Source organism: Lupinus angustifolius, chromosome LG08 (genome assembly GCF_001865875.1).
Source record: "Lupinus angustifolius cultivar Tanjil chromosome LG08, LupAngTanjil_v1.0, whole genome shotgun sequence".
Taxonomy (NCBI): domain Eukaryota; kingdom Viridiplantae; phylum Streptophyta; class Magnoliopsida; order Fabales; family Fabaceae; genus Lupinus; species Lupinus angustifolius.
Window position 1 is genome coordinate 21,304,896 of NC_032016.1, and position 63,447 is coordinate 21,368,342.

The following is a 63,447-nucleotide window of genomic DNA, read 5'->3' on the forward strand; positions in this document are numbered from 1 at the left end:
TTCCCAAGGCAATCTAGCAAATCCAAGAAGGTGAGTGAATCATGGGTTAAGTGAGTGATTTAGGGGATTTGGTGGTATTGAAATCTATAAGATTTAGTAGGTAGATTTTGTGAATTGACTATGCGACACGACGACTTCAGCGAAACGCGTGCAATTAAAACCATGCTCGAGTATTGTCGGCCAATATTCGAGTAGCCAAAAATGATCGTCCGATTTTACTTTACGGTTGGAACTTCGAATTTCGGCATTCCGAGTGAAAATATTGTAGAAAATAGTTATAGACCAGCTCATGGTCTATCCTGACTCAAAATGTGATTACGAAGCCAATGGCGCGATCGGAATTCGATTTCGAGTTACGGAACTCAAAAAACCACTTTTTGAGCCGTACCGGGTGAGATTCGGCCCCGACAGTGGTCCGAAACCGACTGTCTCCGAAAATCATGATAATTTACCACCAAGTTGGAAATAGAATTACAAGAGTAAAACTCAACTAGAGTTTTGTCTAATTCTTTACCGAAAATTCCCAGAAATTCATTTTCGAAAATATAATTAATAAATTAATAAAAATATTAATAAAATCTTATAATTCAAAATCGTAAAATTCGCGGTGTTACACTAGTGGCCAGGATTGAGACTATAAGGTTAGTAGTAGGAGTTGCATGTGCAAAGAATTGGTCATTGTTTCAGCTAGATGTAAAGTCTGTGTTTCTTCATGGCCCCTTAGAAGAAGAGGTTTATGTACAACAACCTCCTGGATTCATTGTGATAGGAAAGGAGGAGCAAGTCTATAAGCTAAAGAAGGCACTAAATGGTTTGAAATAAGCCCCAAGGGCATGGAACAAAAGGATTGATTCATTCCTGTTCAAACTCAAATTTAAAAAATGTGCAGTAGAGTATAGAGTATATGTGAAGGACAATGGTGGTGGAGACCTATTGATACTATGCTTATATGTTGATGACCTCCTGATCACTGGATCTAATCTGAAGAGAATTGAGGAGTTTAAAAGGATTATGGAATCAGAATTCGAAATGACAGATTTAGGCAAGTTAAGCTACTTCCTTGGGATGGAATTCTCCTACACTCCTACTGGTCTATTAATGCACCATAAAACGTATGCTAGTGACTTGCTACAAAGGTTCAACATGAATGCTTGTAACTCAATGACAAGTCCAGTTGAAACAAATGTAAAGTTAACAAAGGATGATGATGGTGAAGAAGTTGATTAGACCTTGTTCAAACAGATTGTTGGATCCCTGAGGTATTTGTGCAATAGTAGACCAAACCTATCCTATGGTGTTGGACTTGTGAGTAGGTTCATGTGCAGACCAAGGAAACCTCATATGGTAGCTGCTAAGAGGATTCTGAGATATGTCAAAGGTTCACTTGATCATGACATTCTATTTCCAGTTGGAACACAAAAATCAGAACTAGAACTAGCCGGGTATGTAGACTCTAATTATGGAGGAGCACCAATGATTACTCTCTGTAGTTGTGAAGCAGAGTATATATATCTGTGTGTGTGTGTGTGTGTGTGTGTGTGTGTGTGTGTGTGTGTGTGTGTGTGTGTGTGTGTGTGTGTGTGTGTGTGTGTGTGTGTGTGTGTGTGTGTGTGTGTGTGTGTGTGTGTGTGTGTGTGTGTGTGTGTGTGTGTGTGTGTGTGTGTGTGTGTGTGTGTGTGTGTGTGTGTGTGTGTGTGTGTGTGTGTGTGTGTGTGTGTGAGTACCACTACTACATTTTTTACCTACAACAACACTTTTAATTTCAACGGTTTTAAAACCGTGGTCTTAAATTACATTAGGCCACGATTTTCTATTTTGTTCTCTTATTATTCATTTTTTTACATTTACATAGGCCATGGTTGTAACACCATTCTCCAAAAGTAATAGACAACAATTATTTTTATAATGGTGATAGACCACGCTTAAAAACTGTTCTCAGTATATTTGACTACGGTTTTGCTACCAGTATCCCTATAATTTACAAAAATCGTTCTCCTTTCTTTTATTTACAAAACCCACTCTCCTTTCTTTTATTCACAAATTCACTCTTAATTCTTTATTCACACTCCATTCTCCTATATCTTTATTCACAAAATCATTCTCCTATCTCTATTCATAACCCAAATGTCTATTATATACTTTTTATCCTTACTGAGCATGGTAGACATTTATAATCATTTTTACATGTATTCAAACGTTAATAAAGAGAAATATATTTGTTGTCCCTTGTTGACAAACATTGTACATGTATAAAACAACCATCATAAATGTTTTTTTGTTTTTTCTTTGAGTACAGATCCAAAAGCTGAAGTTATAGCTCTATCACCAAACGCATTAATGGCCACAAACAGGTTCCTATGTGAAATATGCAATAAAGGTTTTCAAAGGGATCAAAACCTTCAATTGCATTGGCGAGACCATAATTTACCATAGAAGCTTAAATAGAGAACAAGCACATAAATTATAAAAAGGGTTTATATTTGTCCTGAACCTTCATGTGTTCACCACAATCCAGCAAGAGCACTAGGTGATCTTACACTTTTGTGAAATACAATGCATTGATTATGTCAACAATGCAGTGGTAATTTTGTTATCTTTGAGCTTTTATGTGCTTGGAAACAATAGTTATTGTATATCATATAAGAACTAGTAATTGATGTGAATTGTTTAATTAAATTTGTGTGACAATTGATGTTTCAATAAAAGGTTATATTTAGGTCAATTTACATTTTAATACATCTTTCTTGAAGTAGTTTCTGGATATTCGTTGTGATGGTGCAAATGTTCATGGTCAAAGTTATTAAACATGGCATTGTCATAAGAGAGTCTTATTATTTAAGCCTTTAGTTACTTGCACTGGCCACTAATATGTTTTGTTCAGACTTATGTTATAAAATGCAGATACCCTTTTAAAATTTTCTTTTTTCTCAAAATAAATAATTCCATTTATCTCTTAGCTATTTGGTTCTTGGTTATAGACAGATGTGGTTGATCCTAAGAGTAGACACAAGGGAAAGCTTGAGATAGAGATGTTGCTCCAATTAAAGGGTGTTAATTGGACTTCGATAATAGTTAAGTTCTTATTAGATCATATATTATGTAGAAGTTGTGAGGATTTTATTATAAGATATTTGTTTCATTTTGGATCTTGCAGCCTATTGTGTGGAGCTATTGAATCTATTGGTAGACAGATTCCTATTGCTTTTTTAGAATGTGTCAAGGAAGGGTTTAGCAAAAAAATATGGTGGAGGCAAAGCTGCAACTGCATCAGCTCAAAGACTAAATAAAATGCAATATTGTCTTGATCATCTCGAGGAGATTAGAAAGATTGTCAAAGTGAATGCTCAAGTTTCTGAAGTAAAGGGTGGGAAAACATTGAAAAGGCAAGATAGAGAGTTTGAGGCAGAGAGTTTGGGAAATGCTTGTTTTAATTGTTGAACTATATTTAATTCTGCAGTTTATTAACTTTGGTACATTATATTGGAAACAAGATTGTATTTGTTACCACATATCCTTTCATGTTATCTTTTGCATTCTCTGGTTGAATTAAAACAAGATTATATGTTATAATTCCAAGTTTCAAAGTTTCTGGATTCATCAAAGTTGTCTTGGACACAAAGGCTACAATTTTATTTTTTTATTAATGAACACAGACCACGATTTTAAAGTATTCTCTATAAATTATCATAGGCAACGATTTTATAAGTGTTCTCTAAACTATCATAGACAACGGTTTTACTAGTGTTCTATAAACTATCATATGCAACGGTTTTAAATGTTGCCTATAATGGCCACGATAAAAAACTATGGTCTTTGAAAAGTAAAAAAATCATTGTCTATGTCATTACAAACACAACGACTTTTATCTTATGTTGCCTAATGTCAAAAAACCATTGCCTAAACAAAAGGCAACGCCTTAGACTTCTACAATTAAAAAACTGTTGTCTAGATAAATACAATGGTTTTTTTCATATTAGCCCACGGTTTTCAAGCGTTGCTATAGGTCAAAAATGTTGTAGTGTACTTGGCATAAGGGAGAGTGTTAGAAAATACTTTGTAATCCAAGCTATGTGTGAGTAATTGATAGATTGAGTATTAGTTGTGGAGTGTTAGTTGTGTTTAAACTAACACTTTCTATTTCTAGTAGGTTTTTAAAATTCTGTTAGTTAGTTAGTTGGAATACTTACTATAAATGGCATATAACCTTTTTCAATAAGATGTATATTCATTGATCAAACACATTACTTACTCTCTTCTCTTCATAATATTTCATTCTTTCTTCTAAATCTAAAAATTAAAAACAAGTTATTTGTTAGTGTTCAATAAAATAACTTATCTATACTATATATAACGTCAAAACATGGTGGTGGTATAATTCGTATATTCCTATTTTGCCCTTCAAATTTTTTAATTTAAAAAAACCATATAATCCTATATAATCACCTAAAACATATTAATTATAAGTTGCATATTCTATATCTATATCTATATTTCTATACTATATATAAAGCCAAAACTTTAAATAACTTCCCTTATGGTGTAATTTTCATTTCCTATTTTGCCCTTCACATTATTTAATTTTTACAAAAAAACTATATAATCCTAAGCAACCACCACCAATACATTAATTAACCACATATCTCACATTAAATCAAACATTATCTTAAACACAAAAAAATATAATATAAAGTACACCGAACACAACAAATACATTCTAATTCAAAAAATAAACTATATAAAAATTGAATATGTAGTATCACACAATATTCCCCCCAGACACGAAGTAATTGTACACACTAGTTTTAATAAATTATAAACTCATATTTAACAAAGCTTGTGACATTTAAGTAAGCTCTATTAATGGAATTATTTTACTCTTTTAAGTTAATTTTACTAAACAATTATGATTCAATGAATTAGTTTATAAGTTTTAAGATACATATTAAACTACTAATCTTTCATATAACTTACGTAAAGTTGTCTGTGACATAATCATAATTAAAAATACTTGTTAGGATTTTCTAGTACGTACATGCTATAGTAATAATATTACATAACAAACTGACATATGAAGGGTAATTTTTATTTGAGTTAAATATTTATATATTGATAATATAAGAGTTTTTTTACTTTATCAATATATCACTTATTATTTATGTGCTAATTATTATTAATACTTACATAAAAATAATACACATAAATAATACCTAATTATATATAAAGCATTATATGATTTCATTAAAGAGGATTAAGCTCTCATTATGGTATTCTCGCATACACTTATATTAGACTTCATTTTTTTTAGCACTGTCCCAATTACAGGAATTCCTCCTGCAATTGACTATTGAGTGACTAGTTAAGATATCATGTGTCTCCCTATCGCGGTATATAATTTCACAAAAATATATTTAGTTAAAGAAAATGGTGATCTATGTATGAAAATTTTATTTAGTGGGGTATGAAGATAATATCTGGTTTTAAGAATAGATTATCTCCCATTCTGGAGAGAGCACTAGTATCATAGATGAAGTACATCAAAAAGCAAAGGGAAAAAAATAATCAGTTGCTATTATGATTATGATTTGGAGTAGAGTAAAGTTAAATATCTTACCACTATGAATGAAACTTTTTTGAACATGGGTATGTTTCCATCAACTCAAATTTAGATGTCATTATCAGTTTTGACCCTGAATTGGAACTAAGTAGCTCATGGTTGATAAAACTGGTTAGTGAAATCGTAGTCAATCTTTATTTAACTTGAAAAGCAAGAAAACAGATTATTGTAATTATTTTACTCTTTAAATATAATAAGATACTATTTTTACCCTTAAAAATAAATAATAAAAATAACATTTTTCCTCTTCGGTATCATAGTGAATTATTTTTCCATTAGAATTGTATGTTTTGTGTACCATTCTCTTTTTTTCCTTTTTATTTTTTATTTAAACTAATTTCCAACTTAGATACATGTTGCAATCCTAGCTCCCGCATGGATCCTCCTCACTTATACATTTTTTATACTATTAAAGGTGGTGTATGTTCATCTTTTTTATTAAGGAACTAATTTTTTTTTGAGTATGTAGCTATTATTCCTAACAAATGTCACTCATAAAAATTGAACTCTTAATATTTTGATTATCCTAATGAACTAACATGTCTTACACTATTACACAATCACCTTTGTTGGTAAATCTGAAAAGAATGTTAATCACCAGTTAACCATTATAAGTGTTTAAATAACCATATCATTTAGATTGCAAATTCAGTTCCACGCTCCGCCCTTGAAATTTCAGTAATTAAGCTTTATCAACGCCATTTCTTCACCTGCGCTTTAACCACATCATTCCTCTTCCTTCATTATTTATTCAGATTGAAACCACCCTCTACTAAGAGTCTTTTTAGCATTTGCACGGGAAATTGTGACAAAGAATTCCAATTTTGTACGTATGAGTTCATATGTCTGACAGAAGTGTCATACTACTGAGATTGTTATTGATTTATGACTGTAAACTACCTCAAGAAAACATTTCTAAGTAATGAGATGTTTGAAATATGTTATTATATGAAGTTTTACATTGCCTAGAATTAGAATAGAGTAAAATATCAATGTTATATATTGGCCTCAAGTCTCTTGTTATAATGTGCATTAGATATAAGCACCAAGTAGAAACACTACATGGGCAGGTGGACACATGGGTGTGCTAAGGTTTGTAATCCTTATTGCTCAGCGCTCCTAGGGACGTAGGCACAATTGACTTAACACCGTTAATAAATTTTCTTGTTTCTTCTTTTCTATTTATTCTATGCCTTTATTTGATTGCTTGTAGCCAACGCTGCACAATGATCGTTTCCGCTACACCAACAATTGGTATCAGAGCCAATTGGTAAATGACTTTTAACCTAGACAGTAGATAATGGCTAAAGAGGGTGAAGGCGTGATGGCGGCAAAGATAGAGTAGATGAGTTGGAGGAGAAGAAAACATGGTGAAACTGTTGTGAGGGCGATGTATGTGTTGATACAGAACCTCATAAGTTCATGTATTGTGTTAGGATTAAGGTGGAGATAGGGACTCATGTGTTGAGTTCGACCTAGAGACAAATGCTAACAATATCTCTCTATCTCTCTAACATCTTTTCAATATAGCTTTACTGGGAGAGCCATAGTTTTCTAGCTCATTTATCCTCGTGAATCTCCATCCCAAGAATCTTCCTAGCAATCTCTAAATCTTTCATGTCAAACTCCTTACCTAACAAGACTTTCATCTAATTGATATCATTCAAATGATTAGCAACAATCAAAATATCATCAACATAAAGTAACAGAAAAATAAAAGAACCATCGTCAAGGCTTCTGACATAAACACAACAATCATACTCACAACGCTTATAACCAATCTTCGACATATAAGTGTCAAACTACTTGTACTATTGTCTGGGAGACTGCTTCAACCCATATAGAGACTTCTTCAACTTGCAAACCAAGTGACTCTCTCCAACTACACTCAACCTCACTAGTTGTGTCATGTAAATTTTCTCCTCTAATTCACCATGGAGAAAGACGATCTTCACATCCATCTGTTCTAAGTGGATATCTCGGCTGGCTACCAAAGCAAGCACTGCCCTGATAGAAGTGCGTCTCACCACTGGGAAGAAAATCTCATTGTAGTCGATCCCCTTATGGTGTGAATACCCTTTTGCTACAAGAGGAGCCTTGAACTTTTCCCCTTATTTTTATGATACTGTTGGTTTCCTCTTGTACATCCACTTGCACCCAACTGCACGATTGTTTGAGAGCAATGGAACAAGCTCCCAAGTTTGGTTCTTCTATAAAGACTTCATCTCCTCCATCATGACACCCATCTATTGTTCTTTCTCATGACTATCTATAGCCTCTTGAAAGCTACATGAATCTCCTGAACTGATATGGAGATCAACTGAAGCCATATCTCTCTAGAGCTTTGATAGGACGTCTATCCCTATCTCTAGCAAGTAGATACTCTTGCACACCTGAACTCTCCGCCTGAGAATCATCATGTTCTTGACTTGAACTAGTGCATGGTTCCTTGCCTTTATTCACCTGAACCATTTTATTTCTCATTGGAATTATATTTGATCACAAAGTCTCTCCATTTGGCATGGGCGTCGCTATCAAAATTGATTGTTTCTTCATGAAATCCTCATCAAACACTTCATCTCTACTCAACACCATATTTCTGGAAACTGGATCCCATGACTTGAACCCTTTCACACCTTTGGTATATCCAATGAAGATACACCTCTTTGACTTAGGATCAAGTTTAGATCTTTCATCACTAGGTACATGTACATAAGCAGGACAACCAAATATGCGTAAAATATTATAATTGGTCCATACTACTTATGCAACTTTACCATCCAATGAAGCCCGTGGTGATCTATTGATAACATAACATGCCATACTAAGTGTCTCTGCCCAAAATCCTTTGGAAAATCCAGCATTCAGTCTCATACATCTGGCCCTCTCTGTAAGAGTTCTATTCATCCTCTCTTCAACACCATTCCGCTGAGGAGTCTTCTTCACTGAAAAGTGTCTTTGAATGTCATGTTCCTCATAGAATTTCTGAAACTGTGAGTTTTTGTACAACGTACCATTATCTAACCTCATGTATTTAATTTTCCTACCAGTTTGGTTCTCTACCTCTGCCTTCCAAACCTTGAACTTGGCAAAAACTTCTGACTTATGCTTCAGAAAATATACCCAGACCTTGTGAGAAAAGTCATCAACGAATGTAACAAAATACCTAGAACCTCCTAGGGATGGTTCCTGACTGGGTCCCCATTCATCAGTGTGGACATAATCTAGAATGCTATGAGTCCTGTGTTGGCCAGCCTTGAAACTAACTCGTGTCTATTTTCCAAGCACATAATACTTGTACAAATCTAGCTTGCATTTGTTGACTCCCCTCAATAGTCCTCTTTTGCATAGTTCTGTCATGCCATACACACTCATATGTCCCAAACGCATGTGCCATAATTTTGTAGCTCCATGGTCTGAATCTACTGATATATCTTCAGCCACTCCAGCAACTTCACCTACAATTGTTCTCCCTAACCACTTGTAAGTGTTCCCTGTAGTCCTTTTACACTTCATCACAGTCATAGCACATTTGCATAGTCGAAGAATATCACTGTCCTCATAAGCTCTATAGCTAAATCCTTTGGTCTGGAATGTCCCCAAAGAAACCAAGTTCTTCTTCAAATCTGGTATGTGCATAACCTCACATAACGTCTTCACTACACCATCATCCATCACAATTCTGAGTTCTCCTATACCAATAATTTCACATGCTTTATTATTTCTGATATACACAAAACCAAAATTGTCTGCCCTGTATGTGGTGAACCATTCCATGTGGTGGGAACAACCAATGTCAAGTATCCACTCATCTGTACTATGATTTGATGATACAGATAGTAGATCAACTTCACTGTTGTAACCATAGTCATCTTTATGTGCAACATTTGCAGATGTAGATACTTCATCTTTCACCACCGACTTTCTAGGATTCCATTCATTGGGACAATCCTTTTTGTAATGTCAGTCTGTTTGCACTTATAGCACTCTACTGGTGTTCTGCCTATGGAATTTGGTCTTTTCCCTTTGGCAGGACCTCCTCTACCTTGTCTCCTCCCACGCGCTTGGCTCCCTTTCATATACAGACCATCACCCTGAGACCCTTCACCTACATTCTGTCTTCTTTGAGTGTGGGACAGAAGTGCAGATGTGATCTCATCCAGTTTGATTGAGTCTTTCCCGTACGTCAATGTTGTCACCAAGTGTTCATAGGAATTTGGCAAAGAACACAGTAATATTATTGCTTTGTCCTCATCATCAATCTTGACATCAAGTTTTTGCAAGTGATTGATCACTTGATTAAAATTGTTGAGATGTTGTTGCAAATCAGCACCTCCCTGCATCTTCAGGCCATATAGTTTCTGTTTCAAATACAACTTATTTGTTAGAGACTTGAACATGAACCGCTTCACTAATGTCTCCCATACCTCAGTTGGTGACGTCAGATCCATAACATGATATATCACCTCATCTAATAGAGAAAACCTCATTACCAAATCTCTTGTGTTATTTTCTTGTCTCTGTACTCTTTATTATTTGATTGTTCGCTTATGCACCAACAATTGGTATCAAAGCCAATTGGTAGATGACTCTTAACCCATACAACAGATAATGACTAAAGAGGGTGAAGGCGTGATGGCGGCAAAGATAGAGTAGATGAGTTGGAGGAGAAGAAAACATGGCGAAACTGTTGTGGGAGTGATGTATGTGTTGATACAGAACCTCATAAGTTCATGTATTGGGTTAGGATCAAGGTGGAGATAGGGACTCATGTGTTGAGCTTGACCCAGGGACAGATGCTGACAGTGGCAGATCATTATAGGGGCAGGTGGGGGCTCCTGCCCCCCTGAATTTTTACATACCGAAATATATTTTTTGTCCCATAAATGTGCCAATTTATATGCTACTTGAAAAATAATTAATTATTAAACTTTTAAATTATAAAATATTTTTTAATCAATCATAACAAGTAACACATAGAGTAATACATTTTTTTGGAAAAACATATACACTCATTTTTATGAAGATACTTATTCGAGCTCATATATTTCTTTAATTTGTAGTTTAATAAATAAATATAGTTCAATTTGTGTGTCCTTCTAAAAATTATACATAACTGATCTAATTCTTTTACATACGTAAATGATAATGTTGTTTATAATAGTATGATTTCATTTGAATTCAAAACCATTTTACACATAACGAAGGAGATTGTGTATGAATTTTTTTGTTACTATCAATGGTATCTCTTACCTTTTGGGTAAATAACTAATATCTTTTGAAGTTTATGATTGTTCCTCCTAGGGCCTTACATCACTAGACTAACGCGTTGATAGATTATATATCTATTGATAATATATATTCTAAGAATTCATTTAATATTGATAATATATGTATTTTTGTCCAACAATTATATGTTATTGATTTTAATGAGCAAGAAAATATTAGTTTGAGATGTCAATTTCAATATTTTAGTCTTGATGTTGTTAGTCATTCAAGTTTGAAAAACTCTCAACCATATATTGTTAGTCATATCTTGTTTTATCAAATTATTCATTTTATCTTAACTATTATGATTGAGCTAACATAAATAATTAAATATCATTTTCAAGAATATAAACAACCAAACAAAATTAGGTAGGAAGATAAAAGATGAATTTATTATACACAACATAGTGATTAATATTGGAAAGGAAATAATTGAAAATTTTACCATTAACTAACTCAATTTGAGTTACAAATTGTAATTAAATATTATTGCCCCTCCTAAAGTTTATATCAAGATCCGCCACTGGATGCTGACAATATCTCTCTAAGATATTTTCAACATAGCTATGTTGGGAGAGCCATAGTTTTCTTGCTCCATTATCCTTATGAATCTTCATCCCAAGAATCTTCCTAGCAGCCCATAAATCTTTCATGTCAAACTCCTTACCTAGCATGACTTTCAACCCATTGATATTACTCAAATGATTAGCAGCAATCAACATATATTCTCTTCTATTTATTATATGCTTTATTTGATTGTTTGTAGTCAACGTTGCGCAACGATCACTTCCATTGCACCAACATGAACCAACATCCTTTCACACTTATCCCTTCATATCTATTAATCTAATATAGACTTTATAATTGAATATATGTTGTTCTCTTTAATTCTGTCATACTTCAACTTCACTATCAATTTTGATATTACCTATTGGACTCGAGTGATCGAAGAATTCCATTGTTGTGGGACATATGAAGAGTATAGACTTTGAGATACTCTATTTTCAACCGAAACATTATGGGAGACATCATCTTGAATTAAAAGAAACGTTAAATTTAATTTGTTGAATTTATTTAAGTCTCACATTAGATATGATGGGAAATGAAATAATTTATAAGTAGAAAATGCTCATAAAACTAATAAAATTAGTGTTTTAAGGTTTTGGTTCAAGACATGATGTTTCAATTGTGATTATTCACTCTTCTCATGTCATGCCCCAAGTATGTGTTGTTATATATTCACTTTATATACCACATGCAAATGGCTATCTATCCCCATTCTACAGCATGCTTAAAATTATAAATAAATAAAACACACAAGTACAAAAATTGTGATTGGAATTAAAATTCCAAAGACTAATTGGATACCCAACAAAAGAAAATTAAAAATTGAGTTAGAAATATGGATTAATTAGTTAAAGAATCCAACGCCAAAACGGTAGGAGGTTGGGTGTTTCGCGTTCAGTGGGCTTCGAGCTGTTCCACACTTCACCTACTCTCTACACATTGAGAAGGGAGTGCCGTGTAAAAAACTAATAAATTTGGGGAGATTTGAGTAAGAGTGTAACCTAAAACGTAATTTGTAACACTAAGTCACCAAAATTAACTCTACAAAAAAAATCAAAGACTCTACCAAACAAAAGTCACCAACAATAAGATTGAAACAGTTACAAACAATGCATTCTTAATTAGCTTTTATGATCTAACAATTTCTTGTCTTGTTCCTTGTTGTTATTACTTACTATAATACGCTTGATGACTCGTTTTGAGTGCAACAAGGGAGAAGCTATGCTATGCTACCGTTGGAAAGATTAGAGAAATTGTTGATGGAATGTGATTTGAATGTTATGATTGTTTTAAAAGAAATGAAAATTATTAACATTGGGGGAATAAATTGTCCATGCTTAAGAAAGAATACGAAGACCATGAGAAAAATTATTCAATTTGTAAGTGACAAAAATTCAAATAGTAGTAAAAAGATTCAAAGAAAAATTATAACGAACAAAAATAATAGTTCTTAAATAAATTTAATGATAAAAAATCAGAATAAATCAAATTTTCATCTTTATAATTTTATAGTGACTTATAATAATTTGACTTTGATAGTTTTAAAATTTGTAGTTTTTTTAAAAAAAAAGTAGAACTTAAACAAATACAATGAATGTACAATAGTATGTGGTTAATCTAAACCTTAAGATTGGAAATGAGTACAACTAATAAAATAAACTCAATTTTTATACTAACAATATTTTTTTTACCTTTTTTGTTACGGAACTAATATCTTTTGAGATCCATGGTTGCTCCTTCCAACAAATGTCATCTCAAGAATTAAACTCTTACCTTTTAGTCATCATAAAAATCTAACATTTTCTTACGCCACTACCCAAATAGAACCAATTTATCTAACTTATGAGTTCCTACAATTAAAAGTCTTCTTGAATATAACCCATAATATTGCGGTCTCATTGGAGAGATTCATATTAAATTTGCTCCATGCCAATGCTGCTTAAAAAACTTATCCAACCTTTTTAGTATTTTTTATTAATATATTATAGAATGATATATATATTTTTTTTATAAAAAAACAAATTTAAATACAATTAAAAATAAAATAATAAATCTAAGTATAAAAAAAAATATGACAACACTGCTAAAAATATGATCGTGTAGCATCAAAAACCCTAATCGCAAGTTACATATGCAAGTAACCATTCCAATAAACCACACACGCCTCCTTCCTGCTGCTTGATTTTCTCACTCACCGTCAGCCACCTCCAACCGCCGCCGCCTCTTACGCAGTGAGTATCTTTTCCCGTCCTATGCTTCCCTTAATTTTATTCTCCTTATGATTTGTGTAGCTGTAATCATTGATTATCCGTTTAACCGATTCTATATACCATGATTCAAGTTTAATCGTATATCACCATACCCATTTCCACTTTCACCAGAATAACATTATTAATACTTGTTTTCGTGTTGCTTGTTACTGCACAAATTATATATGTCAAAGCTAAAAAATCTGTTATATCTCAATGCCAACTCTCTTTCTACTTCTTGAATTCTTAGCCTTCATAGTTTACTATTAATAAGTAGCGTAGTTGCCGACTTTATTTGTAAACTTGTTTTGATTACAAATTTCAGTGATTGTATAATTCTGGGTCCGTTTGTTTATGCTTAAAATGGTAATTTTTAGATTGTGTAAAAATAATTATTCACCTTTGTACACATTTTGGTTTAAAGCACAAGCTCTGTGTTTTTGGTTTAAAAGAATATGTTTTTGTTTGAAAGCTCTCATCTTAATTAGAAGTTACTTGTAGTATAATCAGAAACATAGTTATATGGTTCCATCATTTAACCTATGTATCATGTACTGGGTTTGGCATACCATGTTCCACTTATCAGTTTCCTTACAAAATAAGTCTTATAATAATAATAATGTAAAAAGTGACAAACCACATAGAACCAGGTAACTATGTTAAAAAAAATCTAATTATTGTGAGTTTCTTATTATTGCAGAAGTCTTACCCATATATATGTCAATATCATAGAAGTGATTTTTTCATTCTAAATGACTTTGTCAAGAACTAATCGCAACCAAACTGGCTCGTTGTTTTTTTATTCTCTTGGTTGGGTTTATCGGTGTCATGTTAATTCAGTCCATAAATCAGAATAAGTTATATCATGTCTTTTTATTTGCAGATTGGCTACAGTTACAGTTGGGTAGTATTTTGCAGAATGAGTTTAATATCACAGAGTGCTCGCCCTAAGAACGAGGTCAAAAAGACCAAAAGGGATGAACCCGAGGTTGAAGATGGGAATGAGGCTGATGTTGATGCCCTAAAATTGAAGAAGAAGAAGCGAGGAGAAGAGTTGGTAATAAAACAAGTGAAAGAAATGAAAAAGCTAGAGAATTTTTTATTTGGCTCTCTCTATTCCCCAGATGAATTTGGAAAGGATGATAATCAAGTTGATGCTGATGATACTGCGAAGGGTTCAGATTTGTTTTTCACTGACCGTTCTGCGGATACTGTGCTCACTGTTTACAAGGAAGATGCTGCTGACGACTTCTCTGAGGATGAGACTGATTTGCAAAGAAAACCTGTGTGGGTGGATGATGAAGAAGAAAAAACAACAGTTAACATAGCCAAACATAACAGATTAAGGAAGTTGAGGAAGGAAGAGGATGAGAACGTGATCTCTGGGTCAGAGTATGTGTCAAGATTGAGGGCTCATCACATAAAGTTGAACCCGGGAACCGACTGGGCACAAGTGGATAAGTCAAAAGCGGATAGATCTTCTGACGACGAGTTAACAGATGAAGATGTTGCCGATGATATTCTTAGAACAAATGAAGACCTGGTTGTGAAGAGTAGCTCTAAATTGTTGCCAGGACATATTGAATACTCAAAACTTGTGGATGCAAATATACAGGATCCTTCTAATGGTCCTATTCATTCGGTTCAGTTCCATAGAAATGCTCAGCTTCTTCTGACTGCAGGATTGGACCGGAAGCTTAGATTTTTCCAAATTGATGGAAAACGGAACACCAAAATTCAAAGCATCTTCCTCGAAGATTGCCCCATTCGAAAGGCATCTTTCTTGCCAGATGGATCTCAGGTCATAATATCTGGAAGAAGAAAGTTCTTTTACAGTTTCGATTTGGTCAAGGCTAAAGTTGATAGGATAGGTCCTTTGGTTGGAAGGGAAGAGAAGAGTTTGGAATTTTTTGAGGTTTCTCCTGATTCTAAGTTGATAGCCTTTGTGGGTAATGAAGGTTATATTTTATTGGTTTCAACGACAACGAAGCAGTTAGTTGGTACTTTAAAGATGAATGGAACAATCCGTTCCCTAGCTTTTGCCGAGGATGGACAGCACTTGTTGACTGCTGGTGGCGATGGCCAGGTTTACCACTGGGATCTTAGAACAATGACTTGCTTACATAAAGGTATAGATGAAGGTTGCATAAACAGTACTGCCCTGTGTACTTCTCCCGGGGGGTCGCATTTTGCTGCTGGATCAGACAGTGGAATTGTGAATGTTTACAACAGAGAGGAGTTTCTTGGTGGTAAGAGAAAACCTATCAAAACCATTGATAATTTGACTACAAAAGTGGATTTCATGAAATTTAATCATGATTCTCAAATATTAGCAATTTGTTCAAGCATGAAGAAGAGCAGTTTAAAGCTAATTCATATCCCATCATATACTGTGTTCTCCAACTTTCCGTCGGCAAATATGAGCTTGCATTACCCTCGGAGTATTGATTTTAGTCCCGGAGGTGGTTTCATGGCTGTGGGAAGTGCTGCAGGCAAAGTGTTACTGTACAAGTTGCACCATTACCAACATGCCTAAATCAATTTTGAAATGCTGGCAAGGTTTGAGAGTTATTATACTGTTGTACTTTTTTTTGGCTGGTTGGCTTTGAAATTTAGGTTCTTGTATTTTGCTATAAACTTATGAGTCTTCATATGTTTCTGCTTAGAAGTTAGAAGGAACCCAGCTTCATGTGTTTTGTCATTTACCTTTATTATTTAACACCTACTCTTATCTATGGATGAAGTACACTGTTTCTTTTTGTCATGGAAAAACTAAAACCCATGACATGTTTAAACTTTCAAAAGTCATCAACGGTTATTCCTGACTAATGCAATTTTAGTGGGAGTTAGATTTCTTTCCCATGATTTATATCATAGTGCATAAATACTTGGTTGATGTTCTTTAGATTTCTTTCTCACATTCATCCCCCATATATCCATATTTTAATTTAATAAAAACAAATATTGTTATACTTAAAAAAGTTGATATTGTTTGGTATCAGCATATTGCCTCTTCTAGTGAAAATATGATATAAATAGATTTGAGTTTCGAGTCCTTAAAACATACTTGTCAAAGTCTATTGTTATTTAAGACTGATGTCAGCAATCTATTTGAATTTATAAAATTTATAAATTTAATTGATAATCTAACAACTAAAGTTTGAGATGAGATTTTAATGACCTATAAATACAAATGATATCACATATTAAATCGATTATAATCTTGTATTTCTTCTTTTTGTTTTTCATGATGATTTTCGTGGCCTCTTAATTTAGCTTTAAGCTTCAAGTGGGAAAGCATACACACTAATATTTTACTTTCTAGGCCGAATTCTTGTAAATAACTAATTTGTCTCATTAATTACCATATGGCAAATGCCAAAAAATTCAAAATTTGATCATCTTCATTCAGAATAATTTCACAACTTTCTACATAGAGGCATTTAAGGTATATATGTTCTTATCTCAGGCTCCTATGCCACTTGTTAAGAGGAAATATGTATATCGAACCAGGATCCTCTCTAGTACCGGAGAGACAAGTGCTTCAAACTTCTTTTGTTTTCAATGATAAGTGTTATTTGATTGTACTTAAAAGGATAATTGGGTGTACCCAAAAAATGTATCATAACATAATGATTTTTTGTTTTGTTCTTGAAACACTAACTTCTCCAGTATTGAAAATGATCCTTATTCATCAATAAATAATGAGCTTATATTAGCTCTTGTACAAGCCTTAAGACTAGGATGAAATGATATTTGCGGTTCCATCTTCTTCACGTTATCTTTTCCCTCTCTTAACCATGTTTTCGCACCTTCAATGTCCATTAGAAAGTAGAAACAAAAGTATAGAATCCCAAAGTAGAAGTGCAAATATGAACACTGAATGTCATACATGTACGAACGTGTAAGGATTATAATAATGTTCTCCTAAAAGAGGGAAAGAGAAACAAAGCTCGATAACATGTAATATTTTCCATTTATTCAACAAATTTAATAACAAATCATTGGTATATTTTTTAGTGGATGCACTCCATCAAATTTCAATAGATTTAAGACAAACTCGCATCATTGTCAAACGATGCATATGCTATCAGAAAATGTAGTCTTGTGCAGCAAATATGGGCTCAAGTTATAAGTTGTTGGCTCCAACCCAAATATTTAAGATCTCAAAGTATATTTTCACCACTTCAGAAGTTTTAACTATCTTTGTCAACCCATGAGTGTGGATCATCATTTCCAGCCTTCAACAAAAATATGCCCCAAGGGCAGATCTTGACAAGCCTTGGAAAATGGAAATAATGCTTGAAGGTATTTGCATGGAACATATATATAATATATATATATCCAAATTTTATCTCGCACCAATAAAAATATAATATATCAATTAAAAAAATTAAATATTCATTATTATTGTTGTTTTTGGTTCATTATTATTGAATGGGACATGATTTAAAATAAGATTTGAGACAATAAATTTTTGTTTTTTTGTAAGTGAAAATTTTATAAAATAAAAGAACAAAGATACCTACGCAATTGTAAAACCTAGAGAACAAAAGGAAATCACTACCCCTAAACCACTAAGATAAGAATCCAAATAATAACATCCAAACACATTCTAATTAGAACCATTCAAATCAAGATATGTCTGCAACTTTGATTCACCCTTTTATCTATAATTAGGACTTAAACTTAATCTCATCAAGTAGCTCATCAAAACACACAATTTTTGTTGTTGTTGAAAATAATGTAGAAAATCATAAAGAAAACGTGGCATAAGGAAGTGGTGGAGCTCACGAAGTTAAAAATAACGTCTAGGTACTTGTAACCAACATACATCATCATGGATATAATGCTAAATATGACTTCATACAAGAGAAGTGTGTGGGGGCAAACTCAGTTGTTGTTATATTCATCCATGCAAACAAGTTCTAAACAAGACATAATTATGAAACTCCCTTTCCACTCTTCAAGGGGGGACAAGACACACCACTCTTCTCTCTTTTTAGATGCATTTGCTAATTACCCAGTCTCCCCCTTACCCCCTAATTTTCAACATAACCTCACAAATTTGAATATTAAATAAAGTTTCAATTATGAACAACATTGTTATATCTGCACATTACACAGCACTATCTAGAGAGAGAAAAATACCACTTATAATCAATGATTAGAGCCCTCTATTAGAACTGTTTATATTGGAAAATTAGAATAATATACATCCAATATAAAGATTTATATATCTCCATCATTTGTAATAATTATTAATATAATGATAGTGTATAAAATTTATATATTATCGGTATATACATTTTTTCTCTTGGAAAATATAATAATCTCTGATTTCATTCAAAGCAAGGGAAACCCTCATACATCCAACAATCTTATGAACATAATTTATTTTCAACATATATATGAATATGTTCCTCACCTAACCACTCGTTTTCATCTCTCTTTGTTATCCCAATAATATTTATCTGTTTGTTCCCGAAGTCTTTCCTCCCCTCAAAAAAACTTAAAAGACATAAAGGGAAGGAGAAAGATGTAACTTAGAGGTGAGGTAAGCCCTCCCCAAAACCTTAGCCATATGACTGCAATAATCATCATCTAAAAGAGAGATAGTTTTTTAGTGTACTTGAGCTCAAGGTAGCATTCGTTCAAAAGTTTGAAGTAACTATAGGATTTGACATGATTTTCATTGTCTAAGTATCACTTTAACATATTTGCATTTAATTGAGGGGTCAAAAAAATATCAATGATTAAGTTACTAAGTTAGTACTTTGCAATGAACATCGTTGCTTTGGAATCAGAAAACCAACTAGCCATTTTTTCACTAATAACTTTGCTAATCACATTGTCTGTTTCTTTTGATCCATCTTTTCAATGTATGCTTTCAACTTTTGGATTAATGTTTATCCTCTTCTACATACTTCTCCATAATCAAAATGCTTGTGCCTTGCTACATGTATTATAACTAGGCTTCTAATCCTGGCCCTCAAAAGTAGCCGACAAACTCATTCTATTGATTCTGCCATGTGATTTGTGGTCTTAAACCTAATCACTCAATTGGTTGGTTCTTTATTATTGGGGCTAAAGAATTTACAAAAACTTTGACAAAGGGCCAATCATAATTTTCTTTGATGCCCTTTTTCTGAATTTCTCTTGTTACAAAGAATGGCTAGGAAGGTGTTGTTTAGTGAGCAATGTGGCCAAACTACTCACTAACCAACCGCTTGAATTTATGTTGTTTTATATGTATTATAAATATCATTGTGTCATGGAGTAATATGCTTCCAGACCTAACAAGAATGATTGCAATCTTAGTTCTCTGTTAGTGAAAATTTGGTAGGAATTATGTTCCAACAATGATTTTGCTAGACACAAAGTTCTAGAAATCTGAGTCCATAAGATAGAGTTGATCAATTAGATTCTGTTTGCTGAGAAATTATTGTCTGGTCCTTAGACCATCACGTGGACCATGGTCCAGGCCAGTGACCATGTAACACGTGGCAAAACCCGTTGAGTAAATGTTTCTAACAGTGTTACTTTTATAAATAACCCTGAATCGAAGAAAAAATGATATAATATTCTTATAAATCATCATAAATAGTAAAAATTATATTGTTATGTTAGAATAAATGTACATTTTACTTTGTTTATTTTTTTATTTATTGCAAATCTGTTCTAGTTTGAAGCTTGTTTATCCAATTTGATAAACTAATTATTATTGTCCTTGCCTTCTCTTTTCTTATTGCTTATCCTTGTCTATTAATTGAATCAGGTCCTGTCATAACTCATAACTTACTCAGTGTCAAAGGTTTAAAGGGAAAAGGGAAGAAAAGGTGGGAATCTTTCTTTTAACTTCTGTCATTTTCTTGTTAGTGTTTTCATGTCTTATCAGTCATTTTAGTGTGAGAAGAGTCAAGAGGAAATGATATGAATGTTAAAAATGCATAAGGCTGTTCCTGCTTCCAATATTGTTCAATATATCTGGATTATTCTAGCAGCATATGGATAAACCTGCATAGGCATTCATAAAAACAATCCTTATTTTGATGACATTGTACCGACAAAATGGGATGGTGAAAGCCTCTATCAAAGTACAAGATCATTACTATCATAGCCTTGAAGAAAATCTTATCTATCTATTACACGGGTAAAGATGAAAGCTAAAGCAAGAGGGTATGAGACAGAAAAAGTAGAGAGCTATGTTATTTGTGCATCAAATTTTAAGTATGGTATTATGATATCATACGCATTATTTATGTTTCTCGCTTACTTTAATTTTATACACGTATTTCAAAAACAAATCATAACAAGCAAAGGGTATTCATAAAAAGTAATTAGATTTTAAATGATGTCCCTATTTTGTTGTACAAGAACATTACTAAAAAGTAAAAGTGAGGAAGAGAAAAAATTATGAAGTATTTTGAAGTCCAAAATTATTGGGAGAAGTTTTTATTTAAATGGCTACATGCTGTATGGTAAGAACTTTGTTTCCTACCAATAATGGTGTACATGAAGTACAGTCTAAACAAAATATTGAGATAAAAATGTATTTAAATTTACACAAGGAAATAAGCTCTTTGCAATCCGATTAATATTTTCTGCTTCACAACTACATTGCTGAAATGAGAATTTGACAGCAAACTTCACTTTTGTAGTAAAGGTGTACTGTGTTATCTTCTTGTTGCATGAAGTGGTGGACAAGGTATCATAATACTTATCAACCATTGAGCAAAGCTAGGTGTAACTTTTCCTTTATACAGTTCCTTTTATTTTTCCTTTTAACTTTCTACGTTTGTGATTATTTTCCTTTAAAATTAAAGCATGCAAAGACACGTTCTAATGGAGGTACAAGCATTGTACTGAGCCCTTTGCCTAGATAAACAAAAATGATATCACTTTCATATCGTAGTATATGATGATTATCATATCGTTGGTCAAATGAGGCTTGCTATGTGTCGGTGACAAAAGGTTTTCACTTTTTTGTGATACCAAGACTATCATTTCATCCTATGGATAAGTAATTACTCTTTTTCGGACTGCATGACTATCTCTTCCAATAAATATTGCTCTTAAGAATCGAACTCTAGACTTTTTAATCATCTTGAAAATCTAGCAGAGTCTTACACCACTAAATCAATACCTTTTTGATAAATATTTTTACCATGGACAATGAAGAAGAGTAAGAGAGATCTGGGGTGTCTTGATAATAGAGAGAATGAGATTCATAAAGGGTGGTTTCAGGGGGTGAGTAGGAAAGTTGGCTATTGAGTCTTTTCTTTGTTCTGGAGTGATATGTGGGTCGGGGGGAGAGTCTTAGCATTTCTTTTCCTAGGTTGTTTCAGGTTACTCTCAACAAAAGTGCTACTATTGGCTCTATGGGAGAATGGAGGAATGATGTCTGGGTCTGCACTCTGAAGTGGCGAAGAAATTTGTTCTCTTGGAAACAAGAAGAAGTCGATGCTCTTATTATCTCTTTAAAAGATTTCAAACTTCTACGGGACAATGATGATGGGTGGTTTTGGACTCATGACAAAAATGGACTTTATTCAATTAGAAACGCCTATAACGTTCTCCTTAATGAAGTTAATTCCTGTGACTCTGGGTTCTATAAAAAAGTCTGGGCTTGTAACGTCCCTTTGAAATTGAGGTGCTTTGTGTGGAGACTGTCCTTAGATGGAGTTTCGACTAGATTGAATCTAGCTAAGCGTGGAGTCCTTGGAGTTGAAGGTTTAACATGATGTGTCTTTTGTGGCTGTTTGTAAGAATCTGTTGATCATTTATTCTTCTTTTGTCCTTCTCTTATGGTGTTTGACAATCAATCTATTCATGGTTTGGGCTTCGTTCTGTTTTCTCAAACACTGTTAAGACTAACTTTCTATCTCATTAGTGCTCTTTGAGGTTGAGTAAGAACTATCATCAACAGTGGATGTCTATTTGGTTTGTCATTTTGTGGTCCATTTGGTTGGCTAGAAATAAGGTTATCTTTGATCACTCCTCTTGTCACCTTGTTGAGGTAATTTTTTCTATTCAACTTCGCTCTTGGAACCTTTTTTCTGCTCGCTTTTCTCCTTTTCCTTTTTCTTTTTTGGATTGGGTTTGGAGCCCTTCAATTTATCTGAATTGGTCTGTGTAACGTTGTAGTGGATAGGAGCCGCTTGTTCTCCTAATTCTTCTTTTTTAATACATTATAATTGCTGATAATATAAAAGAGTTAGAGGAAAGGAAAAATGCAATGCAAAATAAACAACAATTCCCAAGTTAAATTGAACTTCTTAAGCTACCTTCTTCCCTTATCTTGCACCAACATATATAAATCAAGAAATATTGTGTATATTTTGATTGAAGAACACGCTTACTGTGATGTACTTTCAATTTTCCTACCTCCTATATAAGCCATTTATCCTTTCACTAAACATTAAGCTATTCACATTCAAGTGAGTGCATTAGAAAATAATTTTTCCCGGTGTTAATATGACTGTAATAATAGAGCAGGATTTACCATTTTAGAGGTATGAAATAAACTTTATAAACCAAAAAGATAAAAATTGATATCTAGGGTTTTGTGTTGATATATAGCAATTTTATACTTTTTGACTAATTTATTTCTTATATTGAGAGTCTCCAATTACCATGTTTGAGTATTGTTAAAGTCAGGAATATGGACCACAGAGTATAGGGCCAGACTTTTGATTGAGGTAAAGTTTATAGCTTGAGTAATACAAGAAATCATCCTCAAGTGTCAGTTGCCTAGACTGCCATATTTTTCCTACTTTCAAGATCTTTGTTTTTCTTAAGTCTCTTAATTTTGTATCTAGGTTACTTTTTCATGTGAAGAAGATAAAAAGATTCATGCAATAATGCAACAAGGTGGGGATGATGAAGTAGTCTTGAAACCATCATTGCATGAATTTGAAGTAGAGTTGGACAAAGCTTAATGCAAAATATACCATTTCAAAACCATAACCTTTTCTACCTCAAAGTAATCAAATGTGAAAGATTCAAAGATTTTTTGATGTGTCAAGGAAAAAATATCACCAGTCTAAATTATTATATATAGATATCCTAAGCAGAAAGGGGCATGTGATCAACAAATACTTTACAATTTTACATCCTAAAAAGCCAATTAGCATGGAGTCAGATTAGATATGCTTTACTTAATTATGGTAAAAATTTATCCAAATATCACATTTTTAGGCAGAATCCTAGCTTAACCACTGAGTGATCATGAATTCGAATATCTTCTCCATGTTAGTTTTACCATGACAATTTTCTTCTTGTTACACCCCAAATGGAAGCATGATTCTATGGACCACATAATAGGTTTCATAACTTCAGAAGATGTTTGCATTTTTAATTAACAATTAGCATTAACCAATGTACTATATGCTGGATTGTCGCTGTAACTATGTCGTAAAACTCAATTTGTTCCCCATCGTTTCAGTTCCTCGAACTTACAAGTTGTAGTATGAACATTCTGAAAAAACATGTGCCCTAGTACTTGTTTTACACCATGCCCTTATCTAGGTAAGGAGGAGTAGTTGAAACGATTTTCTACAGGATTTTATATTTCATGCATGTGAGTAACTTTTTATGTGTATGAGAACAAGAGCTTATAAGCTGTAAAGGAGGATAAAAATAGTTCTAAATTACATGAATTGTGCCATCAAAGTACATGTTGCTGTGATTAAACAAATGGTGCAACATTTATGTCTCCCCATTGGTGCTCAAAGTTAAATTATAATATATCTGTACCATCAACTCAATAAAAAGAATTTCGCTAATTTGGCCAGCTATATAAATTTATACTTACACGCAGATGTGGATTATTCATCTCTTAATTTTACTTGAGTGACATGACCTATTTCATATACCAAATTCTTTAACTCGTTTCTCTTCAATAACCCAATCTTGTGACTTTTAACTCTTAAAAAGTGTCAGGTTACGTTTTAGAATAAAAGGATATTGTGTTGTATAAATACCAGTTACTATCAAACCCACCAAAACATTTTGTTCACGTCCACACAAATATTTTTCGATTACGGAGAAATTATTCTCAGTTTCCTAGATTAAAAATTTCTAGGACATATTTTCACTAATTATTTAAAATAAACTTATATAACTTTATTTCATTAATGCATAACTAATGGTAAATATATGTCTTCAATTAATTATGTAACACCAAACAATAATTTCTTCTTGAGTTTTGCACATGCCATCACTTTCAATTAGGATATTAGCAATCCATCTTTACTAATATGGGTTTTGCGTAATCAAAAGTCTGATCTTTTAATAGACTATGACTAATACATTTCTCAATTTTGTTCACTGATTTCTGTCTCACATCATAAATTCATGCCATTGATTCGCATCTTTTCTTCTATTTTCCTTCCCTGTCAATAACGGTCCCTTTTGTAATACGTGAAGAAGAAGAAAAATTAGAGAAGATACGAACTGATTTCCTAGAACTTTCATGGTCCTATCTAGAATCATCATTTGCCTACCTAGGTACCTCATAATTAATATTGGAGTATATTACTCCTTGATGGAATGACAAACTTTAATTCGAATTAGACATCTTTCTAACACATAAACCACTTTGTCCTCATTAATTATCCTCTCCCATAATGATTTGTTTAGTTTGGAAAAGAAAATGATAAGAAAAAAAGATGAAAAGAAAGATTATGAGTGGAAAGAAAGAGATAAGAAATAGAGTTGAATTGTAGAGTTGTTCCATAGAAGAGAAACAAGAAGGAAAATGTAAGTTTTTCTTAAATATTCAATTTTACTCTTGTACAAATATGTGATTGTATGAAGTTTGTGAGAGTAACTTAGTCATTTCCAAAAACTTTATTCGCTCATCTTACTTTCTTCTCATACTTGAAGAGAATAAATTTGGCATGAGACCCATCATATTTTTTCTCTTTTCTGTCTTTTATTACACAATCAAACGAGAGAAATTTGTCAACTTCCCTCACTTTCTCTCTTCTCTTCTTCTCTCCTCTCACATTCACCTCAACCAAATGAAAGGCTAAATTTTACTTAAATAATGATATACTCTCCTACCAAATCTTCCTACAATCTTCTTACATAAAATAATCATTAATAATCAGAATATCACTTTATATGATATATATTAATTTTCTCAATGATGTAAGATGATTTCTAGGATCATATATCACTTTCTATCTTATCTATCTTTGTGACTTCAAACCTAGTTTGTAACACTTCTTAGTGCCTACGGCCTAGTAAGGAAGTCCAGTGTGACTAGGGTTCCAAAGATTGTCATATAAAACTAATATTTTGACCAGCGAAAGAGAATAAAGTAATTCTTTATCCTTTTTAGTAGTTGGAACATCCAATTATGCAATGTTTGTGTATACAATATAGATAACAGCCAAATTAATAGTGTCAAATTGGGTAATGGGAGACACACTAGTGGAGGGGAACAACCCATTTGGTGCATTAGAAAAACATCATATCTCCCTTCTTCTCAATTCCATTCACATTAATTTAATCCCAATTTATGTAAGTTGGATCTCAGAATTTTTCTCGAGATGTTAAATGGGTAATAATAAAATTTTGGGGAAATTTCCTTTATTGAAAATTATAAATATATATTGTGAAATGTCAACGGTCAAAGATTTGCATTCCTGTCCCTGTCTCCCACACATACACATAGGGTGCATTAAAGACAAACACACACTCACATTCTGCCACTCAAATGACTTTTTGCAAAAGAAGTACAATAAAAAATATGTCATTGATCATGTTAAGTTGAATTGCAATCACTCTATTGTATTGTAAAATTATTTTAATTTATAAATAATAATATTTAATCTCATTCAGAAAATTACCACGCTTAATCATATTGAAAATACAATGTGATCATAAGCAAGCTTTACATACAATTATATACATGCAAATATTTTGTAAAACGTTTGAATATATATATGATAAAAAGATTAGATAATTAACAATATAGGAAATGATGTAGGTACTTTAACAATAAATCATTTGGAATAGAGTATCCTAAATTAATAGCAAATGCAATTAAAAAATATTGTTAAAAGAAGACATTATACGGTAGATATGTTGCCAATGAAATTAAATGCTCTATCTACAAGGGTTTAAAGAAATTATTACTTGATACATAATCAAATAAACACATAAATAGATATGAGTGGTAAACAAAAGACGAGTTGGCATAAGCAAAAGACAAACTCTATTTAATACTAAATATTGTTCACACTTAACTTTTAAACCTAAACTCAAAGGAATAATATCAAGTCCTATTCGTGACAAATTAAGACCTGACCAAATAGTATGAGCGGGTAGATAAGATCCTACTCACCTCCATCTAAGTGTGGGCCTACCTCGGACAGAGATCACCTGCTCCAACTCTTGTCCTATTTTCCTGTACCAGACTAATGAAAAAGTGACACTTCAATAAAAATAAAAATTTTAAAAACATAAAATAACATATTTGTATTACTTGGAGAAATCTCATTGGTTAGGGACATGAGGACATACTCATTTTGGAACAGCTGATCCCCATTAGGCCTACCTGACCTCAGTGCACCCGCCTTTCCACGATAACTTCTCCCACCAAGCAAGTGTGTCCCGTGTAAAATTTTCAATCATTTTTTAAATATTTTTAATCATATCTCGTTTCTCGTTATATTGTTGTTCGGGTCAGAGCCATCCGATCATATTACCGGTGGGGATTTTGGCCTTTGACTTTTGATAGCCACACGGTGTTAGACATGTGAATTGATGCTTTGCCTTTGAGCAAAAATGAAGATATCCAAAGTTGAAGTTTTTGCTTTAACTTTCTCTTTTCATTTCCATTCAACTCATTATGATTAAGATATTATATAAAACATATATATATATATATATATATATATATATATACATATACGACTAATTTTAAAAATATGAACTTTTTTATAGAGTTACCAATATGTATCCGTGAGTAAAATTTATGAGCACGAGCACACTTTATAGATGGGCATGTCTATTAAATGGATTCTTCAAACCATCTCTAATATATGCGAGTGAACCTGAATATAGTGCTAGTGTGGATAGACATAATATATTAAAATAACTTTAGTATTGTGTTGAATTTAAATTTTTAAATTTGTATGATTTAGTTTTGTAGTGCACATCGGACATTTTGTTGAGACAATATTATTTACGTTGCCTTTTATTATTTTGCTAACAATTACCTAACATACAAAATATCCAAAAAGTATATGTCGTAAATTGTTTTCATTTTTTAAAGCACCTAACATATACTTATATGTGTATCTTTTTTATTTGGGGGAACTCGCCAAAAATCTGCAAACATGTATCCATATAAATACGGTAAGTAAGGGTGAAATTTCTGATATGAACCATGGGTAATAGTTAGCTACTATCTGTTTAATCCAAACATTGAATTTTGCATTATCAACTTACTACAAATATCCAAGTGACATAAAATTTCTTCAAAAGTTGTACAGGCAATTGATTAACAGCATAAAAAAGTTAAGTATATTCTACATCAAAATTAAATTTACATAATTGCTTAAAACATAAAAAATAATTTACTTCTGTCATGCTTCTTTAAACCGGTAATCCATTAATTTTTCAACAATATGTAATTCTCTAAAAGAACCTTCACTTTATATAAATAAATATAAAAGGAACCCTCACTAAGCCAAATGCTAGTGGAAACAGAAATTGATCTCCTCGATTGATGGGGTTTGTTCTCCCCGATGGACACTATCTCTTAATTTTAGGTATGTGAAGATTACTCTGACGACTCCATAATCCATATGTGAGAGACTTGATATATGTCCTCCTAATATAAAGTAAAGTAAAGCAAATATTCTTTTATATTTTCAAGACAAAAAATATATCTTTTCGTTGACCCAATATTTTGCCTAGTATTAGGAGGATTTTAAGCTAAAATTCCAGGAGGATTCAACATTGCTATATGTGAAATACACACTTTCAGTGGTGATATCATGACATTTTGGGCAAGCACGTGTTTCTTCTCACTTGTATGTTTTTTTAAGACTAGCTTACAAGCTTTTTCTTTGGTTTTTTATAAGACTCACTGTAGAAGAAATTAAACGTTGGTGTCGATAAAACTGAGATTTTACATTATTTTATTAAATCACTTTTAATCTGTTTAAAACATAAGCAAATATACGCTTTAAAACAATTTATGTTTGAGAGAGAAAATTTCATCATTTAAAAAATATAATCTTTGCATACTTCATTATTTTTGTTACTAATAACTGTATAATTCATTAATACTTTTCACTCTCCTCCTCATCAAAAAGCTGTCTATAAAATAATTCATTAATATTTTCCCCTTTTGTCTCTTATTGGGGCCTCTTGATGCTGTATTTTTGTTACTCTTTTGATATAAATTAGTCATTCTTAATAAAATTTCACTTACCAAAAAAAAAGTTGTCTTGGTTTGTGTAACTATATTTGACAGCTTTCTTTAAAACAAATAAAATTTCCTCTTTGCATGGTTACTTTGTGATATTTTATCTATATACATGTTTCAAGAAAACGTCATAAAAATCAAAGAAACAAATTGTTCCAAAGAGGATTATCGATAGAAAACTACTCATTTCGAAATGGCTACTACTCTAACTTCTTACCTTAATGTCAACACCCAATATCTCCCTACGGAGTTCAGAATCCTACATTTTCTTAGAAAATGAAAACGATCAAATCCTTAAATACCTATATCTCAAAATACTCAATTAAATTTTGTTTAAGAAATTATTGATCACCAGATAAGGGAAATTGACAAAAAATTAAGAAAATAAAATGAAGTTAATCTCTACCCCATAAAGCATTTTTTAATGATTTAAGCATACATGATTATAGTAGATGACATATTATTTTTATAATATTTTTTAGCCTTAAGTGAAATATTGTTGAGCTGAAACTTCCAAGTGGTGGTATATACGAAAACAATGGGATATTTTTCGTCTTTTAAGCAAGAAATTAAACTTTAACATCAAAGAGGGAAGTGTTCTGTGTAGTGTAAGAAGACGAGCAAAATCTTTTCGAACAAATAAATGATAAAATTATTGTGCAGCGTGTGTTGCACTTAAGCTATGATTACTTATTTATTTTTTATATCATTCTTAAATAAATGGGTGGACTTTTATGAGGAAATTGTGAATCACGGTTATAGCATATAGAAAAATCAAGAAGCATGCATGATATCGAAGTCCAACATAGAAATCAGAATGAAATAGTCAAATGAAAATGTTGTGTACTAGGACAACCTTGTGGCATGTATTATTGTACATAACATGCGTGCAGCATACAAACAGTGATGTTTTTGACTCTTATCACCAAATTGAACTCTAAAGGATAAGTTAGGTACCGAATTTGAGGACAAATAATGAAGCTTATTCATTTGTTACTTCCTCAATCCTCGATCACCCACATGTGTGTATATATGGTCCTTTATTTCTTAGGACGAGATTTGATACGATATGCTTGCACGTCATTAATCATTATCATGCAGATCAGGTTACCTTCTACGCTTCTTCAAACCCCGAAAACTGGGCAAAGCAAATCATGCAGATTGCAGACATATATACGTCATTTAGAACAAGAAGAATTGTCTAATAATAATTGCATTTACTAAGATATTTTTAATATTAAAGTAAATGATAAACTTTTCCATTACCAAAATTAAAATGATAAACTTCTAATTGGATCTGACTCAGTTTTAATGTTACCTTAATTAAGATTCAAATCTGAAGTATTAGGTTTTTTTAATATGTGAAGACTTGAAGATTGTTTAGCACGTGACTCATCTTGGTTTCTTACATCCATATTCATATATCATAAATTCATAATTAGAAAATTAACCTTTTTTATTATTTATGTGTATCAAGGGTCACACTGGGAGAATACTTTTGTTTGGAGTAAATGAGGGAAGAAAAAGATTACAATCAATTTGATAATAATTATAATAGTGCTTCTTTGCCCCCCATTAAAAAATTTCTTAAATATATATGGTTCAAGATGTACTTTTTGGAATTAAAAATTAAGTATAACCATTGACTTATAAGTATTCATATAATCATAATCATATACATTTTTTACCAATAAGACATTAGTTGAGTGGTGTAAGGCCTTACTAAATCTCTAGGATGATCAAAATGTCAAATGTTTGATTTGTGTGAGCCACACTTGTTGAGAAGGACAATCATGCATCTAAAAAGGATTAATTCTTTACCCATATGGTGAGAGAATACTCTCGGTACTACAAAAAAATCATACATTTTTTTCGCTTAAAAGAAAGGTCTATAAATCATGTTTTGTATACATAATAATCAGAGAAATCATGAAATATTGTTATTATCATCATCTTGTGATAATAATAAGTTTTAAATCAAATTTGGGTACCAAAATATCAACGTAGACAAAGAGTTCATCCTTTAAGTATTTCATCATCAACTCAAACCTTGTCAAGCAAGTACAAACGTTATTGGAGTTGCTTAATTAGGTCTTTGAAGATTGGCTGTTCTGCCTTTTGCTTTTCAACAGAAGAATTGGGTGTCAATGAATTGGCAAAAAATATTGACCCAAACAAGAAATTGGGGTTTCCGAATTTAGGATGATCTCTTTTTCTATGAAGAAATAATTTTGTGGTTTACCGGCCAGTGTTGCTTCTTAAAGTTAAATTGAAGAAATACAAGTAAACTCCAAATATTGTAGGACTTTTCGTATGAATACTATTTTGACTTTGTTTTGAATGTGCATGGAACAAAGAACACAAGACATTTAAGAAAAGCTCAACCTGATTGTCGGTACTTTTCTGGTAATTAGTCATACTATTTAACATTTTCACGTAAACACATTCTAAAATCAAAGCAAACAAAACAAAGAACACACTTTGTGGTTAGTTGGAACAAGTTATCTATCAATATGCCAAGTTCTATTATTTATTGCATAGTTCTAGAACAAATTTGATTGTGCCAATTTTCTCTTCTCATTTCATCTTCCTTTAATTCAAGCATCGCACTTATTATCTGTATATATTTCTATCATTGTTCAACTACAAACGAGGATCTTGTTTAAAATACTGACAGTGTTCGTAGTAGCATTATACATGACATTTATACAATTCATGTATACCTTTACTCACGGTTAGGTTAACTATCTCTTTGTTTTATTATATCTGGAATGGACTATTGCACTACTTTTGCATATTTTATTGAAATTTTTCTTATAAGAAAAAACTATCTGTAGACCAATATACAATCCTCGCCTAAAGTATATCCTCCTTGAACTAAACTCTTTTATGATCAACTATTTTTGCTTATATCACATATATATTCAAGTGTTTTAAACACTTGCCTTTATGGGGTTTGAGTGGTTTAGACACAATTATGTGGCATAATATTGTATATAATTAAGGTAAAATGGGTTCCTTCCTATTAGAAGGTACTTTCGAATGTGGTGTGTTTAATTTGATGCGCATATAGAATAGGACAACAAGAGGCATCACAATTGTTGAATTACAGCACAACCTTTTGTTTTTTATGTTATTTGGTGATGCACAAAAATGCAAATTCTTTATTTTTCGTTGTTCTCTTCACTAGAGAAGAAAAGTTTTTTAGGGACCCACAACCATTTTTTCTTTTTATCTCTTGTTTTCTTTCCTCCTAATTTCTACCAATTCAAACAACTTTAAAGAGGATAGAAATACTCAAATAATGTGGGAAGATAATGAAATGGGAGTATATCTACCTTCCAGTACTGGAATATTTGGAAGAAATAAATTTATATATTTTTAATTTGTTCAAAAATAATAAAAAATATGAATACATATTTTTTTTGTTGCGCAGATTTATAGGTTTTCAATTCCCAAGAGAGTAAATAATGAAATTGAAAACAAAACTACTTTTAAATAATATGTGTCATTTATCACAATCATCATTCAATATGGCACTCTATGAAGACCTAAATCCTAATTTACCATATCTATATACTAATTATATTTAAGGTTTTCTTAGATAACTTTTATTGGAAAAACCACATAAATGTTTTGGTTTTCTTAAACAACATTTTCAGATAAAAGTTAACGGTTATCATCATTGTCTCACGCCGTCGTGGCTTTTATAATTGTGCCACAAATTCCGTCGTGCCTCCACATCTCCAATAATCAACCCCGCCCCATGTGTATAGTTACATTATCCCAAGTGATCTTGTACAATTTTGCCATATTTTTTTATACTACCAAATGTATTTCCTTACCTAATGAACTAATCTCTTTTGGGTTCGTGGCCGCTACTTCCAACCAGTATCGTTATCAGAATTGAATATTCAACCTTGGGGATGCTTACATGAGTAAAACTTCTTCCCAATACTTTGCATTCTTTGGCCAATTAGTTCAACAACCAACAAACACCATCCGATATATAAAGAACATATCCACATAGACAACCGCAAACCTAAATAAAAATCACAACACAAATTATATCATTCTACCCATAATTGTCACTGCAACGGTGAGAAGTTCCAAGAACCAAAATGAAGATCTATACCGGTTCATAAAAACACATCACCGTTAAAATGGTTTTTAATTCAACTAGGTTCAAAGAAAGAGGAAAATAGTTTTCATACTCAGGTCGAGGCAGAGACAAGATTGGGTAGTTTCGTCGTTTTCCTTGTCCGACAAGGACTGAAGCAACCTTATGCAAATATGCATTTTGCATTACCCCCATTCACAGAAATAATATATAAAATAATATGGATTGAATTTTTTTAAATCATGTGTCTGTTGTTTTCTAAGAAAAGTTTGATATATTGACACGTTGGTTCATGGGAATTTCACGAAACAATTGAACTTAGATTAGCCAATCCAATATTAGATAATAGGATATAGGTCGTCTTTATTACGAGTGTGGCTTGGCCAACATTATGTTTGCAATGATCCGGATTTTTGTTTTTTTTCTAAACTAAATATTTTAAAAAAAAATAACCTCTCACATTTTCACCGAAGAGGAATCCCTTTCTTTTATTCCATATTTTTTTATCTTTTGCCCCTTGAATAGGGACTACTTAGCAAAGATAAAAATAATTTTTATTAATCAATTGGTTTTTTGTACTAGAAATGGTATCTCAACTTTTTGATAAGAAACTAATCCATTTTGGGATATGTGACTGCCTCTCTTAAATAAATGTCGCTCCTAAGAATCGAATACTTGAATTTTTTTAATCTTCTTAAGAATCTAATATGGTCTTCCACTATCAATCTAACACCTTAATTTATTAGTATTAATAAGTTGGTTTAATAGATAAACCAGTAAATTGGATGATACAATACAATAATTAATATTGACCATGCAGCACATTGTGAACTGGTGAACACTAGTCATATGGGCTGTTTTTTTAGAGAGTTGTACCTTTTACCAAGATATTATAGTAGATGGTAATCAAACACTCTAAAATGTGATCTATGATTCACATTTCTTTTGTCAAGTGATGTTAATAAAAATATTTACCTTTATTAAATTTTCATATTAATATTAGTAAAATATATATTTTTAATTTCTCTAATATATAGTTTAATTAGTTTAATATATATTTGTTTTGGCTTGAATTAGTTGTTTTATTTCCTCTGCTCTCTTTTTTTTACTATGTACCAAACGAAAAAGTAATGAAACACCTATTGAACTAATTTATAATTGCACCACAATCCTCAGTTTAAAAGTAGAATGGTATTAAACTATTAATGATGGTGACATTCCTGCACCAAACATCGTTGATGGAGCATCTGTGCAAGGTTTTTTTGACGGATCTCTCTCATATTAAGAGGTGAATACCTCTTGTATCAATGAGACCCCTTTGGAGGATAGCATGAGAGTGGCTGTAAATGTTAATAATTCAACATTCTTGAAGGAAGCAGAGGAAATGTGGAGCATAGGGAAAAGATTGGTCTAAATGGAAACGAAAATGAGGCTGAAATTATTGCAAGGTTGGCTGGTATGGAAGAAAGGGATCATGAAAAGTGTGAGGTAGTTAGAAGGAGTCATACATTAGTTGATGAAGATCATATCAATTAATATTAAAGGTCTGGGGGGAGATTGAAGAAGAAGGCGATCAGAGATTTGGTTTGGAAGTATAAACCAGATTTCATTTGCATCCAAGAAACTAAGGTTGAGAATATTACTAGGAATTTATGCTCATCTTTGTGGGGTGTTGATAATTTCGATTGGGCCTTCAAGCCATCGGAAGGTAACTCTGGAGGTATTCTAAGTATTTGGAATAAGGATTCTTTTCTAGCTGAAGATATCATTTGTGGATCATATTTTGTTCTGGTTAAAGCTAAATGGGCTTCACATCATGCGCCATCATATATTATGAATGTCTATTGTGCTTGTGACTTGGCTGGAAAGCGAAAGTTTTGAGATGAAGCTAAGTCCGCAAAATGGGTCATCATGGCGATTTGTGGTGTTTAGTAGGTGACTTCAACTCAACTCTCCAACAGGGTGAAAGAAAAGGAGTTGGTCTTCTTGTTAATAGAAGGGAATGTGAGGAATTTAATCAATTTATGCTTGATCTGGAGCTGTTTGATTTACCTATATCTAGAAAGAAGTTTACTTGGTTTCACTCCAATGGAAAGACAATAAGCAGGATTGACAGGTTTCTTGTGAATGATGGATGGTTGGCTAAATGGGAAAGTTTGGTTCAATTGGGTCTTCCGAGGACTTTTTCAGATCATTGTCCAATTATGCTCAAGATTGATGTTTCAGATTGGGGTCCGACACCTTTTCGCACCAATAATTGTTGGCTTTCAGATCACCGTTTTGGGAAGTTAGTTGATGATGAGTGGAAGAATTTAGTTATCAGTGGAAGGGGTTCTTTTGTGTTTAAGGAAAAATTAAAAAAACTTAAAGTGGTCTTAAAGAGTTGGAACAAAAAACAGTTCGGTTTGCTGGATAGGTAAATTGAAGATAAGGTGGAAGCTATTAACTCTCTTGATGCTAAAGGTAGCACTTGTAGTTTATCGGAGGGAGATGTCATATCTAGACGATCGGCTGCTGCTGAATTGTGGCGTCTCTCATGCCAAAAGGACAATCTTTTGTTGCAAAAATCCAGACAAAGATGGATCTGTGAAGGTGATTCTAACTCTAAGTTCTTTCACTTATGCATCAATAAGAATCAGAGTTTCAAGAAGATCACAGGTTTGACTATTGATGGTGAGTGGATTGAAGATCTAGTCAGAATTAAATCTCACATTAGATCATTCTTTGGGGCAAAGTTTGATGAAAGCCATTGGGGTAGACATTCTCTTGATGGTATCGATTTCAATTGTTTGTCTGAAGAGAATAATGTTTTCCTAACTGCTAAATTTGAGGTAGATGAGATCAAGGATGCAGTTTGGAGCTGCGATAGTGATAAAAGCCCTGGACTTGATGGTTATAATTTTACTTTTTTAAAAAAGTACTGGGATTGCCTTAAGGATGATATAATCAGTATGGTGGAGGATTTTTATAGGTTTGGGAATTTTCCTAGAGGGTGCAATGCGTCATTTATCGTTCTAATCCAGAAGAACAATTGTCCACAGGGCCTTAATGAATACAGACCTATCTCCCTTATTGGTTGTATCCAAAAGATCGTTTTGAAGTTGCTTGCCGCTAGACTTAAAAAGATCATTCACTTGGTTATTTCTGAATGTCAATCAACTTTCATCAAAGGTAGATTCATCATGGATGGGGTGGTGGTGGCTAACGAGGTAATTGACCAGCTAGGAAGAAGAAGAGAGGAGATTGCTTCATTCTTAAAGTGGATTTTGAAAAGGCGTATGACTTAGTGAACTGGGATTTTCTCCTTTATATGATGGAGAGGCTGGGTTTCTGTCTCAATTGGAGGGTGTGGATTAAAAACTTACCTCATTCTAACGTTGTATCTATCTTGGTGAATGGGAGTCCTACCAAAGAGTTTACTATGACTCATGGACTAAGGCAAGGTGATCCTATAGCACCTTTTCTTTTTCTAATAGTTGTTGACGGTCTTAGTGGCATCATGCGAGCTGCAGTTTCGAAGAACATTTATACTGGGTACAAGGTTGGTAAAGATGAGGTTTCTATTTCTCACCTGCAATATGTGGATGACACCCTTCTTATTGGAGAGAATTCTGAGCATAACATTATGGTGCTTAAAAGTATCCTGAAATGCTTCGAGTTGGCGTTTGGGCTTAAAATTAACTTTCATAAAAGTTGTTTCATGGGTCTTAACTTGAGTCGTGATTTTGTTACGAAGGCGGTTGATAAATTGTATTGTGATGTTGGCTCTGTCCCCTTTAAGTTCTTGGGAATTCCTGTTGGTGCAAACCCTAAAAGGCTCTCTACTTAGTCTCTTATCATTGATTCATTCAAAAAGAAACCCTCTATTTGGAAGCACAAGCTCATCTCCTTTGGCGGTAGGGTAACTCTTCTAAAATCGGTATTATGTTCTCTACCTATCCATCTCTTTTCATTCTTTAAAGCTCCAATTTTTGTTATTAATATGATTGACAAAATTCAAAGGCGTTTCCTTTGGGGAAGGGGTGACGAGAGAAAAGGGATACATTGGGTGAGGTGGGTGAAAGTTTGTAGGCCTAAAGAAGAAGGTGGTCTTGGGCTGAAAAACTTATTCCTTTTTAACTTAGCTCTTTTAGGTAAATGGAGATGACATTTGTTATGTGAGGGGGAGTCTTGGGTAAAAGTTTTAAAATCGAGATATAGGGTTGAGTTTCTAAGTAGTGGAGGGGGTGGTGAATTAGAGTGTTTCAAGAGGGGTTCTTCTTGGTGGAGAGAGTTAGGCAATCTTAGTCAGTCCAGGGAGGGAATAGGTTGTGGCTGGGTAAATGATGATGTTCGTAGATTTTTAGGATGTGGCTCTTCTATTAAATTTTGGTCTGATTTATGGGTGGGGAGAGATATCCTTAAAAATTCCTTTGCAAGATTATTTCAGGTGGCTTTAGAAAAAGATGCAACTGTTGAATCCTTGGGTGCTTGGAGTAATGGGGTTTGGTCTTGGAGCATTCATTGGAGAAGGAACTTGTTCGTTTGGGAGGAAGAAGAATATGAAGGTCTCCTACGATTCCTACACAACTCTACGCCTAAACAACATACTGCTGATTCTTGGACTTGGATTCATGACATAAGTGGGCAATACTCGGTCAGGAGTGCTTACCAATCTTTAAAGGAAGTGAGGACCTTGTTTTCTTCAAGAGGCTCTGGGCTTCTAATGTTCCATCAAAGATGAAATGCTTAATATGGAGAATTGCTTTGAATGGGGTACCAACTAAAGTGAATCTTGGTCATAGAGGTGGATTATCTATGCAAGATCCTCTTATTTGCTCTCTTTGTGGTGAGTTGGAAGAAACTACTAGTCACTTGTTTTTTTCTTGTTCAATATCCTATCTTGTTTGGCAAAAGCTTTATTCTTGCTTTGATCTTACATCTATCATTCATAATGATGTAATGTCTCTCTTTGCATCTCATGATTCACAATATCCTATATTATTTTTTTCTTAATTGCTCTATGTTTATTGATGAGAAACAATAAATATGATTCACAATTTTATTTGATAATCATATATTTATTATAATTATATTAGCTATTTATTTAAGGATTATAAAATATGTTATTTAATTTTGATAAATATTATTATGAACTTAATAAGTAAATACTTATGTTAGCCGGCAAAAGAAAATGGGAACCTTATTTATTAACAAATTTTGAATGATTATGGTCCACAATACACTAAATTAGAAAATAATTATATTTATTCCCATCAAAGAAAAACATATAGTGTTATAATAAACTCCGAGATTTGGTGGAGGAAGATCTTCATATCAATATTTTTAAGGCATGCCAAAAAAATATGAGGAATATTGATCTAGGCATGTATTAGAGGTATTCAAATCCATAACAGTAAAAAAATAAAGGTGAAAATCAGTCCAAAATAAATTGAAACAGCAAAAATCGAATGAATTTTGATTGATTTTTTAAAAGCTGATTTATTTGGTTCGGTTTTTGGATGCAACTCTATGAAATTTAGATCATGATGAATTAATTTGGGCTATTAGGAATATCCACAAACAAAATCATACTTTTAAGTGTTTAACACGTCGGTTCATTGATGTCCTAAACAAGCTAGAATGCAAATTCAACAATAAATTAGTCAAATGATATATTTAGTAATATTTATTTGATATCACTAAAAAATATATTTCGCTAAGTAATTTATTTCTACATATAAATAAAATGTTTACACTACAAAATGATATTCATTTTGATAACAATTGCCCATTATGTCATTTTTTCTTCATTCTTTAATGAGAACATCTTGTTATTAATTTACTTTTTATTTTATTTTTATAATAGTTATTTATTTGTTTACATTCATAAAATTGTGTAATTGTGACATTACATATTTATAGTATATGTAAAGAGTATTAGGATGAAATTGTGACAATATTAATTTGAATGTATATAAAATTATCACTTTTAAGGGTAAGTATAGTGTCAATCTTTCATATATATATATATAGGAGATATTAGTTTACGCTTAAGTTAACTAATATTACTTATACTTAATCTCATCCATTGATTTTCTTAAATTCAATGAAACAAACAGGTGAAACTTAAAATTCATATAAGATTCATTTTTTTCATTATTTATTTCATTCACTAAATTACTATGTTCAATTTAAGAAAATAAATGGATGAAATTGAATTTGTTATTGTAATTTAATAAAGTAATTGCTTAAACAAAAAGTGACATATCCATATTGTGATATTCCTCATTTCACCAATGCATTGTTATGTGTATTTACTCCCTAGTCCCCACTCTGAAGCAAACCCAGGTTGGCATGTGGCTATATATATCACATCCCATTCCTTTCACCTCACGCTCAACACACCCCTCCCTCCTTCCTAACGAATTTCAATATAGTCCTAAGTCTTATTCTCTCTCTTACACACAAAACTTCTCTCTTTCTTTCACCTTTCACGCACATAGCTAGTTACTATCTAGCAACTATGCCTGAGGCTCCCAGAGACTACAACCTTTTAGAACAGAACAAGAAAACTCTCGACTTCATTGAGGATGTTACTAATAACGCTGATCATGTCCAGAGGAATGTCCTCAAAGAAATCTTGTCCCTTAATGCAAATGTTGAGTACCTTCAGCGACATGGTCTTAATGGCCAAAAGGACCGTGACACTTTTAAGAAACTCTTGCCTGTCATATCCTACGAGGATGTCCAACCTGATATAAACCGCATCGCCAATGGTGACACCTCTCCAATCCTTTGCTCCAAGCCCATTTCTGAGTTCCTCACTAGGTACTCTTTGTTCTAACAAATAAAAAAAAAAACATTTTTTGTGTGTGTATATTTTAATGGGGTTGTTTTGGTTTTTGAAAAGAACATTTTTTTTCATATGGGGTTATGTTTCTTTATATATTTTCTGATGGGGTTGTTTTGTTTTTGAAAATATTATTTTTTTCTTCATATGGGGTTGTGTTTCTTTGAATATTGTTTGATGGGATTGTTTTGTTTTGTTTTTTTGCAGCTCTGGGACATCAGGGGGAGAGAGAAAGCTGATGCCAGCAATCGAAGAAGATCTAGGTAGGAGGAGCTTGCTGTATAGCTTGTTGAACCCAGTGATGAGCCAGTTTGTGCCCGGTTTAGAAGAAGGTAAAGGAATGTACCTAATGTTCATAAAATCTGAGGCCAAAACACCTGCAGGGATAGTGGCAAGGCCAGTTCTAACCAGCTATTACAAAAGCTCTTATTTTAGAGACAGACCCTATGACCCTTACACAAACTACACAAGCCCAAATGAGACAGTCCTCTGTCCTGATTCCTACCAAAGCATGTATTCCCAATTGCTTTGTGGTCTTTGCCAAAACAAAGAGGTTCTGAGGGTAGGAGCTGTTTTTGCCTCTGGCTTCATAAGGGCAATTAGGTTCCTTGAGAAACACTGGGCCCTTCTCTCCAATGATATTAGAACAGGAACTATCAATTCCTTAATCACTGACACCTCAGTGAGAGATTCTGTCATGAAGATCCTCAAACCTGACCCAAAGCTTGCTGATTTTATCCAAACTGAGTGTAACAAGAACTCTTGGCAGGGGATTATTACTAGGCTATGGCCCAATACTAAGTATGTGGATGTTATTGTGACTGGGACAATGTCACAGTACATCCCCACATTGGATTACTATAGCAATGGTCTACCACTTGTTTGCACCATGTATGCTTCTAGTGAATGCTACTTTGGTGTCAACCTCAACCCTCTTTGCAAACCCAATGATGTGTCTTACACCCTCATCCCTACTATGTGCTACTTTGAGTTCTTACCTATCAACAGAAGCAATGGAGTCACTGATTCTATTCAATCTCCCAGATCTCTTAATGAGAAAGAGCAACAAGAATTGGTTGAGCTTGTTGATGTCAAACTTGGCCAAGAATATGAGCTTGTAGTCACAACTTATGCTGGTAAGATATTATTTCTTGTCTCTCTTAATATGTTACTTTCATGATCTAAAACTCAATAATTAGAACATGATTTTCCTTATAAGTTATAAGTCTTGTGTATTTGACAAAATCCTTTATTTTTATTTTTCAGGACTATATCGTTACAGAGTTGGTGATGTGCTGAAAGTGGCTGGATTCAAGAACAAGGCTCCTCAATTCAACTTTGTATGCAGGAAAAATGTTGTCTTGAGCATTGATTCAGACAAAACTGATGAAGTTGAGCTTCACAATGCAATGAAGAATGCTGTGACACACTTAGTACCATTTGATGCATCTGTTTCTGAGTACACAAGCTATGCAGACACCACCACAACAATCCCAGGCCACTATGTTCTATATTGGGAACTCACTCTCAATGGTTCAACACCAATCCCTCCATGTATATTTGAGGATTGTTGCTTAACTATTGAAGAATCACTCAACAGTGTTTATCGGCAAGGCCGTGTCTCTGATAAATCAATTGGACCTCTTGAGATCAAGATTGTGGAGCAGGGCACTTTTGACAAGCTCATGGACTATGCCATAAGCTTAGGTGCATCAATAAATCAATACAAGACACCAAGGTGTGTGAAGTTTGCACCTGTTGTGGAGCTATTGAACTCAAAAGTTACATCAAATTATTTTAGTCCTAAGTGTCCAAAATGGGTTCCAGGCCATAAGCAGTGGGCCAATCAGAATTAAATGTGAACATTATTATTATGATGATGATGATGTGGTTGGTAGCTTTTCATGGCGGTTCACATGAACTGTTTTTGAGGACAGTGTTAGGGAGGGAAAAAAAGTTTGTTACTCTATTTAGGTTAAGTCTATGTTTAAAGAGTTCTTTAGTTCTTGGTTATAACTTGCATAGTGAACTGAATCTAGCCAGTGTAAAAAGCAATTCCTGTTTGAAAGAAAAGCTGTTGCATTCTTATCCAGTAAATTTATTACTTATTTCTTTCTTTTCTTTTTTACCCTTTTAGCTATAAGATCATAACGTTATGTTGGAATTGGCTTCTTAATTGCAGCCAGCAATCATGTATTGTGAATGAAAGTGTCTGTGGACTTATTTGATATTTCCTATAAAGGCAACAATACTTCTAAACTCCTCTCTTTATCTATAGCTTTCAGGAAAAAGTATACTAACTTTATCCAACCCCATTCCACTATTTTATTCCAACTTATAATAAAATTAAAAGCAAAATTATCCTCTTTTACTAAATGGGCAGGGTTGTTCTGCAAACAAAATTTGCAATTTGTTAAAGATTTGTCTAATATTTTTTTGTTTTCTTATCCTCAACCATGAGTTTAACCAATTTAAAAATGGAAGTAAAAGTGATACATTGAAATAAATAAATGATATTACATGTAGTTTTCCAACCCAACTCACCATTTTATCAATCAGTTAAAATATTGATTGAGTCAATCAATTTTTTCAAAAAACATCAAAAATTCTGTATATTTAACTTATTTGTAGTTTAACCAATTTAACTCATTATTATTAAGTTTATAACTTATTTTCTGCTTTTGATACGACTTGCGATTAAAACGTAAATATATCCTTATGATATTTCTAAATTATTTATAACATTTTGATGTGTTAAAATTATTATTAGTGCTTAGTTAATTAAGCATTGTCCAATACTAATGTTACTAAAATTCATAGTATAAATTATTAAATGATATTAAAAATGTTTTATAGTTTTTAGTATAAATCCAGTTATTTGATCTAACCAATAATTCATTTTGCTAATGAATAACTCATTGACTTATTATACTAAATTGATAATTGGTTTGAGTTTAATGAGAATGCCTTTTATAGCTAGTTTTATTCTTTCCATTATCAGAATTAGTGGGAAGGATTAAAAGGGATAAATCTAGCATAAAAATAATTGATAAGCTCATTTGATCCACCCGTGATGGGAAATAATTAGTCCAAATTCTCTATCCTAAACAAATAGTTATTTGTGTCAGATTCTGTCACTAAATCAAGGAACTAAAAATCATGTGTATGTATTAAATGAAAAGAGGGATTTCTGTTCAAGGTTCAAACATGCTTTCTTCAGCAATTCCAAAAGCAAACAAAATTGCTTATAATGTGTGCCTGTAACGAAATTCAAGGTGACATATTTTCTGGCAGTGGCAGCTAGCACATAAAACCAAAACTTGTATGAACAACCACTCCTTTATATATGCTCTTAAATCTCAGTGCCCTCTCCACTATGCAACAACAGTATAACCAGCTCATTCAGTTTTCAGGCCATAAAACTCGCCTGAAAATCAAAGGACTAGTCAAATGTTACAGAACAATGACAATAAAATTTTGGATTGGAGCGAGTAAGAAAGGATAAAAGAGAATCAAATGGATCAGAGTTTGTTCCTTGTTTGCTTATATATTCTTTGAAAACAAACAAAATGGAGAATATAAAACACGTCTTGAAGGGTGTGTCTGACAAATTTTTCCTGTGTAGGACGCACCATAGAAGAAAGAGACAAATTATTTTTAGAGACAAAGGTGGGTTTGGCTCAGACTGATAAAGCAGAAAAAACACATAGCAGTGTGACAAAGGTGATAGATAAGGTTTCGTACAAGGTTGCAGTATATGTGGAAGCAACAATACTTCTCTTGTTTGTCTTCTTTATAGTTTGCCTGTTCTGAATTTTTTATATATTACCCATTATATATTTTTACCTTTTGGATAAAGAACTAATTCCTTTTACATGTCTTCCTCAATAAATGTCATTTCCAATAATAAAACCAACAGCTTTTACTTCTATTCTATATGTGTATTCAAAATAAATTTCTAACTGTAGACAGTACAATAATGTTCAAGAAATATATTAGTCATAGTTATATCTTCCATATTAGTGTTGATTATTACACAGGACAGTTTTAGTTGTTAAAAATCTCATGTTAAAAGAGCGGAAATAATGTGTCCTGATATTAGAGAACAAAGTAGTAGCTTTAGCATGTTAAATATAAGAGGAAAATGTAGATTGGTTTAGCCAGGAGTGAATTAAACTCAGCCAAAAGACTACAAGATTAAGTAATGTTTGGTAGAGTTAGAGAAATAAATTATAACTATATTTATAAGCTAAAAAAACAATACATCATATTTGAAGTTTTGCGAAAATAATTATTTTCTAAAATAAAAGTTTCTTTTATAATCTAAGTTAGTTACTTAAATTTAACTTACAAAATTAAAAGAAACTTATAATTCAATTTTAAAAAAGAAGACGCTCTAAAAAAAATAGGATGAGTGTTAAATTAAGTTGAAGAGTATGGGACTTAAATATGAAATTTAGGTTTTTTTTCTCACTCAAGCGTGCAACTTATAATGTTACAAGAACAGTTATAATATTAAACTATTACCAAAAACACTATACAAGATTACAAGGTTGTAGTGGTTACCTTCTTATTAAACAATTGTCATAAAACAATATACAAGTTTGTACTGGAATCTTTTTCTTTCTCAACCTTTTTAGCAATATACATCACAACTTTAAGTTAAGCCTAGTTGTATTTTGATAATTATCAAAATGTAAATAATTAAATTAGTTTATATTTAAATTCAAAATAAAATATTAAAATTGAACAATTATATTTAATATCAACAATGACAAATATAGTAAGAGAGTATAATTTTAGGATTTGATACAGAACTCAACAATGATAAATAAAATATTAAAATTGAACAATTACATAAATTGAGCTAATAAATATTAAAATTGAGCAATTACATAAATTGAGCTAATAAATATTAAAATTGAGCAATTACATCATTTTAAGGTTTGATTAAGAACTCAAGAATGATAAATACAGTGAGTATAGTTAACACATTCACTAAAAGATAAATTTTTGTCGTGTCTATCTAATATATAATAAGAAATTAAAATGTAATATTGAAAATGAAAATATTATTGTTTTAATTTTTGTGGAGTTAATAACTATTTTGTTTCCTATAATCTAGTCACATGCATTTTATTTTAATATCTAAGAGATGAAAATTACCTGTTTAGTTTCTCACAATGTTTTGATGTCAGTTACTTTACTTAGACACTTTTTTTCTCCTGACTTGTAATTTCATATCTTTGGTTCCGAAGGGGATTCAGTAATTGATATCAAATACTTTTTAAGGATTAAAAATGCAACTTTTATATATGTCATGAACTAATGTGAAGAATAACTGCTTTCTGTAAGACTATAAAAGGTAATTTTCATTTCTCAGTTACTAAAATAGATGATAATTATACTACCCAATCCATTATTTATTCTTTACTTGACAGCAGAATCATCTAACTTTTCGTAAGTCTTATCATCAACATAATAGCATAAATGCATGTACTTGGGGTGGGGATTTTTAAGATTTTAGGATTTGATGTTTTGGAATATTTCGCAATAATTGACCTCATTCGGCAATTAGCATTTGCCTAATGACTGGCTAGGCTTTAGTTTGACGTTGAACTGGGTCCATTTTTTATGAACAAATGACTTCATTATTTAATATGTGGTTTAGGCTTTTCAGCATTATATTGTCAAGAATTCAATCTTTATCATGGTGTTATTTTATATTTTTATTTCAGAAAATAAAAATTGATCATGAAGAGTTGAGTAACGGTACATAAGGACTTTAAGTCTTTAACATTAAAGTAAGGGATGATGTAAATACAAGGAATGTGTAGTAAAGAACATAAAAGATCTAAACGTTATGGTTATTTAAAATATTTATGCTGTTAATAAGTTTCTTAAAAATATTGGTCAACACGGAATTTTTATTATAAAAAAATATAACATTGTAATCTTTAGATATAAATTTATCACTTTTCCATATAAATTTTACACTTTTAACTCCTTAATCAGAATAATGCCTAATAGAAATAAAATAAAGGCTTAGTTGTTGTAGTATATTGGACTGTAATCCATATGTTAGTGGCTAGGAAACAAGCTTGACATTGACGATGGATCTCAGAGGAAGTGGTTCGAAACTGGTGCAGGTGCGTTGTGTGATTGCACCGGCGCAGTGGTTTGGTTTTGAAGTCTGTCATTACTGTGGTGGTGGAGTAGGTGTGTTTGATGATGGAGATGAATGAGTGATTGTGCATATGATCATTATGATGAGTGCCATGTGCACATTAAGAGAAATAAGCAAAATATTGTGTGAAATAAGATGTTATTGAGAAATAACGACCTTATATGTTTCTCAGAGTTTCTAGGTTAACAAAGTTTCTTAACCAAACACAAAAAACAACATCTCTATCATAAATCATATAAATATGTCAATGGATAAAACATAGATCTATTAATCACACATATAAAAAAATAAATTAATTAAGGAGAATACTAATAAGTACTCTTAATAAGTGACTTTATAATACTAGGAAATGAAAACCTATAAGTTAGTGATTTTATAATACTAGGAAATGAAAACCTATAAGTTAGTGACTTATAGGCTGCATTGTGGGCCTTACGCCCTTACCTAAAACAACACTCTATTCTTTGTAAACTAGTTAGATTGGTCTATTGCAAACCTATTCACGTTGAGTCATGCCAACTGGAGTTAGGTCACAAGTCTCGTAAAATTTCAGACTTCAATGCTAGTCTAAGTTAGTACATTTTGTTGGGATATTTTTGACACACTCACTCTTTTGGTTGATCAACACAGGCCACAGGAACAGCTACATGAACTCCAGCATATTGCCTTTCGGTGTTCTCTTGCCAAAATAATTAACGCCATGTTGCCTTGAGGGCAAATCATGCCACTTTATTTGCAAATAACTGAAATATATTAGTATTTTTTTATTTTTTTAAATGATGACTATAATTCTACTCTCCTAATTCGTTTTGGAAGGTCCATAAATATATTATTTCTCATTAATGAATAAAGACTAAGACGAAAAAATATTGCATAAAAAATATAAAATCTCTTATAAAAGGACATCAAAATATTTATTAAATAGTGTTTATAATAAGACTATATCATTTTACTATAAATTAACATTATATCCTCATATTGAAGCTATATAAAATGAATAATATTTTGATTAAATTAAAGGTTTTCACCTACTAGAAATAGTTTACAGTGATAAAACTACTATATAATAAGTGTGAATTGATTTTGTTACGATTCATAGGACCATGATCCAGATTAAAATCTAACATAGGTGGTTGTTGATTACACCCGGATGGTCGACTCAACTACGGGAAATGACGACAATGACAAGTTGTGACGTGGTCAGTACCTGCAAATCCACAAACATTTGCTATTGGACTGACACGTCATCATAACACGTAGACTCTACTACAAAATCAAACACGTCGTCTGACAATGTGTGTTGCCCTCTTCCGTGTGGCACTCATGCTTATTATATGGTTGCAGCACCTTGGATAGACAACCTACCCTTGATAGACAACTTGCCTTGGATAAAGCACTATGTCAATCTGAGCACATACACAATAGAGTTGTCCAACATGGATAAAGCATTTCACGTCAGTTTGGGCATATGTGACATGATGACTCATTGTAATTAAAGTATCCAACTCCAAAATACTCTTTACTAAACTTCTCTATAAGTTGTAGACCCCATTCTCATTGTGCCTTCTCTCTACATTTCTTCACCTATAAGACTTGAGCATCAAAATTACTTTTCAGGTATCCACCTAAGGCGGTCGAAAATCGACTCTTGTATTTCATAATTATATTTGATTTTTTAATTGGGTAAAAGTAATCATTTTAATTTACGAAAGAAACCAAGTTTGCATTTAGAATTAGTAATTACATATTAATTCAGCACACTTTTTTTTTTTATTTAAATTTCTAATGAAAATTTAACTTTTTTTGGTATAATATTAAGGGTATCTTTTATCAATATTTATAGACCAATTCCTTTTGAGGCATGGGATGACCGCAAATATTTTTTCTCTTATAATATAGTTTTTTCTTTATACACTTAATAGAAATTAAAATTTTAACATCATCAAATTTAACGGAACCAATTATCTATTAATAATATTGGAACTTAAAATTAACCTTCTCATATTTAGATAAATTAAAATATGTTATGAACATGTATTAGAGAAACTCATTAATGAAAATATAAAACAGAAACCCATTTTTCTTAATATAGTAGAAGATTGATAAATAATTAATAGACATTTGCTTTTAAGTAGTTTTGTAACCCATAAACTCAGCTAACTCTGATGAACATTCAAATATCATACATTCATTCGTGAAGGTAGTCCTAATGGATTGAAGAGCCAATTTCCCGTGCATTTGAAGTTGCAGTTCCACTAGAGTGTAGAACCCGAAATAAAGGAAGCGTTTAATTGAAGGTCTTGATGAGCTCTCTCTGGACAATCCAGTACTAAATTTTTATGTTTGACACGTGTGATAATCTCAATATAGTAATAAACTTTCCAATAATAGAGATAATCCAAATTCATTGCCATGGCACGGGCGCACGTTTTACTTGATGCACAGAATCGAGTCTCCATCCACTTCCTCTATAATAATTTGATTTTTAATTATCGTATAAATGACAAATTGGCAACGTGGGACCCACACGTAAAGAACATCAATCCAAAAGTAGCAATCCACGTGGGAATCTCTTTTATTGGTCATTCATTAACACGAGTGGTTCTATATTTCCCATGTATATATATATATATATATGTATATATATATATATATGTATATATATATATATATATGTATATATATATATATATATGTATATATATATATATATATGTATATATATATATATATATGTATATATATATATATATATATATTTATTTATTTATTATGTGGATCATTTGTTCTAATATTTGTGTCTTATTATGTATTAACCTTATTAAAAAGTGTTAATTAGTTAAAAATATTATAAAATATAAAATAATTTTTTTCTATTACTTGTTATAATATGATTGGCTTAGAATATAAAAACATGAATTTTTTAAGACATCTAATCTTATTATGCTAGCTAAGCATTCCAGAAAAGTTCTAAAATATATTTTCGTGTTATTATAGCATTTTTAGATTAATGGCAATGAATGTGGAATGTAAAAGTGTGATATGTGACAAAGTTACAAGGTGTTAGTATAATTTTGTAAATATTTTCTTAGTGACAATTATATATTATAAAATTGATTTAGTTCTTTAAATGAGAAATATTTTTTATTATACAAAAAAAAATGAATTTATTTTTACCCAAAAAAGAAGGGAACCAGTAGAAGCAGGATTAATACATATATATTTAGATCCAAAAAATATTTTATATAACATATACAAAATACAGAAAATAAGAAACTACTCTATTATTCAAACAGCTGCATCTTTTCTCTCCTTTTCATTTTACATCCCAAGTAATAAAGAAAATATACTTCTTATTTATTGGTTTATTCGAAGTTCTAACAGACAGAAAATGTCAAATAGCTTGGATGGCACCATTTTCTTTTCTATATTTGTTTTTTGGTTTTATATTTTATTTTTGTGGTAAACAAGTAGCCAGGTAGTAGATGCATGGTCGTTCCAGCAATAAGCTATTGTAGGCTAGAGTATATGAAAATCAAGTAAAGCAAGATACTAGAGATACACATAGTATCCATGACAATTTGTTAACCAAAGACAAGGAAAAGGCTTCACATTGATTATGAACGGTGAAATTGTGCTTACCATGTAGCAAACACTGATAAAGATGGCAAGTAATTATATCAACAGCAAATAGTTTGATGATTTAAACTAAGCGAAGTGTGATGTAAACTAAGTGGTGACTGAAGGACAACAAATCACAACAATAATTAGCTGCTAGGTGATTGATAGTTTATAGAATTTGAAAGGTTAAGTGTTGTTATTGCGTATCTGGATGAGAGTGAAAGAGAGGTGCGGGTGTGACTAACCATTGGTAAAGTCTATCTGATTGCAAAAAGGATCATGCCCAACCTCAACGGTCTTTAGGTATTCGTTATAGGTTACACTAATTGGTCAGAACCGAGTAAATAACATGCATATATTCAATACAACTTACATTTTTTATTTCTAGGTCCTACATCTGTCACTGGTTTGCTCATTGTGTCTGTGGCATTTTTATTAGGGAATATGGCTGAACTCGACTTTAGTGATTAAAAATGTACTTAAATTCATATAAATTATGATATAATATAATTTAATACTTTAAAAGTTGTAGTGTATTGTGATTTATTTAAATTCATCTAATATATCAATATATTTTTTTTTCTCTCCAACTTCTAATTTTAAATTTTTATATTCACTTTTATTATTTATCAATGTTCGTGGGCGACTTGTTAGCCAATTTTATGATAGGCATAACATGAGAATTTGCACCAAAATCACAAAGGGATATACTTGTGTCCACTTTTGATTTGGAGACAATTGGCGTATTCGAACTAAACGAGTTGAACGACCCATTTTACCATCATTTATCTCCTATTAGAGTTCTTAATTATATATTTTTAAGTGCCTTTATATTTTTAATAAGTTTAATATTCATACACGGTTGTTATAATTTTTGACATAATTAATAAATTATTTATTGTTAATTAGTATTATTATTGTGAGTGAATAATAATTAACATATAGAGAGTTGAATAAATTGCTCAGAGTAAAAAAAACACTTATACTATAAATCTATTTTAATTAGAGAGAAGTAGTAATTCATAATGCAACATAAGAGGATTAAAAGGATATTTTGCTTGCACTCAATGTGAGATTCAGTTATAACAACAATTAACAAAACATTCTGGACAATTAAAGTTCTATAAATGCAAAACAATTATTTGGCCACCTAGACACAATCTTGAGTTAGAACATTATAATATCATTTAATTCATGTGTCTAAGATAGTAAAGTTAAGGCTTGGTATATTGCAATATACATTAGGGTTGGTAATGAACCGAACCAACTTGGTATTTGTTTGAAACTCAATTTGTTATTTCGCTCGATAAACTTGATTCATGAATCAAATGAGCCAAACTTAAGTTGCAATTGAGCTTGTTAAATAAACGAGTCAAACTTGAGTTGGATACAGTTTAACTAATTAGATTCATGATGTGGCTCGATATATATAAGTATATGTATTTATTTATATATATATATATAAACTAATTCTTATTAGGACTCATTATTATTTTTTATATTTATTGTTATTATATATAAACATGGTTATATTTATATGTATAAAACTTTTTGTAATATTTTTTTAAAAATTAATTAACTATTTAAGTTGTTCAAATGAATCTATCGAGCAGAGCTGAACAGTTCACGAACTTTACCCAAACTGAACTCGAGCTAAAAAAAATAACTCGTTTCGAACTCGAGTCAAGTTTCGAACCGAACCAATCCTCATCGAGTTGAGTTCTGATTTTACCAGCTAGATCCAACCCTAATATACACTATGGCATCTCATGGGAGTGATAAGGGTTGCTTAAAAAAATTATTACCATGTAATACTAGGCTCATTGCTTGGGGTTTACATGACTTTCTTCATGTAGTTTGAAGAGGTAAACTAACTGAGATAAGATGTAAGACTTACCTATCCTAACATTTATCAATTATGAGCATTTCAATTCAAAATACCTCAACATTTCCTCTAAAAGTAAGTTACAATGCAAGTATTTTATATGATATGATTAAATGTATGGTAAAACTAACATGACAATAGTTTAAGTGAAAGCAATTAAATTAAGAGCATAATATTTATCCTATCACAAAAGTTTATAAACAATTAATGTATCATTTATCATTTTTTTATTATACTTTTATTTGAGAAACAACGATTATTGAAAATGAATGATAGACAATAAAATAAAAGTTTAAAGACTATTATATTATTAGTGTATACAATTTTTTCTCTGAATTTAATGTAAGTGTTTTGATTTCAACCGGATAAGAATCATAAGATAATAAAACATAACTTATCCAATAAAAGTTTGTCTAAGGTTTGTTATGTATTTGTTAAAATAAATAAACCAGGCTTTATACAACATATCCTATCTAAGGGTGGAAGTAGGTCAGGTCAAGCTTTGCCTTAAACAGGGCCAACCTATATAGCACATAGGAGTCTGGGCCTGGCCTGTTAGCCTATTTAAAAAAAAATTCAAAGCCTAGGCCTGGTCTGTTTAAAAGTCTGGCATGACCTGTTAACCTGTTTAAAGGCCTATTATACTATATGCTCATGAAATAGGCAACCATCTAATTCTTATAATTAAATTATATTTTTATATACATTTTTATATTAATATTACACATATATAATAATATTGCTTATATTAAAATAGTATAATTTCAACATTCTTATATAATATAGTTAAATAGGCCGGCCTGTTAGGCTGTATAGGCCTTTTAGGTGGCCTAAAGCCTGACATGTTAAGCTAAATAGGCTTTTTAGAAAGCCTGAGCCTGACCTGTTCGTGAAAAAAGTCTGGTCTGACCTAACCTGTTATAGGCCAGGTAATAGGCCCCTGATAGGCGGCCTGACCTGTTTCCACCCTTAATCCTATCGAAGCAAAATGGTAGAAATATATGAATGAGGATTATTTATCCCATTTTTTCATGTCCCATGATGTCTCAATCTAATTGAAAGTTACCACCTATTTAAAAAATGAAATCATAAAACTATAAAGTAACTTTTTTATATTATTTGGTAGGATTTGATTGATTTGGTACATAAGAACATCATTTTTGGGACAAAAAGGATCATCTTTCAGACATAAATAGCGAAAGCAGTGATGTGTTAACTAAGTAACAGTGAAGCACAGCAAAATCCACGTGCAATTGCTTAAAATTAGTATTGCGAAGGCGACGGTGGTCCGGTAGTTGCGGAGCCACGTTTTCAGGTGTCACCTCAGACGTGCTTGTCCTTGACGCGACAACACCACCCTCGACACATACACGTGTGGCAACCATTGACCACTCTACCTTCTTAAACGATCCCACCTACATCACACGTTTTTGTTTCCTTTGTCGGGCCCACTCAACAGGCTTCTATGGCCCGTTATTCGGCCCATAACCTTTCATCTCAACACTCAACAGTTTTATTTGTTTTGTTTCCTATTATTTATTCTTTGATATGTGTTTTCTAATACAAATGTTATGGGGTCCGTCTTTGTCTATTGTATAGTGGAAAATTTCACATTATTTATTTATACATCTTGAATTGATTAGTCTATAGGTGTTTGTTTATATTATATGAAAGGGCATTTTTATATTTAATGTTACGATTTTTCTAAGTAATAAGGGTTTTCACACATTAAGCAATTATCGAAAAAAAAGAAGGATTATTGATTACAAATTTTATGAATTATTAGAGAATTAGAAGGAAATAAGTTTGAACATAGAGAGGCATCCTTAATCCTGAACCAAACCTTTCTGGGTTCTAGGTCTGTTTGTGGAATCAAGCTGATTAAACTATGTCAACACATAAAATATTTCGCTTAAAAAAATTGTTTCAGACATTAATTTTATGATAACATAATATATGACATACAAGAGGTGGATATAATTGAAGGAGCATGTGGAGCCCTTGCTCCCACTCACCTTTTTCTAGTTTTAAGTAATGTACATGGTATGATAATGTTATATATGCAATTTTAATTTTATCACATTCTTTATAATAAATTAAATTATATCTATCACTTTTCATTTTCATCATTATATATGAAAAAATTAATTTAAAATTAAATTATAACTACAAGTTAATTGTTAAAATAACATATGATATAATTCAAAAATTATATCATATGAATTTAATTAAGCAAGCTAGAGAACATTAGTTTGCTATATCAATTTTTGATATTTTATTTTTGATGTCATTAATTATTCGAGCTTAAAAAACCACAAAGTCACTTATTTCTAAATTTTGTAAAGTTTTGGCAAAAATTAGAAATATAAATACATATACAATATAATACTACGATTTTATTGAAAATGAATAACAGTTAAAATTTTAACCTTTGATCCAATGATTGATAAATTCAAGTTTTTAAAAGAACCAATAGTAAAACGTTCAATAAATATACATTATTTATTTTACATATTTTACTTTTAATTACTGTTATTTTACATTAATATGATATTAAATGTAATTATTTTTAAATCTTGATTTTTATCATAAATACTTACTGAAATTAATTGCAACTCTAAACATTGATAAGTTTTAAAGAAAATAAAGCTTACTTTAAATTAAAATACAATATTCTTTTACATATTTTATTGTTTTGCATTAACATGTTATTGATATATTATATATATTTCATTATGTTTTATTATTACTTGACAATTTTTTATTATAAATTTTAACTAAATCTAATTGTTGCTAAAGATTGAGTTCGGGTCCTCCTTTGTCGGGAATCAATTCTATATGATTAATTTGATCCAATCACATTTGGGGTACTGTTTGAGTTTTGGATAGAATAATGTGTTATTGCTTAAGCATGTATGACCAAGCACCAACTATTCAATTTCTTTTAAAAAAATTATTTTAAGTTCTTAATCTATTTGAGGGATGTTGTTTCCATCAATCAAACCATTCATAAAGGTGTTTAATTTTATATAATAATCATTGTGGTGCCTTGTTTCATGTGCCGATTAATGAACATGATGCACATTGACTGAAAAATTACAGTCACAATGTACCTTTGAAATATCTACCATAATGATGCATTTTTTACAAACTCGATAATGCCATAGTCGAGTTTCAATTTTTTTCTCCTAGTCCCACAAAACTCAACAATGGAGTGAGAGTTTCTATTTTTTATACATATTTTGCCCAAACTTAACACCTACAATGGAGTATCTCCTATTTTTTATTCTTCTCACTCCAAAATTAGCAACCAGATAGGAGTTTTTAATCTACACTCTCTCCAAACTCGGTGAATGGAGTATTTCTCTATTAAAAAACACACTAAATGTGCATATATTGTCGTGTCAATATTATTACTTGAATGTCACATATATTGGTTCGCATAAGCGTAATGCATGAGATTAGTTAATTATGATTAATATGCAATCTTTATAATTTCTATGTCTAACACAATATGATTATTATTTCTTATGGTTTGTCGTGATTATATTCACAGACTCAGCAGCGTACCTCATCTGAGATAGCATATGGAGTAATTATAACTTCAGAAAGTTCAAATACCTAAGGGAAGAGCTAAAGCTTATAAATATATCTACCTGCTAAGTTTCAATTATATAATCTTCAAATTATATTTCGTCAGCCAATAAATTCTTAATATTTTTTCACATTTATATCTTCATTTTTTTGGTCCATATGATGTAGCTTTAGCCAATAATGGTTTACAACAGTTTGCTTGTGTTCTCCACTACTATGGAATTTAAATGTTGGACTAATCAACTTTTTTTAGGGATATTTTCTTCCATTTACTTTCCTTGTCTTCACGGATTTTCACTCCAATGGTTTTTTATTAATTAATTATATTTCCTTTTTCCGAGATTACAGTGCTTAATCATTCTGTAACCAAATAGATATTGAACACTCGGCAACCTGGTTGCCGAGATATAAAAGATGGTGAAAAAAAGAGAAACACTCCATTCATGTTGCCGAGTTTGGAGAGAATTTGAATAAAAAACTCCAAATCTGGTTGCAGATTTTGGAGTGAGAAGAATAAAAAATAGGAGATACTCTATTGTTGGTATCGAGTTTGGGCAAAATATGTATAAAAAATAGAAACTCTTACTCTATTGCGAGTTTTGTGGGATCAAGAGAAAAAAAATTGAAACTCGGCTATTACCAAGTTTGTAAGAAATGCACCATTGTGATAAATATTTCATAAGCTGCACCAATTCTTGAATACATTTTATCCTTTCTTTCTCAGCCAACCAAAACAATTTTGTTAGTAGTTTGAATGTGTCAGTGTGGTGCTTGCTTCATCAGCACAAAGATGACCTACTTTAACAAAAAAAAAATTACTACCACGTATTAAAATATTGTCTCAGTATTAGAGAGGATCTTGACCGTAGAATACACTACGACAGTGTTGTTATAAGCATGGTTTCGTCCTTGGTCTAAAAATATTAGTATTAGTGATAGTTTTCATCATCCTGTTCAAACAATTAAAGGAAAGTAAGAGTTTGTTCCTAATGTTTACCTAATATCTGGCATTGCTGATAGCACAGAACTCTAACAGCAAATATAAAAAACTAATTGTTTGTAACCAATAACATGCTGATGGTTAGAGTGGAATAAGCAAAAGCATAAGCATATAACATGCTTATAGGCATAAACCATAACCACCATTTGCCCCACCACTCATAAGCCTCATATTACTCCCCTATGTCTCTTATGTTTCTGGACCACTTGGCAACTAAAACACACCATCTTAAAAAAGGTCTGGCTTTAAGCTCTCATCACTACTAACATGTAATAGCCTAATATGACTTATTAAAAATAATAAAACTTTATGCTAGGATTGGCATGTATTCAAACTCCTCCCACAGGCCATGAAAGTAATAATGATTCTGCATAAAAGGCACACTTCTCAGATAAATGCTGTGGCATAATGCTTGTGGTATATTCCCTAGTGCTTATGTTCCTGTCAATACAGATTATTGTATTTGATGATAACAGCTGAAGTGGTAATATGAAAGCGATATAAACATAAAATTTGATCTGAGTTCCACCTTACCTAACCCCAAGTTTACATTTGTTAAGGACCAAAGAAAGATAAAGCATTGTCACCAAACACAAGCTAGTGTCATTTGTCTGTTCCATCTGAAATGGTTGCTTTAAGGACCACTGGACCAATTGATTACAAGGTTTCTTAAATATGCTAGAGGCTTAAGGATATTCTTCTTGTGTTCAAATTGAAATTATTATTCACAGTCACATTTGATACTGCTTAATTATGATATTATTGATCACCTTGAGATTTGTGTCATCCCTCGAATGGTACCACACAAGATAGAGATAGTTTTTCCAATTATACAATTGACATTATCTACAACTTTTAAAAAAATTAATTTTGATAAAGTGATTATCTAGAAATAATATCTACCATTGTTCTATAAAGTATTTGGTCTCCTTTTTTTAATTAAAAAGTAAGAACATAGCCAATGTTTTCACTCCTCTCTTTGTTTCACCAACTCTCTAGTCAATAATCATGACAAAAGACAAGCTTTTTTTTTTTTATCAGCCAAAGAAATTTAATAATAAAAATAATAAACAATTAGGAGAATAAGTGGTACTCCTATCCACAAAGACAATTAAATGTTACAATCAAGAAGACAACCATAAGAATAGACAATCCACTCCACAAAAGAGAAACAAAAACTAGGAAAATGAGTATTGAGAAGGTTCCAAGAGAAGATAGATTAAATTCATTACCTCATCTAGATTGAAGGTAGAAATCTAAAAAATAACTTTGTTCCTCATCAACCATAAAGAACAAATAATAACGAACCATAAGGACATCCACTATTGTATAGTCTTTTTCTCCATCCAAAGCATATTCATATGCGAAAAGAAATTGCTCTTAACATCATTGGAGATAGTAGAAAGAAGTCCAAACTAAGAGTAAATTTTTTGCCAAACACCATAAAATTTATCACAAGTGAAGAACAAATGGTCTATGGATTCGTCCATAACATCACAAAACACACACCTTATTGAATCTTGATCACATAGGACTCCACGTCTAGCAAGATTCAATCTTGTTGGCACACCATCTAAGGACATTCTCCACACTAAGCACCTCAACTTTGGTGGAACATTACAAGCCCATGACCTTTTAAAGTAGCCAACTTTACTATTACTATCCACACTTTGAAGAACAAGATAAGTATTACGAACCGAGTAGAAACCACTAGCGTCATGAGACCAAACCAACCCATCTTGAAGGTCTTATACAATTCTTGCTTCTTCCTGCACTTTGAGAAGGTCTTCGACTTCTCCTTGTTCACAAAGGAGCAAGCTCCTACGCCATTTTAGATTCCAACTTCAAGCCTTATTTCTCTATTCTCGCAAGGAACTAATATGAACATCTTTGTCCAGTGTCACCTGAAACAATCTTACAAAACGATTTGTAAGACCATCCCCCCTATCACCAATCAGTCCAAAACCTATGACTGCCCAGATCTAACTGTCCTACGAATTCCCTCACTGAACCACCCATTACTAATTCTATGTTCCTTATTGTTGAGTCTACCAAGATCTTTCCACCAAGAAGAACCTCTCTTAAAACACCCAGAGTCATTGACCTCACCTCTACGAAGCACCCCATCATCATATCTAGATCTCACCACTTTTATCCAAAGGGACTCTTCTCAATAAGAATTCTCCATCTCCACTTAGCTAATAAAGACAAATTGAACACAGATAGATTTTTAATCCCTAGACCTCATTCCTCTTTGGACCTACAAATATTTTTCCAACTCACCTAATGTATGCTTTTACTCTCCTCTCCTCTACCCCAAAGAAAACGCCTCTGGATTTTGTCAAGTTCATGAATAACATAAATTGGCGCTTTAAAAAAATAAATGTAATATAGAGGTAAAGAGCATAGTACCGACTTTAGGAGAGTTACTCGACCACCAAAGGAAATAAGCTTCTGATGCCAAAAAGATAGTTTCATTTTGAAAGAGTCGATTACGGGAGACCAAGTGGAGAACCTTTTTGGATTAGCACCAACAAGAATTCCTAAAAATTTGAAATGAATAGAACCCACATCACAACACAATTTATTAACTGCCATCTCTACCAAGTCTCGATTTGATTTAACACCGATAAAGTTGATCTTATGAAAGTTGATTTTTAGCTCAGACGTCAACTCAAAGCATTTTAGAATACTTTTGAGAGCCATAACATTAGCCATAGAGTTCTCCCCAATCAGCAGTGTATCATCAGTATATTGAAGGTGAGAAATAATAACATCATCTTTCCCAACCTTATAACCTTTGAATATATTCTTCCTTACAGCTGATCTCATAATACAACTAAGGCCTTTAGCAACAATTAGGAAAAGAAACGGTGCAATCGGGTCACCTTGCCTTAAGCCTCGAGCCATGTTAAACTCCATAGTTGGGCTACCATTAACAAGGATAGACACAGAGCTTGATTGAAGGCAACTCTTTATCCAACTCCTCCATTTGAAACTAAAACCCATCCTCTCCAACATATAAAGAAGGAAAGTCCAATTCATAGTGTCGTACGCTTTTTCAAAGTCCACTTTAAAGATGAAACAATCTCCTTTTTTCTTTTTTCTAGCCTGGTCAATAACCTCATTAGCAATAACAACACCATCCATAATAAATCTTCCTTTGATAAAGGCAGTTTGACATTCCGAGATAACCAAGTGGATGACATTTTTTAGGTGACCAGCAAGAAGCTTTGAGATGATCTTATGAATGCACCCTACAAGAGAGATGGGTCTATATTCACCAACGTCTTGCGGGCAGTTGTTCTTTGGAATCATCACAATAAAAGAGGCATTGCAACCTCTAGAAAGATTACTAGAAGAGAAGAAATAGTCGACTATGGCAATAATGTCTTTCTTCATACAATCCCAAGAGCGTTTTATAAAAGTAAAATTGTATCCATTAGGACCTGGATTTTTATCTAGACAAAAGACAAGCTTAATCACATGCTAATTGAAAATGGCCAATCAGTGGCTCACGTTGATTTCAATGATTTATGTTTCTTCCTTCCTTGGATTTTGTTCAACTTGTCAAGTGTATTCATGATTATGGTGTTTCAATATGTCATACCAACTGCTGATTGCAGCAATTGTACGACTAATTTCTGTCTGTTGTTGAAGCATTATCTACTGTAGACTTCAACAACCCTAACCCTAGATTGGATTATTAATTCTAAATTGCAACGAACTTTGATTTTTAAATCCTTCAAGGGGCATAGTTGTTTCATAAATCTTCTCATAATTGTTTTTTTAGCTGTTGAAGTTGACATCAACACTCGTCTAATCAAAAAGAAAATTTTATGTCAAAGTCCTCCATAAAACTTGAACTACACAAGAGGTTAGCCAAAACTAACTTTTCTCCTACACGCTAACAATAGCCTCTTCAAAAGGACAAGAAAAGTTCAATAAGAAATTACCAAATACTTTAATGTTTAGGATAAAGCATCATAAACAAGAACAAAAAAATTGTCAACTGAAACATACAAAACTTTCATCCATTACAACCAAAATTACCTTCGAGATGTCTTCTAATATTTAACTTTACAAAGTGTTAGGAATTAGGAGTTCAACCCAAAAGACTAGTCTATTAGGTGAGAGAGACTCTTAACACTATCATCCCTCTAAGGGCCGACGCCCACAATGGCTTTCACAATATCGACACTAACTTGATGATACTCTTTCTCTTTTCGCGGCTTCACTCACCTATTAATATTTGGTAATATACAATAATTCAACCTATAAGTAACTATTTCCGTGACACAACTCTCAATAAAAGAAATCAATTATTATGACTTACGCACATGTGAAGATTCTAACTTAAAAAATTAGTATATTATGTGAAAGATTGTTATGACACTGAAGTACTACTTTGAGTTTGTTATGCGACAGACTTCTAAAACAAATTTATGCATTGATTACATCAATGAGCATTTTTCTCACAATCTTGTGTTCTCTCTCAGATGCGCCTGGGCTTATTCAACTAATCACATTTTCCTTCATAGAAACAAGTCTTATTTAGAATTATGGCTAAAAGTATATATACTTACTAGATGATTAATGTTGATACAATTGTGTGTGTAGTTCAAGTAACTCTTAATGTTAATAAAAAAAATCTTACTTCGATTGACATGTACGTTAATAGTTAAAACGTAGCATATAACAGGGGTAATTGAAATACAAGCAATAGTGAATAGTGAACTTTTTACATAAGATCTTGAAATACAAGGAGCTCCATTATGAACATTAAAATGGACAGCATTTTTGGGCCTCTACATCGAAGTTATTAGCCCGTTACCTTAACCCTCAAATATTGCTTTTTTTGTAAGCTTGGACTTGCCTTTAGTTTTCAGTTTCTAGTCTAGACTATTAATAAGAGAATGTTAATACGTTGTAATGATTGTCTCTCCATCAAGTGTTGTTTCAAGAAATTAAATTACTGATATTTTATTTATTTTCGAAATCTAGTGAGACCTTACACCATTAGATCAATGTTTTGCTAGTGAACTTTGCATTTTTGGATTTCTTAAACATTTAGCAAAACACTTAATAAAAAAATAATATCAATGATTTGTATACAATAGTTTTAAAAATTGAAGTCTATATCTATATGACTTTAAAAAAAATGTTGTTTGGCATGTATTCAAATTAAAAAAAAAATTGTCCTCACATGCCACCACAACCAAGAAGTTTAATAAGGTTTTAGTATTAACGTTTCACGATCATTGATACTTTATTCTTGATTACAATTATTTCTTTAAAATTTAGACAACATTTATTGGTTGTAACTTATATTTCCAAATTTTGTTAGTCGCATGTTACTATTCATTTTCCTTCTTCCCGGGTTCCTCATCCAACATGTTTGTAAACCCCATTTTTTATTCCTTACTATTCTTGACTACATTGAGTTATTCTCGAACTAAAAATATGTGGTAACCAATTTCTGTTTCGGCATTTATTTAGAAGTTGTGAATCTAATGTAAAATTTCATGATTTCTACAAAACTCAATAGCCAATCATAAATTTGACGGATGAGATTAACGACTACTCAATTCAATAACTAGTAATGTAGTTTGCATGCATATGAACTAACTCATATTATCCTAACTTTCTTCATTTGACTCACTCACATATCTTCTTTCTCTCTCATTTTCTCACTCACACTCTCCATTGCAAGAAAACATTTGAGCTAAAATACTCAGATGTGGGAGATAACCAAAAATAATACTAATGGAGCTTATTAGTTATATACTCACCATGTCCCCACTACTCTATTAATGTTTCATTCTATTTGGTCTCCTCCAAAAGCTTCGGCCATCATAAAATCTGATATTTGGATTTAGCATGTTATCAAGTAAAGTACAGTACTCACTTCATGGAGATACAAAAGCCCCATTGCAGTTTCAAATATTATGTGGAAGCTCCATGGCTAGTTGAGCAATTTAACCTTTGGTATCATATGTTTTTGCAAAGCAAATATGTTAACAGTTTTATATAAAGAAATCTGTTGCTCAATATTGAGAATACGCAAATTTAAATGTGACGCTGCTATATACATATATGCATCCCAATGTATGCTTTGTTGATATTCATTAAATACAAGTGCATCCTAACGTATGCTTTGTTCATATTCATTAAATACAAGTGCATCCTAACGTATGCTTTGTTCATATTCCATACCGAAAATGAAGGATTATAGCTTTGTTGTTCACCAAATCAACTGAAGTTTTTTTATTTGGTAGAAAATATTTTACAAGGAATATCATTTACGTTTGCGAGTAAATGAATAAATGAAGAAGGGAGGGCTCAAACCTAGTGCGTCAGTGGAAAATAATTTTGCAGTTCACCAAATGAACGGAAGATGTGAAATAACATGGAGACTTCTATTTGGAAAGTTTAATATCTATTTGGAAAGTTTAATATCTATTTGGAAGTTTAATAACATATAGTGAATGTGTATAAATTTTTACATTAATAATACATAAATATTACACTCTTATCCTTAAGTTTTGTTGTTAAATTTTAAAATATACCAAAAACAATATCTCTATAATATTTTTTTGAAATATTTGGGGGGGGGGCAACTGCCCCCACCTGTCCTAGAGAAGATCCTCCCCTGCACTCAGACGTTGTGATATACTTTGGAGACTTTAAGGTGGAGATTTTTTTCCACTTAAAAATTATGAAATGGCATGGAGACTTCTAAAAAATTCTCAAATATGTGAAGAAGATCTTTACTCCTGACCTTGGCACAGTTTTGATGAAGACACCAACATCACCAAAAAGAAGAAAATGAAGAATACTTATGAAGACAAAGAAGAATAAAGCTTCAAAAAAATTAGATTAAGTCTCTATAGGTACTTCTATCCTAAAACTCATTAGAAATACAAAGTAGTAATGCTCAAACCATTTTTAAAGAATAATGAAACACTTTAAAAATAATTAAAACATTTTTTGAAATAATGTGTAACGAATTACTTCATTCAAGTAACAAGTTACATGTGAGAGAAAAAGAGTTATCCA

At 32.0% G+C, this 63,447-nt stretch overlaps 2 protein-coding genes across 2 annotated transcripts; both read left to right on the forward strand.

The window, feature by feature from the left end:
• Nucleotides 13,561–16,441, forward strand: LOC109355127 (U3 small nucleolar RNA-associated protein 18 homolog). Its single transcript, XM_019598087.1, has 2 exons — nucleotides 13,561–13,680; nucleotides 14,582–16,441. Exon 2 carries the CDS (start codon nucleotides 14,618–14,620, stop codon nucleotides 16,232–16,234), a length of 1,617 nt encoding a protein of 538 aa, XP_019453632.1. The 5' UTR covers nucleotides 13,561–13,680; nucleotides 14,582–14,617; the 3' UTR covers nucleotides 16,235–16,441.
• Nucleotides 39,636–42,212, forward strand: LOC109355131 (indole-3-acetic acid-amido synthetase GH3.6). The gene is made up of 3 exons (XM_019598089.1): nucleotides 39,636–40,079; nucleotides 40,309–41,237; nucleotides 41,368–42,212. The coding sequence occupies exons 1-3, from the start codon at nucleotides 39,775–39,777 to the stop codon at nucleotides 41,955–41,957; spliced, it is 1,824 nt and encodes a 607-aa protein (XP_019453634.1). The 5' UTR covers nucleotides 39,636–39,774; the 3' UTR covers nucleotides 41,958–42,212.

Bases quoted from the DNA above. Each gene is read 5' to 3' on its own strand.
- LOC109355127 (XM_019598087.1), top strand. From the start codon at position 14,618: ATGAGTTTAATATCACAGAGTGCTCGCCCTAAGAACGAGGTCAAAAAG.
- LOC109355131 (XM_019598089.1), top strand. From the start codon at position 39,775: ATGCCTGAGGCTCCCAGAGACTACAACCTTTTAGAACAGAACAAGAAA. The intron at 40,080-40,308 runs GTACTCTTTGTT...GTTTTTTTGCAG, and splicing joins ATTTCTGAGTTCCTCACTAG to CTCTGGGACATCAGGGGGAG. The intron at 41,238-41,367 runs GTAAGATATTAT...TTTATTTTTCAG, and splicing joins TGTAGTCACAACTTATGCTG to GACTATATCGTTACAGAGTT.